General features: G+C 41.8%; 2 protein-coding genes and 3 long non-coding RNA genes across 5 annotated transcripts; 1 reads left to right on the plus strand and 4 right to left on the minus strand.

Moving 5' to 3' along the window:
- Positions 1-23,842: 23,842 nt before the first annotated feature.
- Positions 23,843-24,763, minus strand: LOC127313475 (uncharacterized). The gene is made up of 2 exons (XR_011748210.1): positions 24,382-24,763; positions 23,843-24,252 (listed from the first exon to the last, which is right to left on the minus strand). It is a non-coding gene; the product is annotated as an uncharacterized lncRNA (long non-coding RNA).
- A 3,724-nt stretch (positions 24,764-28,487) lies between these two features.
- LOC127313472 (3-ketoacyl-CoA synthase 11-like) lies at positions 28,488-30,933 on the plus strand. The gene is made up of 2 exons (XM_051343977.2): positions 28,488-28,639; positions 29,075-30,933. The coding sequence occupies exon 2, from the start codon at positions 29,083-29,085 to the stop codon at positions 30,631-30,633; it is 1,551 nt and encodes a 516-aa protein (XP_051199937.1). The 5' UTR covers positions 28,488-28,639; positions 29,075-29,082; the 3' UTR covers positions 30,634-30,933.
- A 1,151-nt stretch (positions 30,934-32,084) lies between these two features.
- On the minus strand, positions 32,085-39,332 carry LOC127313474 (uncharacterized). The gene is made up of 7 exons (XM_051343979.2): positions 38,915-39,332; positions 35,627-35,762; positions 34,617-34,698; positions 34,072-34,247; positions 33,833-33,970; positions 33,609-33,748; positions 32,085-32,677 (listed from the first exon to the last, which is right to left on the minus strand). Exons 1-7 carry the CDS (start codon positions 39,030-39,032, stop codon positions 32,442-32,444), a joined length of 1,026 nt encoding a protein of 341 aa, XP_051199939.1. The 5' UTR covers positions 39,033-39,332; the 3' UTR covers positions 32,085-32,441.
- A 2,552-nt stretch (positions 39,333-41,884) lies between these two features.
- LOC127313476 (uncharacterized) lies at positions 41,885-45,127 on the minus strand. The gene is made up of 2 exons (XR_007859016.2): positions 44,407-45,127; positions 41,885-42,870 (listed from the first exon to the last, which is right to left on the minus strand). It is a non-coding gene; the product is annotated as an uncharacterized lncRNA (long non-coding RNA).
- Positions 45,128-51,124: 5,997 nt separating this feature from the next.
- LOC139833023 (uncharacterized) lies at positions 51,125-54,588 on the minus strand. Its single transcript, XR_011748008.1, has 2 exons — positions 53,647-54,588; positions 51,125-52,110 (listed from the first exon to the last, which is right to left on the minus strand). It is a non-coding gene; the product is annotated as an uncharacterized lncRNA (long non-coding RNA).
- Between the last annotated feature and the right edge of the window lie 17,501 nt (positions 54,589-72,089).

The raw sequence follows: 72,089 nt of genomic DNA on the forward strand, positions 1-72,089 counted from the left end.
TGGGGCCGCTGTTGGTGCCCCGCAGTGGACACGTCTTCACTTATCCAGATCATCGTGGGACCCACAACTTGTCCACGTTAAGTGCGCCGGACCCACAGCTTACCCAGGTGACCGTTGCAAAATGGGAGCCCGAGCCAGCCCCGCGCCCGTGCTCGTGCCATTGCTTCCCTTTCTTTCCCCGCGCCCCATTGTTCTTCTTCTCCGCCAGCGGCAGCCCTTCTCCGGCAGGCGGGTGATGTCTAGTTTCTCTTCGACCTCCCGTTCTTCATGGCCGCAGTATGGACCCGTGCCTTTGACAAGATGCCCTGACTGCCCACGCCAGGAGCCTCTGAAGCGGTCGATCTGTAAGACGGACGAGAACGGCAACCGTGGACGTGAGTTCCTTGCATGCGAGAGCTTGCCATATAGAGAGGGGGATAAGGTTAGATCTCGCTCCAATTTCTCTGTTTTCTCTCGATTTTCTTGCTATTCCCTCGAATTTAGGATTTAGGGTTCCCGTTGTTGTTTTCAGATCCTGAAGAAATGCAGGCATTTCGAGTGGATCGATGTGTACGTTCAGAGGCTTCAATTGCAGGAATCAATTGGCGTTATTGGGGAGCGCAATTTGGGAGGGGGGGACTTCCTGTAGAGAATGCGGCGGAGAGAGGAGCCGTTCCGATTATGCCTAATGCTCCCAATGTAGGACTGGTGGAAGTGAAGGGAGAACTGAAGAAAATGAACAAGCAGTTAAGGCAGCTGATCGAGTTGAAGAAGCAAGCTAATCTGATGGCTGGTTGTTTTTTCTGTTGTATAATTGCGATCGGATTCTTATCATTGCTCACCAGGCGCTAGAAGTTGTTACAAGGGATACCTTGTTACAAATTCATTATTCAGTTACATGTACTTGTAGTTGTTTTCATGGTTAGTGTGTGCATTCACCGAAATTACAAACTATATTGGAATACTTTATGTATGCCTCATGTTTATACAAGGGATTCTTATCATTGCTCACCGAACTATATTAGTGTGTGCCGTTTCAAATTACCGAAACTATATGCCAAAATTATATCCCCTAAAAGAAAAAGGAAAGCGAAAGATAGTTGATAATTGTTAGAGGGGTGACAATAATGCATTCACCGAAATCTGCAAATATGTATGCCTCATGTTTATACCGAAATTATACCACTTTTGGGCAGTTTCAAATTACCGAAACTATATGCCAAAACTATATCCCCTAAAAGAAAAAGGAAAGCGAAAGATAGTTGATAATTGTTAGAGGGGTGAAAATAATGCATTCACCGAAATCCGCAAATATGTATGCCTCATGTTTATACCGAAATTATACCACTTTTGGGCAGTTTCAAATTACTGAAACTATATGCCAAAACTATATCCCCTAAAAGAAAAAGGAAAGCGAAAGATAGTTGATAATTGTTAGGGGGTGACAATAATGCATTCACCGAAATCCGCAAATATGTATGCCTCATGTTTATACCAAAATTATACCACTTTTGGGCCGTTTCAAATTACTAAAACTATATGCCAAAACTATATCCCCTAAAAGAAAAAGGAAAGCGGAAGATAGTTGATAATTGTTAGAGGGGTGAGAATAATGCATCCACCGACAGAGAGAGAGGGGTGGCCACGAAGAGACGGGGAGGGGTATACTGCCCGTTAGATCAGTTGATCAACGGTTCGTGGTGTCGATCCGTGTGACAACGGCTCAACCAATCAGGATAAGTTTGGGCTTCTGAGAGCATTTGCGACAGAACTTGAGGGCAAAACTGAGTAGTACTAACAATCCAAGGGCACATAAATAGTAAATAGACTAAGGGATTCAAACAAAAAGAATTACAAAATGAAAAATGCGTTTTTTGTACAATATAATTCATATTGGGCTACATCGAATTATTTGCAATTCAAATATACATGAGTGTGACAATTATGGCATCATTTAGACAAACTATGTTTTTGGGGAAGATGTTTTGCAAAGGGGTTTGAGTGGAAAACCATGCATTTTCATAGCTACACTAGTGATTTTGAGAAGTGGAAATTTGTGGTAAAACTTGGTTTATATATGTTTGTTAAGGTTTTCTTGGTGGCAGGTGATACGTCTCCGACGTATCGATAATTTCTTATGTTCCATGCCACATTATTGATGTTATCTACATGTTTTATGCACACTTTATGTCATATTCGTGCATTTTCTGGAACTAACCTATTAACAAGATGCCGAAGTGCCGATTCTTTGTTTTTCGCTGTTTTTGGTTTCAGAAATCCTAGTAAGGAAATATTCTCGGAATTGGACGAAATCAAAGCCCAGGGGCCTATTTTTCCACGGAGCTTCCAGAAGACCGAAGAACACACGAAGTGGGGCCACGAGGTGGCGACACCACGTGGCGGCGCGGCCCGGGGGGGCCCGCGCCGCCCTATGGTGTGGCCCCCTCGTCTGGCCCCCGACTCTGCCCTTCCGCCTACAAATAGCCTCCGTGACGAAACCCCGCATCGAGAACCACGATACGGAAAACCTTCCGCAGACGCCGCCGCCGCCAATCCCATCTCGGGGGATCCAGAGATCGCCTCCGGCACCCTGCCGGAGAGGGGAATCATCTCCCGGAGGACTCTACGCCGCCATGGTCGCCTCCGGTGTGATGTGTGAGTAGTCTACCCCTGGACTATGGGTCCATAGCAGTAGCTAGATGGTTGTCTTCTCCCCATTGTGCTATCATTGTCGGATCTTGTGAGCTGCCTAACATGATCAAGATCATCTATCTGTAATTCTATATGTTGCGTTTGTTGGGATCCGATGAATAGAGAATACTTGTTATGTTGATTATCAAAGTTATGCTTATGTGTTGTTTATGATCTTGCATGCTCTCCGTTACTAGTAGATGCTCTGGCCAAGTAGATGCTTGTAACTCCAAGAGGGAGTACTTATGCTCGATAGTGGGTTCATGCCTCGCATTGACACAGGACAATGTGAGAAAGTTCTAAGGTTGTGTTGTGCTGTTGCCACTAGGGATAAAACATTGATGCTATGTCTAAGGATGTAGTTGTTGATTACATTACGCACCATACTTAATGCAATTGTCTCGTTGCTTGCAACTTAATACCGGAGGGGTTCGGATGATAACCTGAAGGTGGACTTTTTAGGCATAGATGCAGTTGGATGGCGGTCTATGTACTTTGTCGTAATGCCCAATTAAATCTCACTATACTCATCATGATATGTATGTGCATTGTCATGCTCTCTTTATTTGTCAATTGCCTAACTGTAATTTGTTCACCCAACATGCTGTTCGTCTTATGGGAGAGACACCTCTAGTGAACTGTGGACCCCGGTCCAATTCTCTTTACTGAAATACAATCTACTGCAATCCGTGTTCTCCTGTTTTCTGCAAACAATCATCTTCCACACAATACGGTTAACTCTTTGTTACAGCAAGCCGGTGAGAGTGACAACCTCACTGTTTCGTTGGGGCAAAGTACTTTGGTTGTGTTGTGCAGGTTCCACGTTGGCGCCGGAATCCCTGGTGTTGCGCCGCACTACATCTCGCCGCCATCAACCTTCAACGTGCTTCTTGGCTCCTCCTGGTTCGATAAACCTTGGTTTCTTTCTGAGGGAAAACTTGCTGCTGTGCGCATCATACCTTCCTCTTGGGGTTGCCCAACGAACGTGTGAAATACACGCCATCAAGCTCTTTTCTCGGCGCCGTTGCCGGGGAACCGAAGAAAAGCTACACCACGTAGAATTGCCTTCCACGGCAACAGCTCTTTTTCTGGCGCCGTTGCCGGGGAGATCAAGACACGCTGCAAGGGGAGTCTCCACTTCTCAATCTCTTTACTTTGTTTTTGTCTTGCTTAGTTTTATTTACTACTTTGTTTGCTGCACTAAATCAAAATACAAAAAAAATTAGTTGCTAGTTTTACTTTATTTACTATCTTGTTCTCCATATTAAAAACACAAAAAATTAGTTACTTGTTTTACTTTACTTAATATCATGCATGTTTTTATTTCACTAGTTAAGCATAATGGAAAACAACAAAAATATGAGAGATCTTTATGAACTCTATCTTGAATTAGGACATGATGTGTTTGAAGAGAGAATTAAAAAACCCATGGAACTTTATATGCATGCTAATGGGAATGTTATTACTATGAATGATTTGAACACCATTGTTGCTAATGCTATGGAAAATTCTAAGCTTGGGGAAGCTGGCTCTGATGAGCATGATCTTTTTAGTCCCCCAAGCATTGAGGAGAAAATTTTCTTTTATGATTACAATATGCCTCCTATATATGATGATAGCCACTTTGTTGAATTTGCTCCCACTACAACTAATAAAATTGATTATGCTTATGTGGAGAGTAATAATTTTATGCATGAGACTCATGATAAGAATGCTTTATGTGATAGTTATATTGTTGAGTTTGCTCATGATACTACTGAAAACTATTATGAGAGAGGAAAATATGGTTGTAGAAATTTTCATGTTACTAAAATGCATCTCTATATGCTGAAATTTTTGAAGCTACACTTGTTTTATCTTCCTATGCTTGTCATTTTGCTCTTCATGAACTTGTTTAGTTACAAGATTCCTTTTCATAGGAAGCATGTTAGGCTTAAATTTGTTTTGAATTTGCCTCTTGATGCTCTCTTTTGCCTCAACTACTGTTTCTTGCGAATGCATCATTGAAACTGCTGAGCCCATCTTAATGGCTATAAAGAAAGAACTTCTTGGGAGATAACCCATGTGTTATTTTACTACAGTACTTGGTTTTTATTTTGTGTCTTGGAAGTTGTTTACTACTGTAGCAACCTCTCCTTATCTTAGTTTTGTGTTTTGTTGTGCCAAGTTAAGCCGTTGATAGAAAAGTAAGTACTAGATTTGGATTACTGCACAGTTCCAGATTTCTTTGCTGTCACGAATCTGGGTCCACCTCCCTGTAGGTAACTCAGAAAATTAAGCCAATTTACGTGCATGATCCTCAGATATGTATGCAACTTTCATTCAATTTGAGCATTTTCATTTGAGCAAGTCTGGTGCCATTTTAAAATTCGTCAATACGAACTGTTCTGTTTTGACAGATTCTGCCTTTTTATTTCGCATTGCCTCTTTCGCTATGTTGGATGAATTTCTTTGATCCACTAATGTCCAGTAGCATTATGCAATGTCCAGAAGTGTTAAGAATGATTGTGTCACCTCTGAATATGTCAATTTATAATGTGCACTAACCCTCTAATGAGTTGTTTCGAGTTTGGTGTGGAGGAAGTTTTCAAGGATCAAGAGAGGAGTATGATGCAACATGATCAAGGAGAGTGAAAGCTCTAAGCTTGGGGATGCACCCGGTGGTTCACCCCTGCATATATCAAGAAGACTCAAGCGTCTAAGCTTGGGGATGCCCAAGGCATCCCCTTCTTCATCGACAACATTATCGGGTTCCTCCCGAAACTATATTTTTATTCCATCACATCTTATGTGCTTTTTCTTGGAGCGTCGGTTTGTTTTTGTTTTTGTTTTGTTTGAATAAAATGGATCCTAGCATTCACTTTATGGGAGAGAGACACGCTCCGCTGTAGCATATGGACAAGTATGTCCTTGGTTTCTACTCATAGTATTCATGACGAAGTTTCTCCTTCGTTAAATTGTTATATGGTTGGAATTGGAAAATGATACATGTAGTAATTGCTATAAATGTCTTGGGTAATGTGATACTTGGCAATTGTTGTGCTCATGATTAAGCTCTTGCATCATATACTTTGCACCCATTAATGAAGAAATACATAGAGCATGCTAAAATTGGTTTGCATATTTGGTTTCTCTAAGGTCTAGATAATTTCTAGTATTGAGTTTGAACAACAAGGAAGATGGTGTGGAGTCTTATAATGTTTTCAATATGTCTTTTATGTGAGTTTTGCTGCACCGGTTCATCCTTGTGTTTGTTTCAAATAAGCCTTGCTAGCCTAAACCTTGTATCGAGAGGGAATACTTCTCATGCATCCAAAATACTTGAGCCAACCACTATGCCATTTGTGTCCACCATACCTACCTACTACATGGTATTTTCCAGCCATTCCAAAGTAAATTGCTTGAGTGCTACCTTTAAAATTCCATCATTCACCTTTGCAATATATAGCTCATGGGACAAATAGCTTAAAAACTATTGTGGTATTGAATATGTAATTATGCACTTTATCTCTTATTAAGTTGCTTGTTGTGCGATAACCATGTTTACTTGGGGAACGCCATCAACTCATTGTTGAATTTCATGTGAGTTGCTATGCATGTTCGTCTTGTCTCAAGTAAGGGCGATCTACTCTGAGTTGAATGGTTTGAGCATGCATATTGTGAGAGAAGAACATTGGGCCGCTAACTAAAGCCATGTTCCATGGTGGAAGTTTCAGTTTTGGACAAACATCCTCAAATCTCTAATGAGAAAAGAATTAATTGTTGTTGAATGCTTAAAGCATTAAAAGAGGAGTCCATTATCTCGTTGTCTATGTTGTCCCGGTATGGATGTCTAAGTTGAGAATAATCAAAAGCGAGAAATCCAAATGCGAGCTTTCTCCTTAGACCTTTGTACGGGCGGCATAGAGGTACCCCTTTGTGATACTTGGTTAAAGCATATGTATTGCGGTGATAATCCAGGTAGTCCAAGCTAATTAGGACAAGGTGCGGGCACTATTAGTACACTATGCATGAGGCTTGCAACTTATAAGATATAATTTACATGATGCATATGCTTTATTACTACCGTTGACAAAATTGTTTCATGTTTTCAAAATCAAAGCTCTAGCACAAATATAGCAATCGATGCTTTTCCTCTATGAGGACCATTCTTTTACTTTCAATGTTGAGTCGGTTCACCTATTTCTCTCCACCTCAAGAAGCAAACACTTGTGTGAACTATGCATTGATTCCTACATACTTGCTTATTGCACTTATTATATTACTCTATGTTGACAATATCCATGAGATATACATGTTACAAGTTGAAAGCAACCGCTGAAACTTAATCTTCTTTTGTGTTGCTTCAATACCTTTACTTTGAATTATTGCTTTATGAGTTAACTCTTATGCAAGACTTATTGATGCTTGTCTTGAAGTGCTATTCATGAAAAGTCTTTGCTATATGATTCACTTGTTTATTCATGTCATACACATTGTTTTGATCGCTGCATTCACTACATATGCTTTACAAATAGTATGATCAAGATTATGATGGCATGTCACTCCAGAAATTATCCGTGTTATCGTTTTACCTGCTCGGGACGAGCAGAACTAAGCTTGGGGATGCTGATACGTCTCCGACGTATCGATAATTTCTTATGTTCCATGCCACATTATTGATGTTATCTACATGTTTTATGCACACTTTATGTCATATTCGTGCATTTTCTGGAACTAACCTATTAACAAGATGCCGAAGTGCCGATTCTTTGTTTTCTGCTGTTTTTGGTTTCAGAAATCCTAGTAAGGAAATATTCTCGGAATTGGACGAAATCAAAGCCCAGGGGCCTATTTTTCCACGGAGCTTCCAGAAGACCGAAGAACACACGAAGTGGGGCCACGAGGTGGCGACACCACGTGGCGGCGCGGCCCAGGGGGGGCCCGCGCCGCCCTATGGTGTGGCCCCCTCGTTTGGCCCCCGACTCTGCCCTTCCGCCTACAAATAGCCTCCGTGACGAAACCCCGCATCGAGAACCACGATACGGAAAACCTTCCAGAGACGCCGCCGCCGCCGATCCCATCTCGGGATCCAGAGATCGCCTCCGGCACCTGCCGGAGAGGGGAATCATCTCCCGGAGGACTCTACGCCGCCATGGTCGCCTCCGGTGTGATGTGTGAGTAGTCTACCCCTGGACTATGGGTCCATAGCAGTAGCTAGATGGTTGTCTTCTCCCCATTGTGCTATCATTGTCGGATCTTGTGAGCTGCCTAACATGATCAAGATCATCTATCTGTAATTCTATATGTTGCGTTTGTTGGGATCCGATGAATAGAGAATACTTGTTATGTTGATTATCAAAGTTATGCTTATGTGTTGTTTATGATCTTGCATGCTCTCCGTTACTAGTAGATGCTCTGGCCAAGTAGATGCTTGTAACTCCAAGAGGGAGTACTTATGCTCGATAGTGGGTTCATGCCTGCATTGACACAGGACGATGTGAGAAAGTTCTAAGGTTGTGTTGTCTTGTTGCCACTAGGGATAAAACATTGATGCTATGTCTAAGGATGTAGTTGTTGATTACATTACGCACCATACTTAATGCAATTGTCTGTTGCTTGCAACTTAATACTGGAGGGGGTTCGGATGATAACCTGAAGGTGGACTTTTTAGGCATAGATGCAGTTGGATGGCGGTCTATGTACTTTGTCGTAATGCCCAATTAAATCTCACTATACTCATCATGATATGTATGTGCATTGTCATGCTCTCTTTATTTGTCAATTGCCTAACTGTAATTTGTTCACCCAACATGCGGTTCGTCTTATGGGAGAGACACCTCTAGTGAACTGTGGACCCCGGTCCAATTCTCTTTACTGAAATACAATCTACTGCAATACTGTTCTACTGTTTTCTGCAAACAATCATCTTCCACACAATACGGTTAACTCTTTGTTACAGCAAGCCGGTGAGAGTGACAACCTCACTGTTTCGTTGGGGCAAAGTACTTTGGTTGTGTTGTGCAGGTTCCACGTTGGCGCCGGAATCCCTGGTGTTGCGCCGCACTACATCTCGCCGCCATCAACCTTCAACGTGCTTCTTGGCTCCTCCTGGTTCGATAAACCTTGGTTTCTTTCTGAGGGAAAACTTGCTGCTGTGCGCATCATACCTTCCTCTTGGGGTTGCCCAACGAACGTGTGAAATACACGCCATCAGCAGGTTGCGTAGGAAGACTCCATGAGTAGGTGCCACTATGTTTTTATTTTTTTGAATTTTTTTGCGCATGAAATGCCTCAATTAGATATGTTAATCTCATTTGTTGACTCTCTGTTGACTAGCTACTTGAGGGTAAAACTGAGTATATTGCACTTGCCAGTCTAAGTACTCGAGGGGAAAACTGAGTACAGATAAAATTTCTGTATAAGGCCTGAGGTTATAACTGAGTACATCAAACGTCCCAGGGTTAGACTCGTGTCGCGGTGCACGCTGCAGCCATGCATAGCGGACGCGTGTTGCGGTACACTCCACCTTCGTATTTATAGAGCCCTTTTCCTCTCCCTCGACGCACGTTATCACTGCAACCGCCTCTCCTGTCCCATCATCTTCTCCACAACCGAAGTAAAAACCCCGAAGAAAACCGCCGGCGATGGAGAAGAAGGAGATGCCCATTGTCGGCGCATCAGCCGCCGGCGCATCGGCCGCTGCCCCCGTCCAGGCCCATGTCGTTGCTTCCAACGTAGCAGCCGGCGCATCAGCCGCCGGCGCATCGGCTGCTGTCCCCGTCCAGGCCCCTGTCGCTGCTTCCAACGTAGCAGCTGGCGCATCGGCCGCCGCCACCGTCCAGGCCCCCGTCACTTGGGACCCGTACGAACCAGTGCCGTACGTCGCGCCGGAGAACCCCTACGACACCAGCATCGTCGACGACGAGCCGGAGGTAACCCTTTGCTCCCTTGTTCTTATCCCATTTCAGTCATTTTGTGTTAGATCTAGCGTTATTAGGATTCCTCTGTTCCTAGTGTTTCCTAACGAGAAAAGGAAAGGCATGTACTAGCAGGATAGAGATAGACCCACCCTGATGGATGACACCTGTCCGCCCAAATTTCCACCCAAGTTCCACTTCGCGATTCCCCTTTTCTAATTCTGATGTCTGCTTACTACATATCTCCAGCGATTGATAATTTGACATGATCTAGATAATTGGAATCGGAGCACATAATACTTGGTTTGCTTGACGGCTGCCATGGGACTGCGTGACCGCCCAACGCAGTTCTTCCTCCATGCCAGCGAAATAGCAGCGCGGCAACTTGGCGCGCAACATCCGCGGAGCGCCGACTGTATCTCACCTCAATGGCCGATGCAACGGCAGCCACGCGGCGCCATTTTCTTAGGCCACCGGCGGCGGTATCACTCATCATTTCTTGGGATTTTAGAAACAGAAATACTCCCTCCGTCCCGTTTTAATCAACATGGGAGGAGAAAAATGGTTCACTAATCTCATTTTACAGTCCAGTCCTTAACAAAAAAAAGTAATCTCCGTCCAGCACTGGATCGAAATCTCCTGCTGGGCACGAAATCAGGAGCCTCCGCCCGCTCCTGCTGGGCACGAAATCTCCGAGCTCCCGAACCCTAGCTCGCGCGCCGGCCATGGCTCTGTGTGCACGCGTGAGCGGGGGATCTGTCTGCCATCCGGGGAATCTGCGGGGCGGCCAGGCGAGCGGGGATGGAGCCGAGGCGGCCGGGCGAGCGGGGATGGAGGCGAGGCGGATCTCGGCGATCTTTGGCGGGTGGTGGCCAGGAAGCGGCCCAGGCAGGAGGCGCCCGTCAGCAGCGTCAGGAAGCTCCAGCGCAGGGAGATCAGCTCACGCCGCGACCGCTCCTTCGCCATGAACTCCGCGCGAGCGACGGGCTCCCGACAGGGGTAGGGGAAGGGGACGACGGGCTGGTTTCCAGTTGACTTGTCAACCGCTCAAAAAAAAGAAAAGGTGGGGGGGTTTTCACAAAAAAGACAGCCAAGTTAATTAAAATGGGACGGAGGGAGTATGTGTTCATCTCGTTGTGCTTAGATGGCCTGATGGTGATGGTCTATACAACATGCACGCATACCGCCACCGGTCAACTCCCGATGAAAGTACCGGCCTCAGGTCTATGTCCGTCAAGAATTGCTCATCTACTCCGCAGTTTGAAACGAATACATAAGATCCGTATGCGTGCATGTTGTATAGACCATCACCATCACATCAGCTAGCTATAGAGGGAATCGTGAAGTGTGACTTGCGTACATGGAAATTTTGGGCGGATAGGTGTCATCCATCAGGGCGGGTCTATCCTATGCTATATCTACGGAGGGTTACGGACGAGTTACGGGTTGACAAGGCTTGGATCCAACGTGGAGGCCGCGTGGAGGCTGAACGGAAAAAGGAGGAAGTGCCGCTAATTTGGCAACGAAAAGCTCAAACTGTCCCTTATGTTTTGGCCTTCGTTGAGATCGGAAGCTGCACCCCCGTCAGCCCAGTATTTGGCTATTTGCCCATCGACGGACGCGCATACGGAGCTCCCAATCTTCCTCAAAACCTGCAGTAGACCTCGCCGTTCTGCCGCCGGCGAGCTGCTCCCCGGACGTCGGACGTGCCGCTAATTATGCGACAAGCGGAAACTGCAGTGTAAGTTCTACACCTGGTTTAGATCGAGGAATACATAGCTTTATTTTTGTGAATTGGGGAATACAGAGCTGCCTCCATGGTGTCGTGAACGTCCAGCCATATTCAGGTAGCTCACCGTTTTCCTTGCACTGCAGCTAGACCTCGCTGTCGTGCCACCGGCCGAGCTGTTCGTCGTCCACGGATGCCCACCCAAGTACCTGGCCGAGCTGCTCAAGTTGATCAAGAAGGTTTGCCATCGTCCATATCGACCCTAACTGCAAATTAGAGGGCGAATAGCTCCTATGCGATGTCGTTGGAGAAACGCGTCCAGAATGCGACGTTGTTGGTGGAAATAGCTCTCGTGCGACAGCTAAGATGGCCCAAATAGCCTATGTGCGACAGTCGGCCCAGACACAGGTTAGTGGTAGTATTATGTGATTGTCGCGGGTCCCACAACTTATACACATCAGCCGAGGGGCCTCAAGCACTGGTCCCACAACTTATACACATCAGCTGAGGGGGCCTCAAGCGCGGGACCCACCAGTTGTCCACGTCACGGCGTGGGACCCACAACTAACAACAGAAAACAGAGCCGCCACTCCCCGGAGCCATCCAACGCCACCATTTCGACCGTTGCCCGCATCTTCCACCCCTCTCCCCTCTTCTTCTCGGGCTCCGGCGACAAATCGCGGCGGCAGATGTCGAGCGCTTCATCCTCCCAATCCCGCTGGCCGCAATATGGTCCAGTGCCGATGATGAGTTGCCCGGATTGCCCCCGTACCGCCCCCCTGAAGCGGCGTGTCACCATGTCCGACACGCACGGCAATCTTGGGCGCGAGTATGTCAAGTGCGACGACAAGCGAGGCCGGGAAGGTCAGATCTTGGTTATGCCTCTCCCAATTTCATTTTGGTGTGTCCAATTTCTGCTTTTTGTGCCGATTTGGGGATTAGGGTTCATATTTCCGATTTGGGAATTAGGGTTCATCGTTCTGATTTGGGAATTGGTTTCAGGATCTACGCAATTGCAAGCATTTTGAGTGGTTGGACGAGTACATCGATAGGATTCAAGGTCAAGGCGCATCCCTGGGGCTGATGTTGGACAAATCTGTAGCTCCCACCACCGGCGGGCTTGCTTCAACTGTTGGGAATGGGGAAGAATTCAAGGTAGCTAAGCAGATGCACAAGCAGATAAAGAAACTCGTGGTTCTGAAGAAGCAGGATAATATGATGGCTGCATTCTTTTATATTTGTGTAATTGCTCTTGGGATTGCTTATGTGCTGATCATTAGTCGATAGACGATGCAGTTAGATATGAATGACAGGGCACCCCTGTTTGATTTCCATCTAGATGACCGTGAAGAATGAGTTGCAATTTAGTTTTTGTGCAATGTTAATTACCGTTCAATGTGCACTGTTTTTGTGATAGAAGAACAAAGTGCATTGTTATGTAGCCTTCAATATAAGGCAATGAGCAAATTGTATTATAAAGTTTTGTAAATAAAATGAGTAACATTCAAATTTGAGCACAGAAAATGAGAAGCAAAAGAAAAAATAAAAAAAAATAGATGAAAAGAAGTGGAGGAAAAGAGAAGCGGCCTGGGCCTGGCCCGGCCTGTTAAGCTAAATGTAAAGCGGGCTGCGTCTGTAAACGAAAAAAAAAAGGTAAGGATTGAGACCTAACCCTGTGGCCCGGCCTGTTAAGTTAAATGTAAAGCACGGCCTGGGTTTTTCATTTCATATCACTCTTTTCTCAGTTGTAGATGTTTAAGGGGTTAGGATTGAGCAATGTGATGCACAAATGTTTTACCAAATGCATAAATGTTTGACCACATGAAAATTAAATAAAAATACTCATAAAACATGGAAATTAAATAGAATAGATAATAAACTCCTTGGCAAGCACACGGTACAAACTCACACGATACAAACTCACACGATAAAAAACACACACAACGACAATAGATAATAAAAACTAGAAAACATTAAAAGAAGACACGACGCCGTCATCCTTGGCTCCTCCTTGGCTTGGCTCCTCCTTGGCTTGGCTCCTCCGGTGGTCACTCCTCCTCCTCCTCGATGGTGATGGTGGGCGGGTAGTGGAAGTTGTAGGGGAGGGTGTGCATGTTCCCGAGAGAGGGGAAGATTGCACGGAAATTGGTGAAGATATTGTAGGTTGTGAATGCGATGAACTCGCATCCACACCAAAACACCTTCCCAAGAAGGAAGAAGGCGTCGTGGGGGTTGACAAAGCGGACGGTGAGGCCGATCTGGAGTTGACCGTTGTCCCCGTCGAAGTACCCGTCGAGGTGGAACATGGGCGGCGCGCCGCGAGGAAGGTTGAGGTGGCGGTAGCCTTGCGAGAGGAATACCTCCGCAAGTTCCCTACCAGTCCTCCACCTAGAAATGGTCCACACACGGAGTTGGTTCTCCACAATCACTCCCGCCGGGAACTCGCGCTCCGGGACGGTCGCCGGGAGATGGTAGGTTGGGTGGGTGAACGCCATGGGCTTGGTGGTGGCTAGGGCTAGGGCACGGATGGGACGGTTGCGGCTTGAGAGAAGGAGAGTAGTGGTGAGTGGTGAAGAGGAAGGGGATGGGTGCCCTTAAATAGCCAGAGGAAGGGGAGTGGACGGGGGCATCGTGTGAAAGAGAAGGAGAAGGGGAGGGGGCGTGTGAGAAAATTAAATGGATGAGCATGACCCGTGGTCGGTTGCATGCCCGTGTTTGCTGAAACGATGGCACGTCTGCCTGCACTGCCCGCCAATGTGAGCTGCTCGCCCGCTGAAAAGAGAGCACGCCGCCCCCCGCACTGCGACACCGACGGGCGACACGGGCCTGAGACGTAATAAATAGCTACGGTACTACGCGGGCAGGGCTGAAAAAAGATGCCCTTCTGATTTGCTTGTGTATGTTTGTACATGACCGTTTGCACTTAAAGTAGAGTATTAAGAAAATGAATCGACTAAAATAAAAAGAGTTTGTAAAATAGACACGAAAATGAGTTGATTTAAAGAAACTATGTTATGCTTGTATTTGGCAAACACACACGAAAAATGAGTTGAATAAACCAAAATGAGTTTTGGTATGTTTGGATTTGGCAATGACACACAAGCATGATTTGATTTTCAAGAAACTAAATATGTTATTCTTGTATTTGGCAAAGACACACCAAAATGATTTGAATAAATCAAAATGAGTTATCATATGTTTGGATATTGCAATGACACATAAGCATGATCTAATTTCAAGAAACTAAGTATGTTATGTTTGTACTTGGCAAAGACACACGAAAATGAGTTAAATAAATCAAAACGAGTTTTGTTATGTTTGGATTTGGCAATGACACACAAGCATGATTTGATTTTCAAGAAACTAAATATGTTATTCTTGTATTTGGCAAAGACACACCAAAAAGAGTTGGATAAAACAAAATGAGTTATCATATGTTTGGATATTGCAATGACACACAAGCATGATCTAATTTCAAGAAACTAAGTATGTTATGTTTGTACTTGGCAAAGACACACGAAAATGAGTTAAATAAATCAAAACGAGTTTTTTTATGTTTGGATTTGGCAATGACACACAAGCATGATTTGATTTTGAAGAAACTAAGTATGTTATGCTTGTATTTCAGAAAGACACATGAAAAAGAGTTGGATAAAACAAAATCAGTTTTGTTATGACAGATGATAATTAATTGAATAAAATAAAGTAAGTTTTGTTACCGTTGGTTTTACCGTTGCTCCCCTAGATTCCAATGACACACGGCACACACAGCCCGGCCTCGTATTTTAGGGCCCCGTATTTTATGTGTAGCTTTAAAAGGAGTGGCAAGGCTGAGACTAGGAGGCTGCACTCTACAAGACAATAGCTCTGCTGCGACGCTGCATGGGGCATGCATGCCGACGTGGGCGTTCTGCTCGATGGCTCGGTCGGGCGCAGGCTCTCCAGGAGGCGACACGATTCGGCCCAGCGGACAAAAGGATCTGAGCTCAGCCCAAAGAGAGAAAAGATGGCAGCCAATCAGATTCGAGAACTAGTCCTCCCACGGATCACGCTCGCCAGCCCGTGGAATCCTTATAGAAGCACAGATCGGACGAATGTGGTTGGTCCTCAGGGTTAGCTGACGGTCCAGATTGGCCGTTAGGGTTAGCTGGCCAGCAGATTTGAAATGAGGATAAAAAATTCAAAAAAAATCAAAAAAATATGAATCCTGCTCACATTGTCTTCTTATATCATGTAGCAACAACTCAAGTTGATAAACATGGTCTAGATACATTGTAACGAAAAAATCATGTGTACAATGCGATATCTTGAACTCTGCCGTACGAAGTCGAGGATTTGAGAGAAGGGTTTGAACTTTGAATCATGGAATGGAACCAAAACTTGGAAATATGTTCATTTTGGTGTAAGTAAGAAGGATCCATGCTTCATTTCTCAATTTTGTGTTTTGACCATGTTTTAATGCTAGTCCAACCATAGCTTTGACCAGATTTGAAATGAGGATAAAAAATTCAAAAAAATTCAAAAAAATATGAATCCTGCTCACATTGTCTTCTTATATCATGTAGCAACAACTCAAGTTGATAAACATGGTCTAGATACATTGTAACGAAAAAATCATGTGTACAATGCGATATCTTGAACTTTGCCGTACGAAGTCGAGGATTTGAGAGAAGGGTTTGAACTTTGAATCATGGAATGGAACCAAAACTTGGAAATAGGTTCATTTTGGTGTAAGTAAGAAGGATCCATGCTTCATTTCTCAATTTTGTGTTTTGACCATGTTTTAATGCTAGTCAAACCATAGCTTTGATCAGATTTGAAATGAGGATAAAAAATTCAAAAAAATATGAATCCTGCTCACATTGTCTTCTTATATCATGTAGCAACAACTCAAGTTGATAAACATGGTCTAGATACATTGTAACGAAAAAATCATGTGTACAATGCGATATCTTGAACTCTGCCGTACGAAGTCGAGGATTTGAGAGAAGGGTTTGAACTTTGAATCATGGAATGGAACCAAAACTTGGAAATAGGTTCATTTTGGTGTAAGTAAGAAGGATCCATGCTTCATTTCTCAATTTTGTGTTTTGACCATGTTTTAATGCTAGTCAAACCATAGCTTTGACCAGATTTGAAATGAGGATAAAAAATTCAAAAAAATTCAAAAAAATATGAATCCTGCTCACATTGTCTTCTTATATCATGTAGCAACAACTCAAGTTGATAAACATGGTCTAGATACATTGTAACGAAAAAATCATGTGTACAATGCGATATCTTGAACTCGCTGCATTTAAGTCGAGGATTTGAGAGAAGGGTTTGAACTTTGAATCATGGAATGGAACCAAAACTTGGAAATAGGTTCATTTTGGTGTAAGTAAGAAGGATCCATGCTTCATTTCTCAATTTTGTGTTTTGACCATGTTTTAATGCTAGTCAAACCATAGCTTTGACCAGATTTGAAATGAGGATAAAAAATTCAAAAAAATTCAAAAAAATATGAATCCTGCTCACATTGTCTTCTTATATCATGTAGCAACAACTCAAGTTGATAAACATGGTCTAGATACATTGTAACGAAAAAATCATGTGTACAATGCGATATCTTGAACTCTGCCGTACGAAGTCGAGGATTTGAGAGAAGGATTTGAACTTTGAATCATGGAATGGAACCAAAACTTGGAAATAGGTTCATTTTGGTGTAAGTAAGAAGGATCCATGCTTCATTTCTCAATTTTGTGTTTTGACCATGTTTTAATGCTAGTCAAACCATAGCTTTGACCAGATTTGAAATGAGGATAAAAAATTTAAAAAAATTCAAAAAAATATGAATCCTGCTCACATTGTCTTCTTATATCATCTAGCAACAACTCAAGTAACATAAGATGATTTAGACAAGGTTGAAAAAAAAGTTGCTTAGAAATGGGGTCGTTTACCCTCACCCGGAGGCCGTTTTTGAACACATCTTTCATTAAACTGATGAAAATGAGTTACTCCACAAAATTGTCCAGTTGATTAACAAGTTATAACAAACTAGTGCATAAACTAGTGCATAACATTCAAATAGCATTGCAACATCAAAAATGATGTCAACTTTCAAACTTGGTTCAAATTTGAAATTGGTTCAAATTTGAAATCTATTCAAATTACAAATAATAAGTTTCCACACCATAGCACATAAGTTTAAAACCATTACATCAAACTATTTCTTCTGCTTCTTCCTACCACTTGTCATTGCAGTACCATAGCATAGTTTGTTCATACTCCTGAACTTTTTGCCGCAACCACTAGGCCCCCTCATCTTTTGCACATCTGGCACAGGCACAAGCACATCAGCAGCCATAGGCAAATCTGGCACAGGCATAACCTCCTGAGGCACAGGCACATCAGCAGCCACAGGCACATCTGGCATAACCTCCTGAGCTTCAGAATTCAGCACAACCTCTAGAACAGGTTCAGAATTCATCATAACCTCTAGAACAGGTTCAGAATTCATCATAACCTCCAGAACAGGTTCATCTGGCAACTCAATAGTCAAATATAGTTGAGGCAACAGAAGTAGCTCTGAAACAGGTTCATCTCGCACTGGTGCATTGACCAAACTGTTTCTTTTCTTTCTATAGCCATTGAGTCTTGGCTTTTTCATTGGCCAGCACTGTTCAACAACAAGAGGTGGGGCTTTTTCTCCACGCTTCCTCCTTAAAAAAGCATATAAATTGGAACAAGGATATAAATTAGATACTGAAATAAGCAAATGAAACAAGGTACATAAATTGGAGAATTAACATTAACATACTTTAGTTGTACAGGAGTGTAACGGCATTTTGGGGAACCAATTCTATGCCCAAGTTCCTCACACAACTTGCACCTGTTTTTGTTACCTTTTTGAGCCCTTTTAGGCTTTTCTGGTTTTTCCTTTTTCCCCTTCTTACTACAACCCCCCTTCTCAAACCAAGCTTTGTATCTGCTCTGTTTGGGCCTCCCAGCCTTTCTTTTACTCAGAGGGGGACACAGTGTAAATTCTATATCCACCTCAGGCCACTGAGATTGGTCAGTCAAGGCTGGAATTGGAGTTGCATATGCAGCCTTAAACTTTTGTACTGAGTAATACTCATGCAAATATGGGTGCATATTTAACCTGGGTTTAGATGCCAAAAAAATTATGGCATGCTCACATGGTTTTCCAGTGTGTTGCCACTCTAGGCAAGTGCACTCCTGCAACTCAATGTTTACCACATGCCTCTTGACACTCCTTGCATCTTTAACTTCAGCATCAAATAAGGAGGATTTCTCAACAGATAGATGTGAAAGGTTTCTACTCTTGTTGACCACCTGTTGTACCACTGCTGGAAGCTTGTCCCCTTCCAACATATCACCAAGTCTTCCTCTCAAGTCCCACAAACGCATGATCATGATCCTTATTTGGTCCACCATGTCATGCACAGGCAAATCTTTTAAATCTTTCACTTTATTGTTGAAACTTTCTGCCAAGTTGTTATTGATGTGATCACATTTTATTGCAGTATTAAAACCTGATCTGTACCACAATAGAGAATGGTATGTGTTCAACCAGGAAGCAAATTCATTGTCAGCACAAGCTTCCATGATCTTACCAAGGTGGTAGGAATGTGTCTGTGCTCTGTAAGCTCTTGCTGCTGGCCACATGCGCCCAAATTCATCTCCTTTAAAAAAATTTATCAGATTCATCCACATATGTACAAAGCACTCTCTCTGCTCAGCATGGGGGAAAACATTTTTTACAGCATTTTCCAGCCCTTTACATGCATCTGTGTGGATGGCCAAAGGTGAAACTGGCCTATGCATCTTTTCAGTTGCATCATGAACCATGTCCAGCTTGCCTCTGTCTCTGATTGAAACAGTCCAATTGTAATTTGGAACATCCAGTTGTGTCCATCCAAAGCATTGCATGCAGCCAACTGACCATTCCACTTGCCAGTCAAAAAAGAAGAGTCTATGCTCAAATATGGACGACATCCTGCTTTGAATCCATCTATGCAAGGCTTCAAACACATAAAAAACTTGCTGAAGTAAACACTGCCATCCTCTGTAACCTCCGTATCTATCTCCACCACACTTCCAGGTGACCTCTTCTCCACCTCAGCTTTAAAGCTATACAACATCCTAAATGTATTTGCCCAGTCACCATACAATGATTTCATTGCCCTTTGTTTTGCCTTCCAAACTGTGGTATATTTCAGTTTGATGGGGTATAGCTTCTCCAAGTCCACTTTAAGCCTTTTTGCAGTAGTGTTTGGAGTTTTTGCTAAAATAGGAGTAATCTTCTCTGTAATCCAAAGCTGGTTTGTCATATTTGAAACTCTCTGTGAAGTGGTCATACATGTATGCTGGTTTGGTATTTGATTTACCCCGATCAGATCGCCATCAAAGTTGTAGTCTGGCAGATATGTACCATTTGCATGGATTTCCACCACCATCATAGCCTTTGCACCTAGCATAAAATTTCTTCCTATCAGTCCACATAGTCTTGGCATCAAACTCTTTTTTCACTGCATAGGTCCTAAAAGACATCCTAAACTCATTCATATTTGGCCACAACTTTCCAACCTCAACAACTGGGTTCTCTTTGTCATACAAACAGACCAGCTCATTGTCATTTGCATCATCCACATCATCTGCAGCCTGTCTCATCAGGTCTTCTTCATCCTCATTTCCACGGCCTGCATTTGTGTTACCATCTGCAGGCAAAGAACTGTCATCCTCAGTTGCACGGCCTTCATCTCTATCATCAACTGGAATGCCAAACATTTTGGTCATTTCAATGTCAGATATTGGTGCAATGACTAAATCTGTTTTTTCATTTAACTCTACTACATTCCAGTCAACAACAATCTTTTGAGCACCATGATTTCCCTCCTCTGCATCTGCATCAGCCCCTATATCTTCAGCTAGTATTGTCGGTTCAGTGAACAATGCCAACATCTACCCCCTCCTTTGTGAAGCCCACTCATCATCTTGCATCTGTGCAGCCATCTTTGATGGCACATAACCTACTCTGGAATTTGTGTGTAGATCAATAAACTCTGCATGAAAACTTACTTGATTGCTTTCCCACCCTTCTTGACGATCAATTTCAGCAACCATAGATTCTCCATCTTCAATTCTCACATATTCACCCTTATAGTTGTCAAACCGTAGCACAGACACCTCTTGTTCTGGACCCCAAACAATCTTCTCCCCTATCTTCTCCACCAGATTGCGCACGGCCTCCTCCTCCTTTCCCTCCAATTCCTGCGGATCAACATCTTCAAGATCAAGAGCCAACCTCACGGTGCTATTTGCAATATCTTGGATGCTTCCATCACTCAACTTGGCTTTACATGGAAAAAATTCGACTGTAATTGCGAATGTGCTGGCAGAATCGGGCGCAACATCTCCCCTGTCAATGGTGGGCAGCGGCAGCGTAAGCAATTGATCCCCAAATCGGCCCCAAATCGATAACGATAACATTAAAAGAAGGGGCGCATTACCGATTTGAAGCACCGTCTCGTCCCTCCATCCGATTCAGCCCGCGCTCCTCTCGATCCGCCCAGATACGCAGATTCTAAATCGGCAACAAAAAAGAAAATCAGGCCAAGATCCAGGTGTATGAGACTAGGGTTTTGCAATTACTCACCTGCAATAGCTCCGCCGCCGCCGAGATAGACGCTCCGCCGCCGCTGAGATGAAAAATGGCCGCTGTCGGAGAAGAAGCCCAGGGCGCCGCCGCTCGCCGCCGTTCCCAGTTCACCACGCGCGAGTCGAGCCGACCGTTGAGACGTGCGGGACCCTCACTCGTGAACGGTTGACTCTGCCGTACATGGACCATGGTGGACCCCACTTGTTATAACCCTCACTGTCCTAACCTAATCGCATCCTAACTAAGTTTCTTAACCCGCGTCAGCTGCCTATCGCATGCGAGCTATTTGAAGCATAAAAAACGACGCATGGTAGCTATTTGAGCCAACAACATCGCACCGTGGAGAATTTCACTCAACTGTGTCGCATAGGAGCTATTGGCCCCAAATTAGAAGGTGTGATATTCATATAAATTAGGTGCATGCGTGTTGCTTATTCCTATCTAGCATAGGGCAGTCTATCAATCGTATGATAAATGTTGCAGGCGTCATGTAAAGTCCTTCATGTTATCATGCTTTTATGTGATCTGGTTAAATACTAACAGAGAACAAATTTACTTTATGATTTGTAGGAATGGATGATCAAACACATAGTGTTCAAGAATCAAGTGACATGTCTATTTCAAGCGATGATGATGCAACAGAAGAAAAGCAGTGTGGAACTTGAAGAGAACCAGGGTGCAACTCAAGATGATGTGTTACTTAAAGATCCTGAATTGGAGACGACATTTGATACTAAGGATGATGTACGAGAGTACTACAAGAATTATGCTAAAGCAAAAGGGTTTGGTGTGACGAGAAGAAGCTCAAACAGAGATGATAATGGAGAACTAAGGTACCTCACACTTTGTTGCTCTCGTCATGGTAAGACCCAGTCGAACTCAAGAAATATATTGAAGCCAAATCCAACAACTGGGTTAGGATGTAAAGCTAAAGTTAATATTGTCCGTGGTCTGGGAGGAAAATTTCATCTTTCGACGGTTATTTTGGATCATAATCATACACTAAGTCCACATAAATCTCGGTTATTTAGATGCAACAAAAGGTTGGACTACAATGTTAAGCGGAGGCTTGAGTTGAATGATCAGGCTGGAATACGAGTAAACAAGAATTTCAATTCTCTTGTTGTGGAAGCGGATGGTCATGAAAATCTGACCTTTGGTGAGAAAGAATGTCGCAATTATCTAGAGAAAATTAGAAGACTAAAACTTGGAAATGGTGATGCCGAGGCTGTTTGTGACTATTTTATTAAAATATGATATGCCTTTTGCTTCTTTTGTTGAATAATCATGGACAATCTGTGTTGCTAGGATGTGCTTTATTATCAAATGAAGATATTCCAACATTTGTTTGGTTATTTGAAGCATGGTTGACATGTACGTCAAATCGTCAACCAAGAGCTATTGTGTCCGATCAAGTAAAAGCAATTCAGAATGTCGTGGAAATAGTTTTTCCAAATGCTCGATACAGGTGGTGTTTGTGGCATATAATGAAGAAGCTACCTCAGAAGTTAGGTGGATATGATGAATATGAGTATATCAAGACAGCAATTGGCAAAGCAGTTTATGATTCGTTAACAATTACAGATTTTAAAGATTCTTGGATGCGTATGCTTGAGAGGTATAATATTGTTGATAATGAATGGCTTAAAGGACTCTATGACAATCGCCACCGTTGGGTACCAGCATTTGTGAAAGATGCTTTTTGGGCGGGTATGTCCACTACACAACGTAGTGAGAGTATGCATGCATTCTTTGATGGGTATGTTAATGCCAAGACAACATTGAAGCATTTTACTAGCCAATATGAGAATGCTCTTCGTGACAAAGTTGAGAAGGAGATACTTGCTGATTTCAGTTCTTTCCATTCAACCATACCTTGTATCACACACTTTGACATTGAGAAGCAGTTTCAATTAGTCTATACAAATTCAAAGTTCAAAGAGTTTCAAGAGGAGCTAACAAACATAATGCACTGTAACCGTACCATGATACAAAAAGAAGGGGCAATAGAAACGTACAAAATAATCGAGGATGTGCTAATTGATAAAGAAGAAGGATGGAGAAAAGATTATATTTATCATGTATATTTAAATGTGGAAGAGTTTGAAGTTAAGTGTTCATGTCGCCATTTTGAGTTCAGAGGTATTATCTGTACACATGTGTTATGTGTGTTGACTCACAAGAAAATCAAGGAGGTTCCTTCACAGTACATCCTTGATCGGTGGAGAAAAAATGTAAAAAGAAAACACAATTTTATCCGGTGCACATATGGAGGCGTGGATGCCACTCCTGTTGCAAAACGTTTTGATAAGTTGTGCAATATTTTCTTCCCAGTTGCAGAGATTGGTGCCATGTCAGAGGAGTCATGCAATGATCTGACTGAACAGCTTCGCAATCTGAAAATTCAACCACCTATTAACTCAAGTTCTGCAAATAACAATGAACATCTTGCTTCGGAGGAAGGTGGTGCACCAACTACTAGGGAAGCAAGTAAAACTATAGTGAGTCCAATAGCTGTTAGATGTGCTGGACGTCCTCCTTCATTGAGAAAGGAATCTAAAGTTGATAAGCTTATTCGTGAAGCAAGAGAAAAGAAGAAAAAGTCCAATAGCAACTTAATGTAATAGCTATCAGTGTCTACTAGGCTTTGTTGTCTATTTGACATTATGAAGAAACAATGTCAGTTCAACCAACAAGAATTATTGTTGCCACTTGAATATTCCTCTTTCGGAGAAATTGTATGCTAATACTGCCAAGTAGAGTTTATCTTCTTTTGCAATTTATTCTAATGGTTCTTACCTCAAGCATCAGCAGCATAACCTTACTATCTTTGTTGAGAGAACAACAATACTGGGATACTGTCCAAACAAAACACCATACAAGTTTCCAGCAAACATATTTCTTATTCATTATTCCACAATACAAGTTGTTAGACCAAGGTTTACAATCCTTTAAAATATCAAGATCATAACTACATTGTATATTTTACAATATCAGAGTTTACAACATTTCTCTTACAACCAGTTGGTAAGTTCCTGGGATACTGTCCAAAAAAAACACCATTATTCCTAGTTCATCAAGAACTGCTAAGCTATGGACTATGTTATGCCTTCAGATTTTTTATATTTTTGTAGATCCCAACTTCTTATGAAGCTCCAAGCATTTTATTTACAACTGCAGTCACAGTTCTGGTATCCAACTCCAGAACTGTAGGCTTGCTTTGCTACTTGACGTCAACATTCAGATCTCAAAGACAACTCTACAATTTGTCTTCTTCCATATACCTACAAGTCCTGCAAATCCAAATGTAAATTCATCTTAGCCAAAAGCCTTGTAGCAGTAACCAAAGATTGCAAGAGATCAATCTTCTCTTCGTAACCCCATTCACCATGGTCTACTGCTCATACTGCACATGTACATACCAGATGCAGCACCAAGGCTACAGTTGGGCCTCGCCTGCCTTGTCGTCGATGATGGAACCATGCCCTGCCTGCAGGCGCCCGTACTAAGAGCTCGCCAAGGCTGCCGCCTGTGGTCCAACAGCTTGCGCGCCGCCGGCTTCCGTCCAGCAGCTCTCCACGCAGGCGTCGCTTCCCGTTCAGCAGCACGCCTCTTGACGTCCAGCAGCTCGCCAGGGAGACGTCGTCCGCCCGTCCAGCAGCTCACCGGGGAGACGGCGCTTGCCGTCCAGCAGCTGCAACCGACAACGGCCGGGCCGACGCAAGATCACGGCGCGACGCCGCCTCGCTCCGTCCCCAGGAGATAGGATCGGGGATTTACCTTGCGTGACTGTTTTTTTTTTTTTATCTTACCGTGCGGACTAGGTTTCTATTCCACGCTGGCAACACGTCAGGAGACCCGTCAGCGCGTAATCTTTCCGTAAGGTTTCGCATCCGTAGGTGTAGCACACTAGCAACTACTAGGTTTCTTGGGGATTTCAGTTTGTAAATTGATTGAGGGGAAATCATATGACTACGAGAAGATAAATGTGCTTGTTTGATCGTGTCTTGTTAATACTTTATTTCCACCAACTTCCTTATTCTTGCCGTGAATACGTGTCCTAATGTTTTAACATTAACTTGTTTAGTTATGAGTGGGCATTTGGTGCACATGAGCACCAGTGCTCTCAGTTTTTTAAATATTAGAAAAATTATATATCTGTGTTTCAAAAAATTATCACATTTATTCTATGAATAGATATATATGTTCCGAATACTTGTGAGAAGTTTTGGTAGAAGTTGCATTGTATTTTGAGCTACAGGAAAAAAACAAATTTGTGGCTACGTATAGGGATGTATATTTGTCAGAAATTTGTCTTTTTTATGTAGCTCAAAATATAATATATTTTTCTCCAAAATTTCAACCGTATTTTCGGAATGTTTATATGTATGTAGGTATTTAATTTCAGTTTTTTTGGAATACAAATAATATGATTTTATAGCACCAGGAGCACTGGTGCTCATGTGCTAAAGACACTTTTCGGTTTAGTTATGATGTATATTAGGTTATACTTGCATTTGTACCTTCAAAAAGTGCTTGTAAGATTCTGTTGAGAAGACGAGGAGGAAGAAAGCACAACACAATATGTTGAGCTATTTATTTTGATCGGTTTGGTAGGATTATGACTTTGCTCGAATTGTGAATTTTGATGTTTCGGTCATCTTACGAGTGGTGAAATTGCTACTTCTATGATGCAACAAAAGTATAGTTATGTCTTTTTGATTATTATTCCAGAAGCGGAGTTCAAAAATTTACGGGAATTTGGGCACCTAAACATCATCTAGTTGAGTTATTATGTATGTTCGGTTCTCCTTTGCAAATTCAATTTGGCTTCCGGGTGTATGCTCTCTCTACCTAAAAAAATATTTTCAAGTGTCAAAGAAATTTGACAAAAAAATCTACATGTACATATGTGTGTTCGTCAAGTCTCGCGAAAAAATGATATTTTGTGTGGTCTTTATAAAAAAGAGAAAATTTATCTGTGAAATGCCTTATTTTTAGAACCAAATTTTATCTTTTTTTACATACATCACACGATAAGTCAAATTTTTCATGAAACAACTTTGTGGATGCATAGCACGTGAACATGTACATGTATTTTTTTTATTTCCAATATTTTAATATTTTAAAATAAGTTGTAAAGGAAGCATATACTTAACACCATTCCATATTTCTTACTTGCAAGTTATAGTTCTTCATGTCGAATCTATGATGTGTGTCACTGTGCTCTATAGTTCTATAGAAGTACTATGAGGCACCTACCTATTGTTTGAGTGGAGGCCATACATCTTTTTTGAAATGGGACATACTCTGCCTCTACATCAATGGATGCACATAGCCTTTTATTAAAGCAAATCAAAATACCTCAAAGTTTACAACTCATGGATGAGAGAGGGCCGATAAAATCAACCATCTGAAAAAAGGACAGTAACCTCTACTGGAACTAAGCATCATGTAGTCTACTAATAGGCCGTCAGGTAGCCCGGTAGAAAATATCATATTCAACCATCTGTAGCCGGTTGCAGCCAATAACCATGCATTCCCGCTGATGCGGCGGAGATAGGAAACGCCATAGTTGGATCCAGTGTGTAGCCATATAGATAACATGTATAATGTTCATAGAATCATTCCTGTTAAAAACAATATCGTTTCTACAGTTCCAAATTGACCAACATAAATCCAAAATGTCAATGCCAATCTTTGATTTAGTTTTCTTGTCAATACCATTAAGCCAATTACCAAATATATTTGTTATATTAGTTGGTGGTGGAATATCATACGCAACATATACAACCCACTACACTAATTTAGCAAAAGGACGAGAAATAAAAAGATGATTCACAATCTCCTTTGAGTCACATAAGCAACACTTTGTATTCCCATTCCAGTTCCTCTTAGCTAAATTTTCGCGCGTGAGAAGAATTTTTTTATGAAGGAACCACATAAAGATCATTATTTCTAAGGGGACCTTTAACTTCGAAAGATACTTTTTGAGTAAAATAGTGTATCCATTCATTAAGTTTGCGTACATAGACTTCACAGTAAACTTGCCTGAAGCAAAAAGCTTCCAAACAAAAGAATCCGGCCCATTAGTTAAGGTAACCCCCATTAACCATCTACATAAGTGGATCCTTTCTCAAAAAAAAAACATAAGTGGATCCAAGAATCCCATTTATTACCCATCAACTATCTCGTAAACCCAATGTTTATTGGACTGGTTGAAAAAACATTTGCAACAGCCGTTGAACAATAGTATAATGTGGGGTATTGATGGGTCAACGGAGGCGAACCTAACCATGTGTCCTCCCAAAAACGTACTGTTGAACCATCACCTATCTTGAAAAGACCTCTGTTAAAAACTCATCTTTAACCGTCATGAGACCTTTCCAAAAAGGTGAGTCTGATGGTTTACAATATACTTGAGCCAAGATTTGTTGGGATAAATATTTATTATGTAGCAATTCTTGTCACACACCCTCCTCATTAAGTAGTTCAAACAACCATTTGTTAAGTAAACATGTGTCCTTAATGTCAAGCACTTCGATACCTAACCCTTCCTGATCTTTTGGTGTACAAATTATATTCCATTTAATCAGCCAATATTTGCGTTTGCCATCTTCACTTTGACAAAAGAATCGAGACCTATAAAATTTAAGACCCTTTCTAACCCCTTTGGGTATGCAAAGAAAGGATAACATAAACATCGGCAAACTCGTAAGAACAGAGTTAATAAGAACAAGGCGGTCTCCACTAGTACTTTCCTTTCGTGTTTGTCAGCTATAGCCCACTCATAATTCTTCAAGAAATTTTGATGCATTGTGCAGATTTTTTTTCTCGTGATACAATGCATTTTCATGCATTGTGTAGATTCTACTCGGAGAGTGAATTTTGTACATACACGTGTGAGTGTAGCTATGTTTTGGACTTATATACTTACATTTCAACATGACATGGCATTCAATTTATTACTTTTGTTTCCTATTCATTGCGCTTTTGGAGTTCCCCAAAACGAATTCAAAGACGCCCTACAAATGAACGGTCAAACATTTGCGTGACAAACCTCAAAACATTGAAAAAAAAACTACTAAGACTGCTCATAGTGGGAGTAACTTAGGTAGTAACATCACACATTTCAAGGTATTTTGGTGACATAGCATAGTAATAAATGAAGAAAGAGAGGGAGGTGGTAACTAGCTATGTTACCATAACATCACACACCCAAGATAAAATGAGTCTACAAACTAATAAATGAGACTTTGCATGATACCATCTCTAAGTTACTTTCCACTATGAAGGTAGTAACATAAACAAGTAACTTATGCATGACACCACCTTATGTTACTCCCCACTATGAGCAGCCTAAGAAAAAGTAAGAGCAATTCAAACTTGAAAGAAGTCAATCAAAGGCTCACAGACCGGGGGGAGTAGCAGAGAAGCAAAGACGAGGTGAATTTCTGGTGCTTGTCTCTTCCACTTGTTCGTTTCCGGTGCCGTCTTCTCCCCTAGCTATTAAAGACCCAGCTGGCTGCCCCCACGCGGTGCTCGCGGCCGTATTGGTGGCACTGGCACGGATACACAACAGCGACAGAGAAGGCGGCCGGGCGGCGCGGCTCCCCTCTTCTTCTTCCTCCCAACATCCGATCGGGCGATTCCGTTGCCGAGGCCGCTCCTCACGTCTGGGTACGTCTCAAAATCGCCCCTTTCTCCGTGCATAGCTCGCATTACCGCGTTCTTCTTTCTTGATTCCATGGAGATTGGAGGAGGGGATATTTGTCCATTTCTGATCTCTCTGTTCGGTGTTCACCGCGCGCATTGGTTTTCCATGCCGGCTTCTGGCCTGTCTTCTTGCTCGATCATGGAGGAAGAATGTTTTTCCTCTCGCACGCTCTCTTCTGTTCAGAACTTTCCTTGCTCCTGCATGCTCAATTCGTTCGTGTTTTCCGGATCGCTACGCTACCCAAGAACGCAATGGATTTGGATTTTTCTTCGATTTGCATCTCGGGTCCTAAACCCGAGTACTAGGAATCCATAATTCTTCACTCGGGATCTTGTAGTAGCTGCAGCTAGCTGTTCTCACGCAAAACTCCAAATCGATTAACTATTTTCCTTTTTCAGTCAGCAGAATGGACAGCTCCGCGCCCAATGCCACCCCACCCGCGCCGGAGCCCACGCAGCCGCGGCGGCTGCCGGACTTCCTCCAGTCGGTGCGGCTCAAGTACGTGAAGCTGGGGTACCACCACCTCATCTCCCACGGCATGTACCTGCTGCTCTCGCCGCTCATGGCGCTCGTGGCCGTGCAGCTCTCCACCGTGTCCCCCGGCGACCTCGCCGGCCTGTGGGAGCAGCTGCGGTACAACCTCGTCTCCGTGCTCACCTGCACCACCCTCCTCGTCTTCCTCTCCACCGTCTACCTCCTCACCCGCCCGCGCCCCGTCTACCTCGTCGACTTCGCGTGCTACAAGCCGGAGCCGGAGCGCCGGTGCACGCGCGAGACCTTCATGCGCTGCTCCGAGGCCACCGGCTCCTTCACCGACGCAAACCTCGACTTCCAGCGCAAGATCCTCGAGCGATCCGGGCTCGGGGAGGACACCTACCTGCCGCCCGCCGTGCTGCGTCTGCCCCCGAACCCGTGCATGGACGAGGCGCGCAAGGAAGCCAGCACCGTCATGTTCGGCGCCATCGACCAGCTGCTGGAGAAGACCGGCGTCCGGCCCAAGGACATCGGCATCCTCGTCGTCAACTGCAGCCTCTTCAACCCGACGCCGTCGCTGTCGGCCATGGTGGTGAACCACTACAAGCTACGGGGCAACGTCGCGAGCTACAACCTGGGAGGGATGGGGTGCAGCGCGGGGCTGCTGTCAGTCGACCTGGCCAAGGACCTGCTGCAGGCGCACCGGAACACGCACGCGCTGGTGATCAGCATGGAGAACATCACACTCAACTGGTACTTCGGGAACGACCGCTCCATGCTGGTGTCCAACTGCCTGTTCCGGATGGGCGGCGCGGCGATCCTGCTCTCCAACCGGCGCGCCGACCGGCGGCGGGCCAAGTACGAGCTGGTGCACACGGTGCGCACGCACAGGGGCGCCGACGACCGGTGCTTCGGGTGCGTGGCGCAGGGGGAGGACGGGGAGGGCAAGGTGGGCGTGTCGCTGTCCAAGGACCTGATGGCGGTGGCCGGGGAGGCGCTCAAGACCAACATCACCACGCTGGGGCCGCTGGTGCTGCCGCTGTCGGAGCAGCTGCTGTTCATGGCCACGCTGGTGGCCAAGAAGGCGTTCAAGGCCAAGGTCAAGCCCTACATCCCGGACTTCAAGCTGGCGTTCGAGCACTTCTGCATCCACGCGGGCGGCCGCGCCGTGCTGGACGAGCTGGAGAAGAACCTGGAGCTGACGGAGTGGCACATGGAGCCGTCGCGGATGACGCTGCACCGGTTCGGTAACACGTCGAGCAGCTCGCTGTGGTACGAGCTGGCCTACAGCGAGGCCAAGGGCAGGATCGGCCGGCGCGACAGGATCTGGCAGATCGCCTTCGGCTCCGGGTTCAAGTGCAACAGCGCCGTGTGGAGGGCGCTGCGCACGGTGTGCCCGGAGACGGAGAAGAACCCATGGATGGACGAGATCGACCACTTCCCCGTGGAGGTACCAAAGATCTCCAAGGTTGGGAACGCATGAAAGAGTGATCGGTTGAAATGTGTGATCGGGTGATCTGGCATTGCCAGAGCCCAGATCAGCACCAAGTTTGTTCGTCATCTGGTGGTGCCAGATCAGTTATTTGCTCTTGCTTTCAGCTGTAGCACCTGTGGTGGGGGCTAAGCTAAAGTTTAGGCCCTGCTTGGAATGAATGTAAATTTAGATGATTGGATTAGGTGTAGGAGGGTGGTGGTCTGCTATGTCATAATATTGTTGTGGGGGGAACTCGGGTTCCATGTTAGATCCATTTCATGATTAAGAATTTAAGATTCATCTTCAGCATGATCCTGATCCATCTTCATTCGTGGGTCACTCGAAACGTTAACATCCTCCATTGGTGTGGTCACATACTCACACTGTTACAAGTTCAATATGATCAATTGATTCCATCAATCTAGTATCATCATGCCGACGCATTACACATTAATGCGATGAGCTGGTCATCTGATGCGAATGTTTAAGCTGCCCCGGATAATTCCAAGCCTACGACATCATCGCCAGGGACCGCGTCCCCGGTTGCTGCACCCTGAAGCTTCTAAAAAGATTATGAAAAAGACATAGCCGTGGGTTTGCTGATTGAATGATCAGACAAACTCCATAAACATTGCATGTAATCCGACTGTACAGTACAGTAAACCAGAAATGTACACATTCATTCATTCATGTCACCAATACATTGGAAGGCAAGTGTGCACTGCGGCCGTCAGAGCGAGCGCGAGGACTCTGCTGCAATCTGGCGGAGGAGGACGCCGAGATTGATTGCATTGCAGGATGTAAATGGCAAACGCAGAAGCCTGTAAAAACCACGTGGGGCTGATAAGGGGACTGCTTGCTCGTAGGGAACGAACCCAGACCGGCCGTCAATGCCATAAAATCACCACCAGTTCGTGTCTTCACTTACAGATACCAGTATATACCTGCCCAAGATGCGAGCATGTATTTCAGCTAACTTTGCAGTATGTTGATAGACCAACTTACAGAAGTCAAAAACTAACTTGCGTGTGGCCTTTTCTCATTCAGGGCAGAAACTGGAAATTAACGGATTACTCGTTACCAATCATGAGCGGCAGTCAAGTGATGAAAGAATCATATGCGAGTGGCACTGCTACGAGCAGGGATTTCACATGGGCGGCATTGCTACATCGTTGGTGATAAGCTGCCGGATCGAAGGATCACATGGCGGAGCATGTGAAGCAATCCCTGATCCGAAGTGCACTGACTCTGACCGTCAGTCGAATACTGTAACAATGATCTAACAATGTTCTTGGCCGCAGTGACCACACCATGTTGGACATGAGACGCCTCAAGTAAGAGGTTCATCTGCGTTTACTCTGACCTTTAAATAAAAGAAAGATATGTGCCGTATCAACCAGAGCATAGTCCACCACACGCAAGTATTGGCAAATAGTTCGTCTGTAATCTACGCAGAAAGGTGAGCAAAAACGGGTTAACACAATTGACATCTGTATAACGACTGCTATGACGATACATAAATTTTACTTTCTGCAAACAAAGGCATGACACTAACTGCCAGACTTGTTTTCCCCTCGGTTTATTCTGGCTCTTAAAATGCTATCTTAACATAGTCTACTGAAGAGGGCCCCGTACAGAAATCTACTGTTTGCTCACAGCGGACAAGATGCCCTCCGGCGATATAGAGATCCAAGCCACCCTTGGTCGGAAGAGAAGCTTCCACATGATGGACTCGAGGGCAGCACCAAAAGACCAGGGCTCTAATGGCAAGCTCTCAATAAGCACAAACCATTGCCAGGTTTGTGGACGATGTTATCCTAGGCCTCGGCCTGCCCCTCTTTGGAAATGTGGAAGCCTTCGATTTTACGCGCAACCTCATTTACCATTGCGGCCTTTGGTTTACCGTTTGCATTCGGTGCCTCACTGTCATCAGCATTAGCTGGGTTCAGCGGCCAGATACGGATGGTGCCATCTTCTGATCCTGATGCATATGATTCGCCAACAGGAGCGAACCGGACACAGTGGACTGGACCATGATGACCTTTGTTGCAGGCTGCAGAACAAAAATTCGTCATATGGTAGTGAAATAGCAGGCACTTATTTCAATATGTAATGTGGGATTATGAAGCATAGAAATAATTGTTTGTTCACATCAGTAGCTCACAGGAGCTCATGGTCATCATGATGACAACATTCCAGCAACAGCAAAACAATGAGTTTAGATTAGCAAGCAGCAAACTACACAAATACTAAGACAAGCTTGGGACGAACCACACTTTGGTTTTTGAACATTCGGTTTCAGCTTTACAGTATAAATTGCCCTTGAGAATAATAACCAGTTGAAATAATTCATGTCATCGGAATCAGGTATTGAAACCTCAATACTAAAAAAAAGGAAATACAGTGGGATTTCTGGACTTGTGGTTAGTAAAATTTTCAGGATAAAATTCAGATGAATTTTTATTTGAATTTAATTGTCAAATAGGATAAAGAAAGCTGCAGGCCTGGGGAGATATTACTTTGTTATATATATAGGCCAATAGAGCACAATTATAGTCAGTGAGGAGATATTACTTTCCTATATATATAGCGAAATCAATAGACTAGTATAGATACTTCTGACTTTCAGGCCATCTCATCCATCATGGGTACAATCCAATGGCTATCATTCAGTTTTGTATTTCGGGACCCAAATGTCATAGGTGTGATTAGGAAAAATGACAGAAAAAATGGTTTTGAACCCTAACCTTGGGCTAGAAACTGGTTTTATATTAGTAATTCAGAGGTGTTATCATATCTGTAAATTTCAAATGAAATTATTTTTCTGACTGGTTCCCTGGGTAACCAAAATGCTCTACAATTAGCAATAGTAAAAGCTAAATGAAAATATGCTAATGCTCTGTTCTGGGAGCGAATAACTGCACCAAAGTTTCAGTCTTGCAGGAGTCGGTAGTCACTTTTAAATATGATGATAACAGACTTACCTATTTCTTCACCAGTGAAGAAATCATATACATGAACCCACATATCTTCCCCTCCTGTAATGAACTTACTCCCAGACTTTGGTTCAAGTGAAGCTGACTCCACATTGCATGGCATGTCATAGCTTTTAACGAGCCCAAAACTGCCAAATTACCAGAAAAAAAAATGTTGAAGAACTGAACAATGCATGTGATGCAGAACAATGGTCATACAGGAAAGAACTTACTGATTCGCATCCCAAAATTTAACACTTGAACCATCAGCTGTAGTAATGAACCTGCCGTCCTGGCTTACTTCTGCACTGGTGACAGGTGCCTTGGTTTCAAGAGTTTGGACAATTTTTCCACTTCTCACATCCCATAATCTGTGCAGATTAGTAATTAATCAAGGGGGGCAAGTATAATATACTTGCAGCAGGTGTTTTCCATACTAGCTTCAAATTTTGAAGATATTTTCGAGACAAACCTCACTCCACCCATATCGGTGCAGGAACTTAGAATAGATTGGTCACTATGAAGCCAAGCAACAGTTCGTACAGAAGCAGGTGCTTTGTCAAGCTCTCTTGGAGCAGCATCTGGACGATTCATATCATATACACGCAAAATCTTTTCCATTCCTCCAGTGAGCAACATGTGTGTATCCTGCAGTTGCATCGCGATTTGATTAGTTATAGAATTGATTACGGAGGACAGTCCTAAGTGACTATAGCATACACAGTGGTAAGAAAACAAGCACCTAAATTATACAGCTTCATAGGCATGATTCAAGTAATTTAACATTATTCAATGAGATGCGCTGATGAATATAATGAGTGGCATGGCTAATGTACATGTTGAATCATCCATATTTTGTAACAGGTTGCAAGAAATAGCAGTAGCAGGCCTTAGTTAAAGAAGTCTTGAAGGAAACAAACGATAAAGAAGAATATGGCACATATCATCTTGCTATGGGGGGTTGATGGTATATAGATGCCAGAGGAGAAGGGCAACTAAGCTTTCCACAAGTATTACCTCGGAAAAGGCACATGCACGGACTATATGCTTGTGCTCAAATGAATGTAGCTCATTTCCTGTTAGTGCATCCCATATTTTGCTGCAAAGAGTAAGCTATGTTGTCAAAAACGTAAACCATACTCAAGAACAAGTACATCAAAATTTCTGAGCCTTAGCAGTAGAGGATTGTAATCCTTTTTGCAGAAAAATACTTGTTATTTCCTTGCACAGAATATCAGGTTATGCAGATGAATACAACATAGTTTCCTTCTTCTTCTACCTGATTTTATATTTAATAACTAATGCATTAGGTAATGATTCATCACGCGAGCAAACTATCAGCGGAGGGAACCAACAAAATAAACCAATCAGATTGCTCCACTATGCAGAACCACAGCTGAAAGTTGTGTAACTAAGTCTGTGACATGCTGGGTGCCTGGGTCCAAGACCTCATGGTGCACTAACATATTGACTTCAACCTGTTCGTGAATCTTGATTGAAATCACAAGTAGAGGAAAAATCATATGCAGTTTTGCTCTGTTCAATAATTTTGAGGCTGGCTGAATTATGTGCTTCCTCTGTCCATAAAAGGATGTTTTAGGTTTGTCAATATTTAGTCATTTAGATGTATGTAGGCATTATTTAGTGTCTATACGTTCAAGTTTTGACAAAGTTAAGATATCCTTTTATAGACAGAGGGGGTACTAATAATGGCACAAATTAAACTAATATAATGATACAATGAATTAATGATAACATATAATGGTTCAATACTTAAATAAATGAAGAATGAGTATATTGATAAAAAATTAAACTAATATAAGCATCCCCAAATTTACTATGCTGCTAATAATCACAATTTTGGCATGTCTCCTGAAGGAATGCAAGAACTGGAACTTATATAGATATCCACCCAATAAGTATCAACTGATACTCTGATGGAGCAGTGCAGTAGGCAGGCATATTTCAAGTTCTCAAAAAATAAATGAAATGACCAATAATGAAACTTTGCAGGACAAATGTCATACGCTGAGAAATCTGCAGAACTGGAGGCAGCACGGAGGGCATTTGTGTCTAGACAAGAGCTCCAAACTGCACCTTTATGACCTTCAAAAGTTCCAATCCAATCTCCCGTATCACCATTACGAAGCATTGGATTCGAGTCTGCAAACCAGAATATGAGATCTTAGTGCAGGGTGATAGTTACACGCATTTCAAATAAGACATGGACAATTTTCAACAAATTTCAAAGTGAAGGTTACACGCAATGTGGACTAAATAGTAAATACCAGGTAACACCTATCATGTGCCAGTATTTGCACCCTTCTCTGGTAAGAGCACTCTGTTCTCAAATAAAATTTTAGCAAGCGAGTACTATAATATTATGCCAGCTACATAATAATAATCTAAGAGCATCTCTAACAGATGATGCATTTTGCATCACCAAAAAATGGTGATGTGAACTGATATACATCACATTGCCAATTTTTTACATCAAGAAAAACGTCCACGTACAACAGATGATGTATTTTATGGCACGATTGCCGCAGCAGGTGATGTAAAATAGATCAAATCTGCACCAAATACTTCTTCTTTGACAGTTTAAGCTCTATTTTAAACAACTAAAACTGTAATTCAAATACTTGTAATTTAATTCAAACATCTAATTCATTATATAGGTTTGATTTTTTAGAAACTGCAACAAAAGGATTTTCGAATCTGCAGCCATGCACCTAGGATACTACCAAATCCCTCGGTCAAAATCGATTGGAAACCACGGCCACACAAACAAGCTACCAAATCACTTGGTCAACTCAACCGATTGAGCTGGGCTGGCTGGGTCAAAATCGATTGGATGCGCACATGAACGTGGCTGGGGAGATCAAGCAAGCGGCGCCAGAGCTCCTCATGTCCGACAGCGTCCCCGACGAGATCCCCAAGGCCGCCGCAAAGACAGAAGAGCAGCGCGTCTTGCTCGACCTCAACCTTGCTCGAGCACGCGTGGCGCAAGATAGCGGGAGACCAAATCCCCATGGCCACCTACCGGGACTAGATAAAAAGGCGATGGGGACGACGGCCTGGAGCTTCACCTCATGCGCCGGTCGGGCGGAATTAGTCGTCCGCTGAATTAGTCGTTGACGGTGACTAATTTTGGCCGGGAAGTCGTTGTCGGCGTTCGATGGAGAGAGCAGTGAGGAAGCGGACACAAGGCTGAAATTACAGATCGGCATTTGGGGCTTCGCGCAACCAAACGAGATATACATCACCACCGCAGGTGCTGTATATATGGGTCATTTGGCCCAAAATATACATCACGATGTAAAAAGATTACATCACCAAATAGGTCAAGGTCATCTGTTGGAGAGGCATTTTTGGCCAAATGCGATGTAAAAAAGGTTTTTACATCACCAAGTCCAATTTGCATCATCTGTTAGAGATGCTCTAAATGCCACAACTTGATTCTTCGCCAGATCATACTCTATTTATGTCCCTAATTGGTTTATAGCTGCCCTAAAATATTATCGTCATGGCTCTCCATTCACATCATCCAATGTACTAGATTAAAAGTTAGTCCAGAGATCCAACAATTTCACAAGTATAGTACTCCCTCCATCCCAAGAAGTATAGTTATGTTAGTAATTGGAACTGATCGCAGCAATACACCAAACATAATAAATTTAACAATGTTAGTAATGCCAAAAAATTATAATTAATGAATGCACCACACAAAACAAAACATTTCTCCTTTTTCAATTTAGACATGAACATCGTGTGAGGATAGACTAGTATCATGCCAACTCAGCATTATAATACTCAGAGCAAAGAAGAGTAAATCAGAAGATGATAATTCTTCTTCAATTAAAGTCGTCGGTCACTGGGGATAATTCATTGGCAAATTTTTCATACTACCTACGTGCACTATTATAAGATGTTTTAGATATTTCAACGTGGACTAGATACAAACTGAAATGAGTTAGCCTACACACTGAAAGGCATCTGGATACATACATATTCAAACAAAAAACTAAAACATCTTATAATAGTGAACTGAGGGAGTACTTGTTGCCATGGAGGTAAATCTGGAATCTGCCCTCCAACTCCACTCTAAATTAAAAATGTCATCAAATGGGCGAAAAATGCTATTACAACACCTACCTAACACATATTAGTTGTGCTCGACAATATCCCAAGTTATCCCTAGAACTGACTGCTGACTGGCGATGAAATTACTCAATCAATAAGCTGCATTTGAGCAGACATAAAAGCAACTGATGCCTGCAAATATCCAGGCAATCCAGTAACGTCCCAAATCCATTCGACATTATGAACATCAATGAAGTAGAAAGCCAACCTGATTTGTAAAAACAGCTAATGTTCCAAACTAGCAAGGACGATGTGAAAAAAGAACATTCACAAGCAGCACAACAAAAATCAAAACATTGCTGTGCTGTTGTGAGTTAAGAGTTAAGACCATCTATGTAGTGACTACCAAGGTATGCATATAACGTTTAGGCAAAAGGAAAATAGGCCACGGCATATGAACTACAAGTACATATTTTTTTTGGGTTTGGTTTACAGCCTAATAGTACCACCACAACTTAGCTTGGTTAAGGATCAGTCTGTGTGTGCTGAACTGTGTGGTGCTGCTGCGGAAAAGTAGCCGCAAAAGCACAATATTTTTTGTCAAGAAGTAAAATAACCAAAAGCTAATTGAAAAGGCTGGGTTATCATAATCCACCGTAATGTCAAGCCAAACACAGCCTAAGTGAATATTGCCCCGACTCCATGTGTCTGGCAGACAAGATTTAGCTAAGAGAGCTTGACCCGCAAAACCCGTAGCAAGAAATGAACAGTTGGTAAACTTAGAAAGGTTTAATTTTTAAGGTAAAGGGAAAAAAAGTTTGGCTTCCGACCATGGCACGCAATCATCCCTAAAATCCTTTAAAATCTAACTGATGTAGCACAAACTTGGCTAGATTGTGAAATTACAGAATATCAATGTATTCAGATAACAGATTCTATCCCTAGAGGTATGTGACGCAACAGTACAGAAAGTAAGAGACCACTATTCGTCCACCAGATACTGAATTCACACATACACAATCCTTGATGAACATTTCAGGACAGACCCGCGCGCTCGAAAGCCACAGACACATCATAATCCACAACCTCGAGAATCAGACAGCTACCGTCCACATCACAAGCCACAGCTCCGGATCCGAGAACGAATCGCAGCCACACAAGCGCAACCCAAAAAAAAAAACTCGGAGCGAGGCGAGGCGGCCAGCTCGGCCGGGCGGGGCGGATCGGCTTACCCTTGCTGGCGCTGATGAGGAAGTAGCCGTCGGGCGTGACGGGGCTGTAGAAGAGGTCGACGACCGGCCGCGAGTGGCCGTGGCACACCTTGGACACCGCCACCTTCTTCTTCTCCATTCCGCCTCCCTTCCCTTCCCCCGGGGGTGAACCTAGCTCGTCGTCGGCTCCGGCGGCGGCCTGGATTGAAATGCGGCGCCCTCCCTGGTGCCCTAACCCTAGCCCCGATCCGGTGGAAAAAAAATCGCGCGGATCGGCGAGGGATCGAGTTGATCCGGATCCCTGGGGTTTGATTGATTGATTGTTGGGGAGATTTATTGGGTAGAGGAGGGCGGCAATGGAGTGTGGGAGGGTGCCGAGTGTGAGGCTGGCTCGCCTCCTCGGGGGAGCTACGCGCAGGAGCGGGGAAGGGGGGCAGGGGACAGGAAGGCGATGGTCGGTTTATATGAACCTCCCTCTGCCTGTCGGGCTCTTCGCAGCCGTTGGATCGTCGCCTTATGATGCTGCCACCGTTGATTTAATTTTGGAGATGTCTTGATGACAGACTTGTGATTTGTGAATCTCTGGTATGAACGGCTGCAGAATGTTGGGCCTGTTTTCTTTTTTCAGAACACTTCAACTTTACTACACCCTCGTTTCATATTAAGTGTCGTTATTGTAGATGTATTTAGATTTATTTTAGTTGTAGATACATTCATATTAGTCGGAAGGAGCAACTCAAAACACAACCATTACAAATGGCATTAAGGCGGCTCTGAATAAAATTTGGGCTCACGCATAGCGTGCACATCCAAACTGAATGAAAAATTTGTTGTTCATCACGAGGATAGAGCATCTCGATCCTCTGGTTCGCCAATGAAACAACACTACCAAACTATACTTCTATTTTCTCCCGTGCGTATTGAGCAATGTTGCACATGTAGTCCTAGTTGCCTAGCTCGCGTTTCCATCCACATGTCGACCAGCTTCTCCTTCAACGATCCTCTTTGTCGTCTCGTTTCCCCTCCCCGATCCAGATTGTGGAAGGCCTCTACCATGGATGGAGCTTTGTGCCAAGTCCTACATGCCATCGAGCTCTGTGAAGGCGTGTGGATGGGGTGAGGCGCCTAGAGTGCTCTAGTGTGGAATATTTGTTGCACCTGAGCTTGATCAAGTTAGTGCTCCAACAAAAGGTTAGTTTCGTGGACTTTTTTTATGTTACATGGATGTTTTCCAAATGATGCAAGCTCGTTTCCGTTTTGCTCCACGCACAAGAGAGAGAGATGGTGCAACAATTTTGGGCATCTGCTGCAAATCTTACTTTAATGCTACAAATGTTCTTGTGTGCAACTGCAAAGCATTGTCCTCTCATATTGCATACGTTTGTTGAGGTTTGAAAGTGCATGGAGCCCCCATGTGTGGTTTTGGTAATTAATGACAATCCCTATGGACTAATGTTTGCATTGAGTTATATTTGTAGGAGTTGTCCATAGGCAATTCTTGAACCATATGTTGGCTTCAAGGTTGCAATAAGAAGAAATTGATGAAGGATATCAAGTGTCAAGTATGTCTTGAAGATGAAGATGAAGTGAGCCCTCAAGTTACTTCAAGACATCAACATGATGAAGAATGAAGAAATGATGTACAAGTTCAAGATGAGCCATCTCGAAGAGATCCTTTGCTTGAGTCTTGCCATCCATATGGTGATCATGGATATGTGAAGATGCGCCGAAGAAGAAGCTCTCCCATGGTGGATTATGGGGGAGCAATCCACATGGTGGTCATGTTTATGTGAAGATGCGCCGAAGAAGAAGCTCTCCCATGGTGGTTTATGGGGGAGCAATTGATACGTCTCCAACGTATCGATAATTTCTTATGTTCCATGCCACATTATTGATGTTATCTACATGTTTTATGCACACTTTATGTCATATTCGTGCATTTTCTGGAACTAACCTATTAACAAGATGCCGAAGTGCCGATTCTTTGTTTCTGCTGTTTTTGGTTTCAGAAATCCTAGTAAGGAAATATTCTCGGAATTGGACGAAATCAACGCCCAGGGGCCTATTTTTCCACGAAGCTTCCAGAAGTCCGAAGACGAAACGAAGTGGGGCCACAGGGTGCCCAAACCCTAGGGCGGCGCGGCCCCCCCTTGGCCGCGCCGCCCTGTCATCTGGGGCCCCTGTGCCCCCTCCTGACTTGCCCTTCCGCCTACTTAAAGCCTCCGTGACGAAACCCCCAGTACCGAGAACCACGATACGGAAAACCTTCCAGAGACGCCGCCAACGCCGATCCCATCTCGGGGGATCCAGGAGATCGCCTCCGGCACCCTGCCGGAGAGGGGAATCATCTCCCGGAGGACTCTACGCCGCCATGGTCGCCTCCGGAGTGATGTGTGAGTAGTCTACCCCTGGACTATGGGTCCATAGCAGTAGCTAGATGGTTGTCTTCTCCCCATTGTGCTATCATTGTCGGATCTTGTGAGCTGCCTAACATGATCAAGATCATCTATCTGTAATTCTATATGTTGTGTTTGTTGGGATCCGATGAATAGAGAATACTTGTTATGTTGATTATCAAAGTTATATCTATGTGTTGTTTATGATCTTGCATGCTCTCCGTTATTAGTAGATGCTCTGGCCAAGTTGATGCTAGTAACTCCAAGAGGGAGTATTGTAATATCCCAGATATTGGGGTTACAAAAAATAGAGGAAACAGATGTGTGCATTGCGTTCATGCATAGAAAATCCGGGGAATTTTCGCGCTTTTGTTTAAAACCATCAAAGTGATCGAGGTTTCTCTTACATCGATGGAATTGAGTTAGTCATCGATGTGGGTGCGACAAATTTCGACATGACCTTTGTGAATTCATTTGTTTTGGGGAGAACAAACTTGAATCCAAATCAAATATGGTAATATGAATTCAAATGAGAAATTGATTGAAAATTTGAATGAAAATTTGAATTCCAAACTATAATATGAAATACAATATGTAAAAGTTAACACATTTGATAATTAAAAATAGATGGATAATTTAAACCTTATTACAATTATCATAATTCAATCATATACAAGCTCCAAAAGAAATAGAAGATTACAAAAGTAATAAAGAGGAAATCCTAAACTAAATCTTCATCTTCCAAATCTCTCCCAATCTTCTTATTCTTTTCCTGCAAAAGAGAAAGAAAGCAAAGGCAAAAGAGAAATAACATTGGGTTAATATTAAAATGTTTGTCTCCATATTTGGGAGACATTTTTAATATCGGAGACTAGCTAATGAGAACTAGGAACTTGTCCTAATCCCCAAATAGTGATTAGAGGGATTTAATCATATTTCGACAACATATGGATCAACCAAGCATAGTTGAGTAAATCTTGGATCATGAGGCAACATGGAATAAAGACAACCGTGGACTAAAGCAACACTACTTGATCCATATCAAAAGGCAACAATAATTGATTCACTACTTGAGGCAGCAAGGCAACAATTTTTATTCCCTCTAATCTAGCTACAAATCATAAAGCTCACCATCTTATTTAATTGGATCATGTTTGACATGGAAGGGTCAAAATGATCCTAAGCACTTAATGCAAAGTCAATTGCTAATTAAGCAAAGTGTAATTAATACTTGAGCTATCAATATTTAAGCTCATCAGTTGAATCCATTTAGTCACAGAAGACCAATAAGAGATATACACTTGGCTGTATCTTAAATAAAGTCCAACAGGGGATAAGTACAAGGTTGATCCGTGCCTTGCAAATGAGGCAAACAAAGTCAAGTTTGCAACCTGCTCATGGAGAGGGAGCAACCTACCTAGCAGCTCACACACACACATGCAATCTATGTGTTGTCATCCCCACGGTAGATATCACATCAGTATAAAAACCACCTGGTAGTAGCAATAGCAGATTTCCTTGCAAACCACACCAAACCAGCCGCACCAACAGTCCATTTAGCAGTCATCTCTCCATCAGATACTAGAAAGAACATGTACTGATCCATTAGAAAAAACACCAGGACAACCACTAAGAACCACATCTAAATCTTAGGAAATAGATCAAGCAGCGAGGAGGTGGAGGATAACCACAATGAGGAGAAGGAATGTTACAAGAAGATTAATCAACAGTCCAGAAGGCCAAACTCTCCAACAGCAGGTTGATCCATCGATCTCATATAAGCATCTCAGCATATTAGCTTGCACAACTAGAATCAGGGGAAATAAATGAGGAATATACAACACTCCCATCTATCTACCCTTCAACTAGACTCTGTCTAGGAGGATATGAGAGATGGATTTCTCTCAGATCTGGCATAGAAGTGCTATGCCCAGTTCATCACAGAGAATCTTATAAAACCATAAATAGTATATCTATTCTTATCAAAAGGTAGTGCCTCAGCCTTTGCATCATAGGCTAGGCCAAGATATCAAGCTCAACATCTGTTCTTATCAGTAATATAGAGAAAGAAATATGCAGCAGAGAGGGGAGCTTGATCAGCCAGCTGAGCTGGTGATCCATGGTAGAACCAGCAGCTCGTACCCTAAATATATACTGAGAGGGCAGTTAGGCCATGAGAGGAAACCAGCAAATAATCATGTCCAGTAAACTGTCCAAGCATCCACTTTGTACAACACACACATTTATTTGTTGTACCACACTAAACATGATCAGATAATCCATCAGATCATCCTCATTGCACTAGCAGTAGCTAAAAATTAAACACTTCTCATCCACTTATAATACATCAAATAGCATCTACAAGATAATATGAGGACCACCAATTTATATGGACATTATAAGTTGAAACCATAAGCACAACAACAATATCCTTTACTTTAGCTGTGCTCCAATTGAGCTCAGTTTTATATAACAACTAAAGTAATTCCCCGGAATAAAAAAAGTAATGACCAACTTTAGAAAACTATCACCAATAATCTGGATAAGCAAGCATATATACGTTCTTATCCAAATATATATATTCCAGCATAGCTAGCTCAAGCCAGCCATCAAATAGGGTAACCATTTATAACTATAAGCATCATATCTGTCCAAAGTATACATACCAACACTTTTCATATACTAAAAAGTGTTCAAGCATGCATATTCATAACCTAATCATCACTTAATCATTTACTTCCAAAGCAAAATAATATTATGTATGTCAATAAGCACACAAGGAAACTATCCTGTAAATCCATCATACATCAGCAACAACTAGCACCTAGTAATTAATCCTTTAGTATCTTGCAACTACAAACTCTCAGTGAACTGAGGTGCTAAAGTTCAGTTTCATCAGGAATAGCATATCTGCAAAACACACCTGCTTTGGATGAATAAATCATCCAAACTTGTGCATTGCATAGTACCATAGATCAACAATTTTAAGCAGTCTCTATTAGACTACTATAAGCACCAGCGCATCCAGATGACCATGAGCTCATACACATCACACACATTAACATAGCCACCAAATTATAGTCATGGCAGTATAGAGAGGGCAGAGATTGAGCTCACAGTGATTAAAGTAGCGAAGTAGGTGCAATAGTTGACGTTGGGGTTGCGCCCGCGACGTCATTCGACCGGCGTCGAGGATGAAGTAGTCGCAACAGCACAGCACAACACAGCGCTAGGAACGGCACGCCTAACCACCAGACACCACCGAGATGGCGAGCTCGAGCTGGGGCTCGTGGTCGACGAGGAGGCGGGTCGCCAATGGGGAGCAGCAGCGACTTGCAGCATCACACCGGCGAACCTAGGGTTCGGCCGAGCGCGTGTGGAGGCGCTTGGGGGCGTGGTGGCGGCGCTTATATGGTGGAGCCCCGCCGGTCAGCCATCAACGACCGGGAGAATATGGCGGCGGATCCACGCTAGGGAGCGCTGAGCGTGAGCAGGAGCATGTCGGCATCGAGGCGTCGTGTGAGGGCGAAGCCTCACCGGACAACAATAGCGACTAGCAGCGACTAGCAACGACGTGGAGGTTGGCCGGCGACGGCCAAACCGACCAGCGACCACTAGGGTTTCTAGGTTTGGGGACGAAGGAGGTAGAGCTGGAAAATCAAATCGAGTGGGACAGAGAGGTAGAGGACGTCGAGGGGAGCCCGAAAAACATCTCGCCGGCGCCAGAGCAGGCCGGAGGCAGCCGGAGAAAAGCGGCGGAGCGCAGCGTCGCCGGTGCTCGTATGCGTGAGAGAGCAAGGGAGCGTCGCGGTGCCGGGAAATAGGAGAGGATGCCGAGGCGGAGGCTGCGGCGTCGCGCAGCAGCGCCGGAGGCGGCCGGTCTCGGCCGGCCGGTACCCAGCCGCCACGGCCGCCGCAGCGCGCGAGAAGGACAAGGGCCATCGAGAGGCAGCAGGAGCGTGCGTGTCTTGGTGTCGGTCCAGCCCTGCGTGCGTGGCTGTGTTGAGTTCGTGTGTATTTTTGGGTTTGAACCAACCCGTTAGGCTAGTGCCTGTGTGCTAATTGAGCCAAATTATAATAACTAATCTACTAAATGTATTCGATGTGTTCCTATCTAAGATAATCAAATTAGAATAAGTGGCATACTTACATTAGGGCATTTATATGTGCTTAGGTTAAATAAAAATACTTGACAAGAAATATAATTTTGTGTTTAATCTAAAAATGTCATGAAAATTATTCACGTAGCAAATGTTACATTTAAATCAAGTTAACTATAAGGCCCTAAAGGTTCTGAATTCAATTCTAATTACTTTTTAATTCCTAAAATAATATTTAATAATCATTCAAAATCTTTATTTGAATTTCCAAAGGTTGGAAATATTATTTCAACTTTAGATGTATAATTCATGTAATAAACTCAATATGTAATTTTAATAATATAATAAAATCTAACCTTAATAGTTATTCCTTGAAACCTAAATATAATATGTGTTGTTAAAACACTATTTTTCTAAAATCAATAAAATGAGTTCGCACTCATATATAAAAATACAAAAACTCTAACAACACTTGATATCATACTCTTATACATCTTTGAATGGAATTGTTTGATTTACTATGCATAACCATGTTAGGACCTTTATGATCGGACCTTAAGTAGGAGGTCAATACTAGATCATGTGTTACTTGTATTGTTTAGGTAAAACATTCATCCTACACTACCAATTTGATCTTATACAAGAAATTGGGCATGCCTCGTTAGTTATATCATCCAATATTGTACCATTAGAAGCATGGTACCAAACCTAATAATCATTAGCCATCATACCTAATTCAACTCAACTAAGTTGATACCACTCACTAATATTGTCCTCTTATATGATAAATTTTATACACCATATACCTAAGCCATAGCCTTGGCTATGTGTAGACTTTAAGTGTTTATCCTTGATTGAATAGTATTCATTTCCAATTTCTATACCAAGCTAAACACAACTCTAATAAGATTCTTGTTTGTGAATCACTCTAAAAGTGCAACACACCCTAAACCAATCATATCAACTCACTAATCCTAAATCATCGGGGTTAGGTCACTCTTAGAACGATTGCATCTCATACTTATGCATTATTGCATCCTTACCAATCTTTTAAACATCGTCCTTACCGTACGATGATGCTATTTCAGAATTTGGAGTTAATGCCTATCGAAGACCTTGCCTGCATAATCTTGCAGTCAAGAAAGGCAAGTTCATCACTTGCTCATGTCATTTGAGTATCTTTATCAAATTACTTGCAAAGTACTATGATTATCACTATTGCATAAAAAACCAAAACCACTATTTTCATAACTATGAATATGACTATGTGGTGGGCAATGGAACCATGGATTGTGTTGATATGGTGGAGGTTCCATTGCAAGGGTTTATATCCATCTAGGATTAAACAACAAATGTCGCAAGTGATTCTTGTGCCGTAATACCCGTGTTAACCATAAGATCTGGAGTGGGACAGAATAGTCAATTGTATTTCCACCTCTTGTACATCAACGGATGCGCTTTACCGTAGACCCTTGATCCAAGAGAGGACAAGTGGTACCCTTGATCCAAGAGAGGACAAGTGGTAGGGTGGGGGTCCCGATAAAGTCCCCACGGTAATTGCGGTCTATGATGGGTTGCAGCTGCCGGCGAAGGAGTTCATGGTAGAGACCTGAATTGTTGTCGTGGTCGGGGTCCGTCCCTAAGGGGTGTAAGTGGACCGACGAGGACCCAGGGTCGGAGTTTGCAACAACGGGTGGGTGTATGAGGCAGCGGAGGAATATGATTGGCTATGACCTTATACCGGGCCTCACACCAAAGGAAGTGTGGACGAGAACATGACTCGGTTGGCACCAAGGTTAAGATCTCTTATGGGTAAAGCAACACACCTCTGCAGAGTGTAAAGAACCGTGACCTGTCACTCCCTGTTCCGGGATATGGAACTGCGAACGCGGCCGGAAAGGAGCTCCATGAAGTTCTAGTAAACCGGTGAAGGCTGACGGACATAGTTCTTCTGAATAAAAGCAACCTTTTGAAGAAATGGTTATGAAAACTTGCATTGGTATTAGACTTTCTGGTCTAATGCTGTAGCTAGTGCATTAAACACCTCTTTCCTATAATGAACTTGTTGAGTACGCTCGTACTCATCCCACTCTTAAATCCCCTGCTTAGATATGGAGGCCACGATGGAGGATCTACAGTGCAACTCGAAGACCGAGGAGTCAACAACTACTTCAAGGGACATGAACCTGTCAGAAGAGTCAAACACCACCTTCAACAAGTATAAAACCTAGACTAGACATAGAATGGAACTAGCTTCCTAAACCTAGCTCCTATTTAGCTAGAATCTATTCATAGCCCCTATAGCTAGTCAAATACTCTACAAATAGAGTTCATGATAGAATTAGACTACGAGTCGTTCTTCTGGAGTTTATTTGCAGTTTTACCTCATTGTAAAGTAGGAGGCGGTGCTGATCTTTTGTAACAGAGTCTGTATGTAATTCTATAGACATGCCTTGGACCCGCATATGTTTCTGTTGTACCACTCTGAGCGATATAATACTAGTGGAACGGTGTTTCATTGGTGTTATATCAGACTTGCATACTACACCATGCAGTGGTATGCCGGGTCACCACAGTTGGTATCAGAGCAAATGCTTTGACCCTAGGATTAAAACCCTTTAAAGGAGACCTATAGGATTGGTAGTGTCTATAGGAAGTTGTCCTAGGTAAACCAAATAATTCTTATGACTTGAGATGGATATTCGCTTGAGAATAATCCTGACACACTTGAGTCAACATTTCTTACCTAACTTACCAAGATAAAGTAAAGTTAGTCAGCTAATCCCAAACATGTAGTACACAATTAAGTCCTTAAAACAATAGATGAGTAGACCCCGGTTGGTATACAATACATGGTAGTCCAAAGAAAGGATACAACCATAAGGAAGATATCCTATTGGAAGATGTGTACCAACACATGTTATGGTTAAGTAAGAGTTATCCAGACTTGTAATATGAGTAATATCAAGTGATAAAGATAAGTATATACGGAAGAAATCCTACTAGAAGGTGTAAACCAATACAAGTAATGGGTAAGTAAATTATCCAAACTTGTGAAACAACTGAAAGTAAGCAAGAAATATAAGCTATATAAGGTAGTATCGACCATGATGAGTCAATCATGGGAGGTAAGGAAGAGATATAGGAATCAAATATGTCTACTTACATAGTATAGATAGAAATCATATATATGATTCACCTGAGAATCGTTATGTGATGGACTAGAACATCATAAATAATTAAGAGGAGTACAATAAGAAGTCAGGTCTTCAACAACAGAGCAAGATTTGTGTTCCAAAACCATGGGAATTGTGTCAAGTACATCAGAACCCTAGCAAATGGTAAGAACACATGGAAGTATAGGAGCTATATTCCAAAAGTTATGTGTTTAGAGTAACGATGTTGGAACCTAAAGATATCATGTGAGGTATTCCTCAACAAAAAGGGAAGCTAAATTAGTACTTCCAAAGAAAATTAGGTCAACCTTAACTATCCTAGACCACTTTGTTTCAAGTTTATCTCATTGCAATTGTGCAATTAAGGTAAAGGTTGAGACAAATAGTAGAATTCCATATATTCGTCCTAAGTATCATAATATAAACCTATATTATGTGGTGTTATATACTACACATCTCAGCCTGATGTTTAGAGATGTCTTACTCAACTATTATATTCAGGTTTAAGATGATGTGTATTATAAACACAAAGTTGAATCTTCTTGGATTTTATTGGATTTTCATTGTTTGACTAGATCCATACATGAAGTTTGACGTTGATATGCAAATGCATGTTGCAATATCAAGTTCTTACTTGATGCTATAGATCTAGAGGGTAATGGTATTCGTGTGAGGAAGTGACGAAATCTGAAGACTCTGAAGACAAGATGAAGGTTCATTAGAAGAAAGGAAACAAAGTTGTGGGAAGCAACCACAATATTCAGAAGGTAGTATCAACCAAAACTTATGCTTTGCCTCAACAGAGGAGTACTTTAGTACATAAGAAGCATGAAGGTGAGAAATATGGTGATTATGGTGAAGCTGAAGCACATCCATAGTCAACATAGAAGCGGGAATGCATGGGAAATCACTTCGGATACTATATTCATAGTGTCAGTTAGTGGTTCTCTTGCAAAATAAACCCTGACAGAAGGAAGATGACCTATGAAACCATAGCAGAGATAAGAAGATCATAGTTGGTATCAGAAGACCACTGTTGTGGTATAGGATCAATACTGTGAAATAAAGTAAAGATGTCCCGATAGGTTGGTCAAAACCTATAATAAAATACATTTTTAGATAACAACTAGCCACAATTGGTATAAAGTAGTTCACCATTGGATTATTTGTACCAAGAAGTTGTGAATAAATAAAATTTTGCCAGCCAAATAAAAATGACCTAAAATCATTTAGTCGAAGAATTAACATTGGATGTCCACAATTGAGTGGATACACCATAGTTATTCTTCGTGAGACCTTAGAAGGATACAAACCATAAACTAGAACCTAGACCAATATTCTAATCATAAGTCCAATGGTTGGAAGAAAAGGAGTTGAAGACCATAAGAAAATTCTAAGGGGTAGAGTAAAGATTGAGTTGGATATACAAGTACTCAATACTTTAAGCTAGATCGAAGCAGAAGGTCTGAACTGAGAGGAAGTTCGATCTTATTTTCATAAGATTGTTGAACACTACTTTCAGAAGTATGTCAGACCAGAAGCCGAGGTTTATACCTCGAGGAAGTAAGAAGTGGAATATAAATTGAAAAGGTGAGTAATATTTAATCAGAAGTACGAAAGCTCAAGTAAAATAAGGATAATGAAGTTGGATGAAGGAAATACCATAGACCAAATACAGTTCAAAAAGGCCAAAGACTGAAGTAGATTGACCATACCAAAACAAAAGTCTATTTGAAAGATTCCTTTCATGGAACCTAAAGAACACAAAATAGTTATAAGTATCAACTATAAACCATGACTGGATAGACTAAATGATCCATTCTTAGGGAAATAAATCATTAAGACGATTCCATGTTAAGTACCTTACTAAGTACCATTATTATAGTTTTGGTAGTAAGGGAAAACAAAGACCTATTTTACCAACTAGGAGTAGGTTATCAAATTAGTCCTCAGTTAAGACAAGCAACACCAGAAGAAGTCCCAATCATTGAATCTTCAATGAGAAAGGAAACAAGATTATGATATTGAAAGAAATCATGGAATTGAAGTAAGAAGCCATGATCCAGAGACAGACACTATTGGATTCCAGGAAGAATCTGGACAAGTGATATATTCAATTATATCTAGTGAGATCATCACAAAGTTCAAGAGAGGTCGTAGTCTGCACAAGTCAGAACCACACTCCGAAACGTGAGAGAGATCAAACTTCGAGGACGAAGTTTAGTTTAAGGGGTAGAGACTGTAATATCCCAGATATTGGGGTTACAAAAAATAGAGGAAACAGATGTGTGCATTGCATTCATGCATAGAAAATCCGGGGAATTTTCGCGCTTTTGTTTAAAACCATCAAAGTGATCGAGGTTTCTCTTACATCGATGGAATTGAGTTAGTCATCGATGTGGGTGCGACAAATTTCGACATGACCTTTGTGAATTCATTTGTTTTGGGGAGAACAAACTTGAATCCAAATCAAATATGGTAATATGAATTCAAATGAGAAATTGATTGAAAATTTGAATGAAAATTTGAATTCCAAACTATAATATGAAATACAATATGTAAAAGTTAACACATTTGATAATTAAAAATAGATGGATAATTTAAACCTTATTACAATTATCATAATTCAATCATATACAAGCTCCAAAAGAAATAGAAGATTACAAAAGTAATAAAGAGGAAATCCTAAACTAAATCTTCATCTTCCAAATCTCTCCCAATCTTCTTATTCTTTTCCTGCAAAAGAGAAAGAAAGCAAAGGCAAAAGAGAAATAACATTGGGTTAATATTAAAATGTTTGTCTCCATATTTGGGAGACATTTTTAATATCGGAGACTAGCTAATGAGAACTAGGAACTTGTCCTAATCCCCAAATAGTGATTAGAGGGATTTAATCATATTTCGACAACATATGGATCAACCAAGCATAGTTGAGTAAATCTTGGATCATGAGGCAACATGGAATAAAGACAACAGTGGACTAAAGCAACACTACTTGATCCATATCAAAAGGCAACAATAATTGATTCACTACTTGAGGCAGCAAGGCAACAATTTTTATTCCCTCTAATCTAGCTACAAATCATAAAGCTCACCATCTTATTTAATTGGATCATGTTTGACATGGAAGGGTCAAAATGATCCTAAGCACTTAATGCAAAGTCAATTGCTAATTAAGCAAAGTGTAATTAATACTTGAGCTATCAATATTTAAGCTCATCAGTTGAATCCATTTAGTCACAGAAGACCAATAAGAGATATACACTTGGCTGTATCTTAAATAAAGTCCAACAGGGGATAAGTACAAGGTTGAGCCGTGCCTTGCAAATGAGGCAAACAAAGTCAAGTTTGCAACCTGCTCATGGAGAGGGAGCAACCTACCTAGCAGCTCACACACACACATGCAATCTATGTGTTGTCATCCCCACGGTAGATATCACATCAGTATAAAAACCACCTGGTAGTAGCAATAGCAGATTTCCTTGCAAACCACACCAAACCAGCCGCACCAACAGTCCATTTAGCAGTCATCTCTCCATCAGATACTAGAAAGAACATGTACTGATCCATTAGAAAAAACACCAGGACAACCACTAAGAACCACATCTAAATCTTAGGAAATAGATCAAGCAGCGAGGAGGTGGAGGATAACCACAATGAGGAGAAGGAATGTTACAAGAAGATTAATCAACAGTCCAGAAGGCCAAACTCTCCAACAGCAGGTTGATCCATCGATCTCATATAAGCATCTCAGCATATTAGCTTGCACAACTAGAATCAGGGGAAATAAATGAGGAATATACAACACTCCCATCTATCTACCCTTCAACTAGACTCTGTCTAGGAGGATATGAGAGATGGATTTCTCTCAGATCTGGCATAGAAGTGCTATGCCCAGTTCATCACAGAGAATCTTATAAAACCATAAATAGTATATCTGTTCTTATCAAAAGGTAGTGCCTCAGCCTTTGCATCATAGGCTAGGCCAAGATATCAAGCTCAACATCTGTTCTTATCAGTAATATAGAGAAAGAAATATGCAGCAGAGAGGGGAGCTTGATCAGCCAGCTGAGCTGGTGATCCATGGTAGAACCAGCAGCTCGTACCCTAAATATATACTGAGAGGGCAGTTAGGCCATGAGAGGAAACCAGCAAATAATCATGTCCAGTAAACTGTCCAAGCATCCACTTTGTACAACACACACATTTATTTGTTGTACCACACTAAACATGATCAGATAATCCATCAGATCATCCTCATTGTACTAGCAGTAGCTAAAAATTAAACACTTCTCATCCACTTATAATACATCAAATAGCATCTACAAGATAATATGAGGACCACCAATTTATATGGACATTATAAGTTGAAACCATAAGCACAACAACAATATCCTTTACTTTAGCTGTGCTCCAATTGAGCTCAGTTTTATATAACAACTAAAGTAATTCCCCGGAATAAAAAAAGTAATGACCAACTTTAGAAAACTATCACCAATAATCTGGATAAGCAAGCATATATACGTTCTTATCCAAATATATATATTCCAGCATAGCTAGCTCAAGCCAGCCATCAAATAGGGTAACCATTTATAACTATAAGCATCATATCTGTCCAAAGTATACATACCAACACTTTTCATATACTAAAAAGTGTTCAAGCATGCATATTCATAACCTAATCATCACTTAATCATTTACTTCCAAAGCAAAATAATATTATGTATGTCAATAAGCACACAAGGAAACTATCCTGTAAATCCATCATACATCAGCAACAACTAGCACCTAGTAATTAATCCTTTAGTATCTTGCAACTACAAACTCTCAGTGAACTGAGGTGCTAAAGTTCAGTTTCATCAGGAATAGCATATCTGCAAAACACACCTGCTTTGGATGAATAAATCATCCAAACTTGTGCATTGCATAGTACCATAGATCAACAATTTTAAGCAGTCTCTATTAGACTACTATAAGCACCAGCGCATCCAGATGACCATGAGCTCATACACATCACACACATTAACATAGCCACCAAATTATAGTCATGGCAGTATAGAGAGGGCAGAGATTGAGCTCACAGTGATTAAAGTAGCGAAGTAGGTGCAATAGTTGACGTTGGGGTTGCGCCCGCGACGTCATTCGACCGGCGTCGAGGATGAAGTAGTCGCAACAGCACAGCACAACACAGCGCTAGGAACGGCACGCCTAACCACCAGACACCACCGAGATGGCGAGCTCGAGCTGGGGCTCGTGGTCGACGAGGAGGCGGGTCGCCAATGGGGAGCAGCAGCGACTTGCAGCATCACACCGGCGAACCTAGGGTTCGGCCGAGCGCGTGTGGAGGCGCTTGGGGGCGTGGTGGCGGCGCTTATATGGTGGAGCCCCGCCGGTCAGCCATCAACGACCGGGAGAATATGGCGGCGGATCCACGCTAGGGAGCGCTGAGCGTGAGCAGGAGCATGTCGGCATCGAGGCGTCGTGTGAGGGCGAAGCCTCACCGGACAACAATAGCGACTAGCAGCGACTAGCAACGACGTGGAGGTTGGCCGGCGACGGCCAAACCGACCAGCGACCACTAGGGTTTCTAGGTTTGGGGACGGAGGAGGTAGAGCTGGAAAATCAAATCGAGTGGGACAGAGAGGTAGAGGACGTCGAGGGGAGCCCGAAAAACATCTCGCCGGCGCCAGAGCAGGCCGGAGGCAGCCGAAGAAAAGCGGCGGAGCGCAGCGTCGCCGGTGCTCGTATGCGTGAGAGAGCAAGGGAGCGTCGCGGTGCCGGGAAATAGGAGAGGATGCCAGGGCGGAGCTGCGGCGTCTGGCAGCAGCGCCGGAGGCGGCCGGTATCGGCCGGAGTGTACCCAGCAGCCACGGCCGCTGCATCGCGTGAGAAGGAGAAGGGGAATCGAGAGGCAGAGGAGCGTGCGTGTGCTGGTGTCGGTCCAGCCCAGCGTGCGTGGCTGTGTTGAGTTCGTGTGTATTTTTGGGTTTGAACCAACCCGTTAGGCTAGTGCCTGTGTGCTAATTGAGCCAAATTATAATAACTAATCTACTAAATGTATTCGATGTGTTCCTATCTAAGATAATCAAATTAGAATAAGTGGCATACTTACATTAGGGCATTTATATGTGCTTAGGTTAAATAAAAATACTTGACAAGAAATATAATTTTGTGTTTAATCTAAAAATGTCATGAAAATTATTCACGTAGCAAATGTTACATTTAAATCAAGTTAACTATAAGGCCCTAAAGGTTCTGAATTCAATTCTAATTACTTTTTAATTCCTAAAATAATATTTAATAATCATTCAAAATCTTTATTTGAATTTCCAAAGGTTGGAAATATTATTTCAACTTTAGATGTATAATTCATGTAATAAACTCAATATGTAATTTTAATAATATAATAAAATCTAACCTTAATAGTTATTCCTTGAAACCTAAATATAATATGTGTTGTTAAAACACTATTTTTCTAAAATCAATAAAATGAGTTCGCACTCATATATAAAAATACAAAAACTCTAACAACACTTGATATCATACTCTTATACATCTTTGAATGGAATTGTTTGATTTACTATGCATAACCATGTTAGGACCTTTATGATCGGACCTTAAGTAGGAGGTCAATATTAGATCATGTGTTACTTATATTGTTTAGGTAAAACATTCATCCTACACTACCAATTTGATCTTATACAAGAAATTGGGCATGCCTCGTTAGTTATATCATCCAATATTGTACCATTAGAAGCATGGTACCAAACCTAATAATCATTAGCCATCATACCTAATTCAACTCAACTAAGTTGATACCACTCACTAATATTGTCCTCTTATATGATAAATTTTATACACCATATACCTAAGCCATAGCCTTGGCTATGTGTAGACTTTAAGTGTTTATCCTTGATTGAATAGTATTCATTTCCAATTTCTATACCAAGCTAAACACAACTCTAATAAGATTCTTGTTTGTGAATCACTCTAAAAGTGCAACACACCCTAAACCAATCATATCAACTCACTAATCCTAAATCATCGGGGTTAGGTCACTCTTAGAACGATTGCATCTCATACTTATGCATTATTGCATCCTTACCAATCTTTTAAACATCGTCCTTACCGTACGATGATGCTATTTCAGAATTTGGAGTTAATGCCTATCGAAGACCTTGCCTGCATAATCTTGCAGTCAAGAAAGGCAAGTTCATCACTTGCTCATGTCATTTGAGTATCTTTATCAAATTACTTGCAAAGTACTATGATTATCACTATTGCATAAAAAACCAAAACCACTATTTTCATAACTATGAATATGACTATGTGGTGGGCAATGGAACCATGGATTGTGTTGATATGGTGGAGGTTCCATTGCAAGGGTTTATATCCATCTAGGATTAAACAACAAATGTCGCCAGTGATTCTTGTGCCGTAATACCCGTGTTAACCATAAGATCTGGAGTGGGACAGAATAGTCAATTGTATTTCCACCTCTTGTACATCAACGGATGCGCTTTACCGTAGACCCTTGATCCAAGAGAGGACAAGTGGTACCCTTGATCCAAGAGAGGACAAGTGGTAGGGTGGGGGTCCCGATAAAGTCCCCACGGTAATTGCGGTCTATGATGGGTTGCGGTACCGCCGAAGGAGTTCATGGTAGAGACCTGAATTGTTGTCGTGGTCGGGGTCCGTCCCTAAGGGGTGTAAGTGGACCGACGAGGACCCAGGGTCGGAGTTTGCAACAACGGGTGGGTGTATGAGGCAGCGGAGGAATATGATTGGCTATGACCTTATACCGGGCCTCACACCAAAGGAAGTGTGGACGAGAACATGACTCGGTTGGCACCAAGGTTAAGATCTCTTATGGGTAAAGCAACACACCTCTGCAGAGTGTAAAGAACCGTGACCTGTCACTCCTCGTTCGGGATATGGAATCGCGAACGCGGCCGGAAAGGAGCTCCATGAAGTTCTAGTAAACCGGTGAAGGCTGACGGACATAGTTCTTCTGAATAAAAGCAACCTTTTGAAGAAATGGTTATGAAAACTTGCATTGGTATTAGACTTTCTGGTCTAATGCTGTAGCTAGTGCATTAAACACCTCTTTCCTATAATGAACTTGTTGAGTACGCTCGTACTCATCCCACTCTTAAATCCCCTGCTTAGATATGGAGGCCACGATGGAGGATCTACAGTGCAACTCGAAGACCGAGGAGTCAACAACTACTTCAAGGGACAGGAACCTGTCAGAAGAGTCAAACACCACCTTCAACAAGTATAAAACCTAGACTAGACATAGAATGGAACTAGCTTCCTAAACCTAGCTCCTATTTAGCTAGAATCTATTCATAGCCCCTATAGCTAGTCAAATACTCTACAAATAGAGTTCGTGATAGAATTAGACTACGAGTCGTTCTTCTGGAGTTTATTTGCAGTTTTACCTCATTGTAAAGTAGGAGGCGGTGCTGATCTTTTGTAACAGAGTCTGTATGTAATTCTATAGACATGCCTTGGACCCGCATATGTTTCTGTTGTACCACTCTGAGCGATATAATACTAGTGGAACGGTGTTTCATTGGTGTTATATCAGACTTGCATACTACACCATGCAGTGGTATGCCGGGTCACCACAAGTATTTATGCTCGATAGTGGGTTCATGTCTCCGTGAATCTGGAGGGGTGACAAGAACCTCTAAGGTTATGGATGTGCTGTTGCCACTAGGGATAAAACATTAGTGCTATGTTCAAGGATGTAGTCACTAGTTACATTACGCGCAATACTTAATGCAATTGTCTGTTGTTAGCAACTTAATACTGGAGGGGGTTCGGATGATAACCTGAAGGTGGACTTTTTAGGCATAGATGCAGTTGGATGGCGGTCTATGTACTTTGTCGTAATGCCCAATTAAATCTCACTATACTCATCATGATATGTATGTGCATGGTCATGCCCTCTTTATTTGTCAATTGCCCAACTGTAATTTGTTCACCCAACATGCTGTTCGTCTTATGGGAGAGACACCTCTAGTGAACTGTGGACCCCGGTCCAATTCTCTTTACTGAAATACAATCTACTGCAATACTTGTTCTACTATTTTCTGCAAACAATCATCTTCCACACAATACGGTTAATCCTTTGTTACAGCAAGCCGGTGAGATTGACAACCTCACGGTTTCGTTGGGGTAAAGTACTTTGGTTGTGTTGTGCAGGTTCCACGTTGGCGCCGGAATCCCTGGTGTTGCGTCGCACTACATCCCGCCGCCATCAACCTTCAACGTGCTTCTTGGCTCCTCCTGGTTCGATAAACCTTGGTTTCTTTCTGAGGGAAAACTTGCTGCTGTGCGCATCATACCTTTCTCTTGGGGTTCCCAACGAACGTGTGAGTTACACGCCATCAAGCTCTTTTTCTGGCGCCGTTGCCGGGGAGATCAAGACACGCTGCAAGGGGAGTCTCCACTTCTCAATCTCTTTACTTTGTTTTTGTCTTGCTTAGTTTTATTTACTACTTTGTTTGCTGCACTAAATCAAAATACAAAAAAATTAGTTGCTAGTTTTACTTTATTTGCTATCTTGTTTGCTATATCAAAAACACAAAAATATTAGTTACTTGCATTTACTTTACTTATTTCATAATGTTTCCTCCTAAGTTTGTTCTTAAAGATGTACCGGTTCGAGGGTCTATCCTTGGGAAAGACAATATAGAAGATTTTTTCACTCATATTAGTACGGTCGAAGATTTTGAAGATAGACACTTGGCAGAACTTGCCCCCACTTATGAAATTGTTGTTGCTTCTTTAGTACACGCATTAGAAGCTAGATTTGTTAATCTTAATCCTGTGATTCAACATATGTTTCTTACACTCAGTGATATGGAAGAAGGAGAAAAGAAAGATTTTGTATTAGAAACCCTTCTTAAAGAATTTGGGGGAATAGCGAGAGAAGCTAGAAAAGTTTTCACTAAATATAATATGCTAGGTTCTTATACCAACTTTGCCAGTATCCTTGAGAAGATGGAAAAGGATAGACAAAAGTACACTAATAAAGTTAATTATGAGGGGGATATTAAAACATCAATACCTTGCAAGCTCTTGGGAATGTGTGAGGCACTAGAAAAGAATTTTGATTGGATTGTTCCTGAAGATTTATTTGATGAGAGTAGCAAGCCCAAGACTAATGAAAAGGGAGCCTCTGAAACTCACATAGAAAAGATAATATGCATAGTTGAGAACACTCCGCACCCCGCTGAAAATGCACCACCCTTTGATAATACTTGATACACACTTTCTGCGCCTAGCTGAAAGGCGTTAAAGAAAAGCGCTTATGGGAGACAACCCATGTTTTTACCTACAGTACTTTGTTTTTATTTTGTGTCTTGGAAGTTGTTTACTACTGTAGCAACCTCTCCTTATCTTAGTTTTGTGTTTTGTTGTGCCAAGTTAAGCCGTTGATAGAAAAGTAAGTACTAGATTTGGATTACTGCGCAGTTCCAGATTTCTTTGCTGTCACGAATCTGGGTCCACCTCCCTGTAGGTAGCTCAGAAAATTAAGCCAATTTACGTGCATGATCCTCAGATATGTACGCAACTTTCATTCAATTTGAGCATTTTCATCTGAGCAAGTTTGGTGCCATTTTAAAATTCGTCAATACGAACTGTTCTGTTTTGACAGATTCTGCCTTTTATTTCGCATTGCCTCTTTTGCTATGTTGGATGAATTTCTTTGATCCATTAATGTACAGTAGCATTATGCAATGTACAGAAGTGTTAAGAATGATTGTGTCACCTCTGAATATGTCAATTTATATTGTGCACTAACCCTCTAATGAGTTGTTTCGAGTTTGGTGTGGAGGAAGTTTTCAAGGATCAAGAGAGGAGTATGATGCAACATGATCAAGGAGAGTGAAAGCTCTAAGCTTGGGGATGCCCCGGTGGTTCACCCCTGCATATATCAAGAAGACTCAAGCGTCTAAGCTTGGGGATGCCCAAGGCATCCCCTTTTTCATCGACAACATTATCAGGTTCCTCCCCTGAAACTATATTTTTATTCCATCACATCTTATGTGCTTTTTCTTGGAGCGTCGGTTTGTTTTTGTTTTTTGTTTTGTTTGAATAAAATGGATCCTAGCATTCACTTTATGGGAGAGAGACACGCTCCGCTGTAGCATATGGACAAGTATGTCCTTGGTTTCTACTCATAGTATTCATGGCGAAGTTTCTCCTTCGTTAAATTGTTATATGGTTGGAATTGGAAAATGATACATGTAGTAATTGCTATAAATGTCTTGGGTAATGTGATACTTGGCAATTGTTGTGCTCATGATTAAGCTCTTGCATCATATGCTTTGCACCCATTAATGAAGAAATACATAGAGCATGCTAAAATTTGGTTTGCATATTTGGTTTCTCTAAGGTCTAGATAATTTCTAGTATTGAGTTTGAACAACAAGGAAGACGGTGTAGAGTCTTATAATGTTTTCAATATGTCTTTTATGTGAGTTTTGCTGCACCGGTTCATCCTTGTGTTTGTTTCAAATAAGCCTTGCTAGCCTAAAACCTTGTATCGAGAGGGAATACTTCTCATGCATCCAAAATACTTGAGCCAACCACTATGCCATTTGTGTCCACCATACCTACCTACTACATGGTATTTTACGCCATTCCAAAGTAAATTGCTTGAGTGCTACCTTTAAAATTCCATCATTCACCTTTGCAATATATAGCTCATGGGACAAATAGCTTAAAAACTATTGTGGCATTGAATATGTAATTATGCACTTTATCTCTTATTAAGTTGCTTGTTGTGCGATAACCATGTTTACTGGGGACGCCATCAACTTTTCATTGTTGAATTTCATGTGAGTTGCTATGCATGTTCGTCTTGTCTGAAGTAAGGGCGATCTACACTGAGTTGAATGGTTTGAGCATGCATATTGTTAGATAAGAACATTGGGCCGCTAACTAAAGCCATGATCCATGGTGGAAGTTTCAGTTTTGGACAAACATCCTCAAATCTCTAATGAGAAAAGAATTAATTGTTGTTGAATGCTTAAAGCATTAAAAGAGGAGTCCATTATCTCGTTGTCTATGTTGTCCCGGTATGGGATGTCTAAGTTGAGAATAATCAAAAGCGAGAAATCCAAATGCGAGCTTTCTCCTTAGACCTTTGTACAAAGTGCATAGAGGTACCCCTTTGTGATACTTGGTTAAAGCATATGTATTGCGGTGATAATCCAGGTAGTCCAAGCTAATTAGGACAAGGTGCGGGGACTATTAGTACACTATGCATGAGGCTTGCAACTTATAAGATATAATTTACATGATGCATATGCTTTATTACTACCGTTGACAAAATTGTTTCATGTTTTCAAAATCAAAGCTCTAGCACAAATATAGCAATCGATGCTTTTCCTCTATGGAGGACCATTCTTTTACTTTCAATGTTGAGTCAGCTTCACCTATTTCTCTCCACCTCAAGAAGAAAACACTTGTGTGAACTGCATTGATTCCTACATACTTGCTTATTGCACTTATTATATTACTCTATGTTGATAATATCCATGAGATATACATGTTACAAGTTGAAAGCAACCGCTGAAACTTAATCTTCTTTTGTGTTGCTTCAATGCCTTTACTTTGAATTATTGCTTTATGAGTTAACTTTTATGCAAGACTTATTGATGCTTGTCTTGAAGTGCTATTCATGAAAAGTCTTTGCTTTATGATTCACTTGTTTACTCATGTCATATACATTGTTTTGATCGCTGCATTCACTACATATGCTTTACAAATAGTATGATCAAGATTATGATGGCATGTCACTCCAGAAATTATCTGTGTTATCGTTTTACCTGCTCGGGACGAGCAGAACTAAGCTTGGGGATGCTGATACGTCTCCAACGTATCGATAATTTCTTATGTTCCATGCCACATTATTGATGTTATCTACATGTTTTATGCACACTTTATGTCATATTCGTGCATTTTCTGGAACTAACCTATTAACAAGATGCCGAAGTGCCGATTCTTTGTCATCTGTTTTTGGTTTCAGAAATCCTAGTAAGGAAATATTCTCGGAATTGGACGAAATCAAGGCCCCGGGGCCTATTTTTCCACGAAGCTTCCCGAAGTCCGATGACGAAACGAAGTGGGGCCACAGGGTGCCCAAACCCTATGGCGGCGCGGCCCCCCCCCTGGCCCCGCCGCCCGGTCAACTTGGGGCCCCGTGCCCCCACCAGACTTGCCCGTCCGCCTACTTAAAGCCTCCGTGACGAAACCCCCGGTCGAGAACCACGATACGGAAAACCTTCCGAGAGACGCCGCCAACGCCGATCCCATCTCGGGGATCCAGAGATCGCCTCCGGCACCTGCCGGAGAGGGGAATCATCTCCCGGAGGACTCTACGCCGCCATGGTCGCCTCCGGAGTGATGTGTGAGTAGTCTACCCCTGGACTATGGGTCCATAGCAGTAGCTAGATGGTTGTCTTCTCCCCATTGTGCTATCATTGTCAGATCTTGTGAGCTACCTAACATGATCAAGATCATCTATCTGTAATTCTATATGTTGTGTTTGTTGGGATCCGATGAATAGAGAATACTTGTTATGTTGATTATCAAAGTTATATCTATGTGTTGTTTATGATCTTGCATGCTCTCCGTTATTAGTAGATGCTCTGGCCAAGTTGATGCTAGTAACTCCAAGAGGGAGTATTTATGCTCGATAGTGGGTTCATGTCTCCGTGAATCTGGAGGGGTGACAAGAACCTCTAAGGTTATGGATGTGCTGTTGCCACTAGGGATAAAACATTAGTGCTATGTTCAAGGATGTAGTCACTAGTTACATTACGCGCAATACTTAATGCAATTGTCTGTTGTTAGCAACTTAATACTGGAGGGGGTTCGGATGATAACCTGAAGGTGGACTTTTTAGGCATAGATGCAGTTGGATGGCGGTCTATGTACTTTGTCGTAATGCCCAATTAAATCTCACTATACTCATCATGATATGTATGTGCATGGTCATGCCCTCTTTATTTGTCAATTGCCCAACTGTAATTTGTTCACCCAACATGCTGTTCGTCTTATGGGAGAGACACCTCTAGTGAACTGTGGACCCCGGTCCAATTCTCTTTCTTGAAATACAATCTCATTGCAATACTTGTTCTACTGTTTTTACGCAAACAATCATCTTCCACACAATACGGTTAATCCTTTGTTACAGCAAGCCGGTGAGATTGACAACCTCACTGTTTCGTTGGGGCAAAGTACTTTGGTTGTGTTGTGCAGGTTCCACGTTGGCGCCGGAATCCCTGGTGTTGCGCCGCACTACATCCCGCCGCCATCAACCTTCAACGTGCTTCTTGGCTCCTCCTGGTTCGATAAACCTTGGTTTCTTTCTGAGGGAAAACTTGCTGCTGTGCGCATCATACCTTCCTCTTGGGGTTCCCAACGAACGTGTGAGTTACACGCCATCAGCAATCTACAAGACTTCGTCAAGCAAGCACAAGCAAGAAAGGCGTTCCATCTTGTTGAGGTCAAGATCGTCGTCATCAAGCTCAAGTGGAATGCGCAAGTATAAGGTTTGCTCTTGATAGGGTTTCTTTCTCACCGGTCTCATAGTGTAGTTGGAGACCGGTTTATAGTTTAGTTGCCGTACTATCAAGAGGGCTCTCGAGTGAGTAACTCGATCGTATCGTTCGGAGAGAGCTCAAACCTTTGCATCCTTGCATCATCTTTCTTGGTTATTATTTGGATCTTATCCATGTGATGATTTAGAGCTTGTGCTTATTCTCATGACAAGCTCTAGTTCATCAAGAATGGTTTTTGCACGGGCAACTTGTTGCATTTTCAAGATTGGAGGTTTTACCGGTATGTCTTTTTTAGATAGGTCAAACCTTTCATCATTTGTTTCTATCCTACCTTGTTGGACTATGATGGTTTCCTGCATGATCTTGTAGAGCTTGTTCCTAGCTTTAAAACAAGCCCAAGATCATCAAAATCGGAGTCCGGATGCTAAAGTTATGCCCGTTTCAGTTTGATGTTTCTGCCAGTTTTCAGGGGGGCGGATATCCCGGCCCAAGTTTGGGGCGGATAATCCGGCCCCCCGGAAAAATCCGGTTTTTGGACAAATCCGGGCAAATATCCGGCCAAATGTCCGGCCCCCATCCTGAGAGCAGTTTTCTCATGTCCTTAGCCGTTTTTCGGGGCCCGGATATTTTGCAAATATCCGGCCCGGAAAATCCGGCCTGAGCTGACCCAAACGGTCATATTTCGATGGGAGGGGGTATTTAAGCCCCCCTTCTTCCTCCTTGGGTAGCTACCTCTTCCCCTTTGTGCTCTCCACCATTGTTGACCTTGAGAGCTTCCCTTTCCCTCTACTCCTCCTATGCTTCTTGAATCTTTTTGAGGGAAAAGGAAGAGGAGATCTAGATCTACATTCCTACCAATCAAATCCCTCTCTTTGTGAGGGGAATCCACTAGATCTAGATCTTGGAGAAATTTGGTGTTCCTCCTCTTATTTGTTCTTCCTCTCTTATTCCCCCAATAGCTTTTGTAGCTTTGTTGGAATTTGAGAGAGAAGGACTTGAGCATCTTTGTGGTGTTCTTGCCATTGCATTTGGTGCATCGGTTTGAGTTCTCCACGGTGATTCGTGGAGGTGAAAGCAAGAAGGTTGTTACTCTTGGGTTCTTGGAACCCTAGACGGATTCTAGGCCTTTGTGGCATCTTAGTTGTGTTCTTGGGGACTCCAATTAAGTTGTGGAGAATCTTCAAGGGCAAGGCCTTTGTGGCATCTTTGTGGTGTTCTTGGGGACTCCAATTAAGTTGTGGAGAATCTTCAAGGGCAAGGCCTTTGTGGCATCTTTGTGGTGTTCTTGGGGACTCCAATTAAGTTGTGGAGAATTTTCAAGGGCAAGGCCTTTGTGGCAATTTGTTGGGAGCCTCCAATTAAGTTGTGGAGATAGCCCCAAGCTTTGTGCGGGTTCGGTGACCTTCCTAAGGTCCCATAGTGGATCGAGGACATCCCTTTTGGTGGGAATTCTCGAGGAGAATACGGTGGCCCTCGTGCATTTGGAGTGACTTGTCCTCCACACCGCTCCAACGGAGAGTAGCACTCGCAAGAGTGTGAACTTCGGGCTACATCGTTGTCTCCGCGTCACTTCGGTTATTCCTATACCCGAGCTCTTTACTTATGCACTTTACTTTGTGATAGCCATCGTGCTTGAAGTTATATATATATCGTGCTATCACATAAGTTGCTTGTCTTGCTTAGCATAAGTTGTTGGTACACATAGGTGAACCATTGCTTAGAATAAGTTGTTGGTGCACATAGGTGAACCATAGTTTATAGGCTTTGGGCTTGACAAAGTAAACGCTAGTTTTATTCCGCATTTGTTAAGCCCATCTCGTAAAAGTTTTAAATCGCCTATTCACCCCCCCTCTAGGCGACATCTGTGTCCTTTCAATTGGTATCAGAGCAAGGTCTCTCATTCTTAGGCTTCACCGCCTTGAGAGTAAAGATGTCGGCTAGAGGATTAGTGCACGATAACACTCTTATATTAGATGGCACAAATTATGATGTTTGGAAAATTTGCATGCTTAGTCATTTTCGGGACATTGACCCTCATATGGAGAAAATTGTAGATATAGGTTTTTCTCCTCCTATGGATTCACAAAATCTATCATTAGAGGATGAGAAAAATGTATATCTCAATTCTCAAGCTTCTTATGTTCTTATGAATTCTTTGAGAGATGTAGGTCTTTTTCCATACTTGCCTTTTTGGAGCGCTCATGAATTATGGACAAAGATTCAAGATAAATATGATGTGTCCAATATTATTAAGGATGGTTGTATTGCTTCCACTTCCGGCCGTGATGAGGTCTCATCTTCTTCCACTTCACCAATATGTGGCAAGACACAAGGTAATGATATGGTGAGTGGTGATGAAAATTGCGATGTTGATATTGAGCTTAATATTGATGATTCTTCATCTCTATCTCATTGCAATGCTTCATCTATGGACATAAACACATATAGCACTATAAATCATCTACATGCTTGTGTTAATAGTCCTTGCATATCATGTGTAAGTTTGTTGAATAAATCTCAAGATGATATGCTTTCTTTGTCTTGTGACCATGATAAAAATGTTTCTATTTCCTCTAGTTGTTATGTGACTAAAAATGTAGAGGAAACCAACAATTCTATTGGTCAAGACAAGATCTTGAAAGGAGCCTCAAGTAACTCCTCATCTTTATCTCACGGCCCTCATATATGCCTTATGGCCAAGGGTTCCACGGTACCTCCTACCATGGAACCTAATATTTCTCGTGGTGATAAGGATGAGGATGAATATGAAGAAGAGGATTGGGTTGTCTCTCTACGCGATAAGGGTAAGAGTGTATTCAAGGTTCTTTACAAAGATAAAATTGCTAGCTCTCACTTCTTTGAAATCTTGACTACCGCTATTGAGAGCCAAAAACTTATTTGGATGCATGAGAACACCATTGATAAAAAGGGTGCTCTTGAACGAGAGTATGCCGATGATGTAGCATCTTTAAAGAATGAACTTGAAGAAGAACAAACCATCAAGGAAGCTCTTGAGGAGACCTTTGCTCTAGAATTGTCTAGAGAAAAGGAAAACCATGATAGAACTCTTGAGATGGCAAATGAACTAAAGCTAAAAAATGATAAGCTTGTGTTTGTTAATGCTAAACTCCTTAAGGATTTTGAGCAACTCAAAAAGGGCTCAAGGGTCATTGAGAGTGCGCTCACCAAACTCACCGAGTCGCATGAGCAACTTAAAGCTTCTTATCTAAAAGAGCATGCCAACTTGCCTTCTCCTATTGCTATTGATAATGATGCTTGTGCTACTAACTCTACTTCTTGTGAAGCATTTATCTTGAAGGAGAATGTTGAGCTAAGGGCTCAACTTGAGTTGCTAACTAGCAATTATGGGAAATTGGAAGAAAATCATGGAAAGCTTTCTAGCTCCCATGAGGATCTTCTAGCCTCTCATGATAGGCTAAAGTTAGCTCATGAGGCTATCATATCAAAGGAAACACCTTGTGAGCCTCATGTGGATACTAGCACTACTACCCAAAAAGCTATATTGCCATGTGCTAGTCCTAGTAATTCATCCACTCATAGTATTGCTAAATCTTGTGATGAATTATCTTCCTTGCCTTGTTGCTCTAACAATGAAGGTTCTACTTCCTCTAGTACTTGTGTTGTTACTAACCATGTAGAGAAAATCAAAGAGCTCAAGGCCCAAGTCACTTCTTTGAAGACCGACTTGGTAAAGAGTCATGAAGGGAAATGCAAACTTGACACGATGTTAAGTGTGCAACAATTCCCCAATGACAAGAGTGGACTTGGATTCAAATCCAACAACAAGAACAAGTCCAACAACAACAACAACAACAACAACAACAACAACAAGAAGGGCCAAGTACAAGTCAAAGACCCGGCCAAGATTGTTTGCTTCAAGTGCAAAATTGAAGGGCACCATGTTAGATCTTGCCCTTTGAAGAAGAAGCAAAAAGGGAAGCGGCCTCACGCTCAAACTCATATTCAACCTCAAGTTGAAGAAATGCCACTTCCCAAGAAGAATCAAGCCAATGCTCCCATTGTGGAGAAATCTAGTGAGAAGAAGGAGAAGAAAAGAACTTGCTACATATGCCGTGAGAAGGGCCACATCTCCTCTTTTTGCACTATTGGTACCTCATCCAACTCTATCTCCATTGATGATGTTTATTCTCTTCGTAAGGATGAGGGTGGCAATGTGTTTGCCAAATATGTTGGTGCTCAAAGTGGTGTCAAGAAAAGAACCATTTGGGTTGCCAAGCCTATTGTGACTAACCTCTTAGGACCCAACTTATTTGGGGACCAACAATCCAAAACTTGATCAATAGGTGCTTGTTGGAGCGCATTGGAGACTTGGCTACATCATGAAGAATTAAGGGATCTTCATCATTTATATTATCTCAAGCCAAGTCTTGGTTATCTTGCTTCTATCATATATCCAATGTTCCTCCTTGCGGTAACATGTGCTCAACTCATTTATATTGTAAGTTACTCGCCTCTTTGCATGTGTTAGTTTTTGTTCCTAACATGTGTTTGTATATGTTGTGATTCCTATTTGCTTTTCTTGAGAAATCAAGTCTATGCATGTTGGGTTGCACACCATGTATTTGTGTTTGTGTATGAGCCACTTTGCATCTTGTTGTATCTTATATGGCTCTTATGAGCGATTAATGGACTATCCCATTTTGGGGGAGTGATATTTCTTTGGGAATTTCATGATCCTAACAATGTGTGTACATGAGGAATATCACTTAGAATTGATATTGCAAGATTATCTAGTCTCTATGTGGTATGTCATCTTCATGAGAAATTCAAATTCTAATGTCCATTAATATCTCTACTTGGATCTTATTTGCCTCTTGTGAAAATAAATTCCTTATCACATTATGGGGGAGTAATAAGCTTTGTGCATATTACAAGCCTAGAAAATGTGAACATTTGAGGTTGTGTCACATAGAATTGATACCATAAATTATCTCTCTCCTATGTGGCATGTTTGCTCAAACAAGCTCCAATTTGCTTAAATGGCTTCATTGCTAATATCTTTGTGGATCTTATTTGTGGAAGTTTTTCTTGGCATGGTTTTTCACAACGTGTCCCTCAATACATTTTTGGAAAACCATGTGCTTCAAGTCATACTATTAATTGCTTTGCATGTTGGTATGAATACTATTAATTGCTTTGCATGTTGGTATGAATACTATTAATTGCCTTGCATGTTGGTATGACTAAATGAAGCTATCAAGAAACTATCTTTGCATGATGGTTAACTCTTATCTTTTACCATATGCTTTGTTCGTTGTAAATATGATCTTACTTATACTTACAAACTACCACCGGAAAATATTACCTAATACCTCTTGTCCTAGGACAATTGGTAATCAATTATGAGGTAGATATTATTGATCATATCTACATTGGCACTTGTATTTATATTTCCTTATTTATTGCCATGAATTTGTTGTGCTTTGACTCCCATGTGTCTTCCTTGCATCTTATGGATTTAATTTGTCTTTTCAAACTTTCTTAGCATTTTTAGTAGATATAGGTAGCGTGATGATCCTAGTTTTGTGCATTTTGTATTCATATGCAAAATCCTAGATAATGCACTAATCTTGGGGGAGCTCTCCTATATTTGTTAGAAGGCTTAACATCTCTTGATCATTGTCAACAATTTGGTTTTGGGAGATATAAATTTTCTTTTTGGTACTTTGTGCCATCATAAAAAGTGTCGAGGGTTTGGTTTATTTGTTGGAACCTTGCTCTCTTGGGAGTTGGTTATCTCATTCCTTTGTGCTTAGGTTTAATTAGCTTCTTATAATGAGATAAGTCTTTGGAGTCAATCTTGTGTTGATTTGATTCTTTGATATAATTTGGACAACCATTGTCTCTTGGTTTATTTGGTGTTTTGTCCAAATTGTATCTTCCTTTGGTTCTTGAAAGTATTGTGCATGCATATTTAATATATGTATATCTTATGGTATGTGTCACTTTCTTTGATCCAATATATAGGGTAAACTCCATCAAATCCTAATTTGACTAAGATGTGCATGAAATTCAATTTCATATCTATATGCACATAGAATACTATTAATTGCTTTGCATGTTGGTATGAATACTATTAATTGCTTTGCATGTTGGTATGAATACTATTAATTGCTTTGCATGTTGGTATGAATACTATTAATTGCTTTGCATGTTGGTTTGACTAATTGAAGCTATCAAGAAACTATCTTTGCATTATGGTTAACTCTTATCTTTTACCATGTGCTTTATTCGTTGTAAATATGATCTTTTCGTATACTTACAAACTACCACCGGGAAATATTTCCTAAATACCTCTTGTCCTAGGACAATTGGTAATCTATTATGAGGTAGATTTTTATTGATCATATTTACATTGGCTCTTGTGTTCAAATTGCCTTATTTATTGCCATGAATTTGTTTTGCTTTGACTCCCATATGTCTTCCTTGCATCTTATGGATCTAATTTGTCTATTCAACTTTCTTAGCATTTTAGTATATATAGGTAGCGTGATGATCCTAGTTTTGTGCATTTTGTCTTCATATGAAAAATCCTAGATAATGCACTAATCTTGGGGGAGCTCTTCTATATTTGTTAGAATGCTTAACATCTCTTGATCTTTATCAAAAATTTGGTTTTGGGAGATATAAAATTTTCTTTTTGGTACTTTGTGCCATCATAAAAAGTGTCGAGGGTTTGGTTTATTTGTTGGAACCTTGCTCTCTTGGGAGTTGGTTATCTCATTCCTTTGTGTTTAGGCTTAATTAGCTTCTTATAGTGAGATAATTCTTTGGAGTCAATCTTGTGTTGATTTGATTCGTTGATATAATTTGGACAACCATTGTCTCTTAATTTATTTGGTGTTTTGTACAAATTACATCTTTATTTGGTTCTTGAAAGTATTGTGCATGCATATTCAATATATGTATATCTTATGGCATGTGTTACTTCCTTTGAGCCAATATATAGGGTAAACTCCATCAAATCCTAATTTGGCTAAGATGTGCATGAAATTCAATTTCATATCTATATGCACATAGTATTGTGGAGTTTGTCCTATATGTTGTAGTGTGTCTAACTACTTAGGACCCAATTAGTTTGGGGACCACTTTGTACTTACCGTTGTGTTAGGTACAATGGATATGCATTGGATGCTTGTCTCACTCTTGGAAAGAAGTGGTGACTCAATGGTAACTTGAGGCAAGCTAGGATGATCAACGAACACATATCTACTACATCCACACTAATGCTATCTTGGTAACAAGTATCTTCTCATGCATACTTTTCTTGTATCAAACCTTATGGTTGCATCTTGGCATGAATCTCTTGATTTGCAAATGTTGTGCTTCTTGCAAAAGTCTTAATGAAACCTCTTTATTGTGAATGTGAGTAATTTGAGATGAGTGCATTTGTTGGGAAGTATTTTAAATCATGCTCATGACTCATCCATCCCAACTATGCCTATCTAGCAATTTTATTGCATATCAATTCCTCAAGGCTCACGCATGTGCAATATAGATGAAAGTGCAAATTGATTTATTTGTTGTGGTATTCTTTCTTTGTGATACTTGTTGCTCCTCTCAAAGTATCTCAACTATCTTCTTTCCCTTGTTGATATTTGTGATATCTTTGATGTGTTTGTGGTTGAAGTTCATGAATGTACAATAAGATAAAATTGAGCCTTTGGCCATGCTATTAAGCAAAAATTCTTATTGACATATTGCATGACTTCGTCTTGGATATCATGCTATATGTTTTGTGTGTCTATTTTGTGTGTGCATGTTTCTTTGTGGATAAATATCTTTGTGATATTGCCCACTTAGAGAAACTTATACACATAAGAGATGATACATCTCTTTTTGATATCTTTTTTATTTATTGCGTGTTGATTGGTCATGCTAAGCAATATAATTCATTGAAGACTATGATGATGCTTTTTGCTCATCCTTGTAATAGTCTTATAATATGCTTTATCATGCCTTTCACATATCCTCTTGGTTGAGCCTTTTATTATGGTGCCTCTTACTTGTTGCTCAACTATTTATTTGTTGCAAGTGTTAAGCTTACTTTTCTATCTATGATCTATTGTAAATGTTTGTGTTTTAAATGATAATGAGGGAGTGAGGATTCCATGTTATGCATATTGTATTCAAATGCAACATTTTATTTTATGCATGTACCTTGGGGAGCTTCCTCATTTGATTTAGAACACTATCTTGTGGTGATCATTAGAGTTTGATTCACTTGGTATCTTTTGTTTTTGAATGATATTATGGGAGTGATGATTCCATGTTTGTGCACTTTATACTCCAATGCAAATTGTCTAGTTTTGTGCACAAACCTTGGGGAGCTTCCTCATATTATTTAGAGCAATCTTCTTGATCTTATCATAATATCTTTCTTTCTTTTGGTATCTTCTTTGTGGTTCATTTGGTTGCTTGCTTCATTTGTTGAAGCTTCTTGACTTTGTTATCTTTTTGCAATCTTTGATCCTATCTATGGTGTGATTCCTTCCGAATATTCGTAATTGGATATGTGCATTTGATTCCACTCAAATTATGAGAAATGCACACGCTATGGAGGAACTCTCACTATTTTGGCCTTCTAAATTTTTCACCCATTTCGGCAATTGGTGCCAATGGGGGAGAAGTTTGGAGGGTTTAAGGGAATTTGGTTATGTCTTTGCTTTGTGCATAAGCATGTGCCTTTCTTGCATTGCATCTTGTTGCTTTGCATAGTTGAATTGTTAGAGGAAACTCCACTAGGCTTTGAATGCCAATATATGCAATGAAAATCAAGATCATTCACACATGCATATATTATGGGGGAGTTTGCTCTATATATTCAACTTATTTGTTACTTAAATTCCTTATATAAACCCTCTCAAAGAGATTGTCATCAATTACCAAAATGG

This window comes from Lolium perenne, chromosome 7 (genome assembly GCF_019359855.2).
Source record: "Lolium perenne isolate Kyuss_39 chromosome 7, Kyuss_2.0, whole genome shotgun sequence".
Lineage (NCBI taxonomy): Eukaryota > Viridiplantae > Streptophyta > Magnoliopsida > Poales > Poaceae > Lolium > Lolium perenne.

What these genes read in the sequence shown, in the direction of transcription:
- LOC127313472 (XM_051343977.2), top strand. Translation starts at nt 29,083, where the DNA reads ATGGACAGCTCCGCGCCCAATGCCACCCCACCCGCGCCGGAGCCCACG.
- LOC127313474 (XM_051343979.2), bottom strand. Translation starts at nt 39,032, where the DNA reads ATGGAGAAGAAGAAGGTGGCGGTGTCCAAGGTGTGCCACGGCCACTCG. An exon ending in AGTTCTGCAGATTTCTCAGC is followed by an intron (nt 34,699 to 35,626) that starts GTATGACATTTG and finishes TACTCTTTGCAG; the next exon opens with CAAAATATGGGATGCACTAA. An exon ending in ACCGATATGGGTGGAGTGAG is followed by an intron (nt 33,971 to 34,071) that starts GTTTGTCTCGAA and finishes TAATCTGCACAG; the next exon opens with ATTATGGGATGTGAGAAGTG.